The sequence below is a fragment of the Macrobrachium nipponense genome, chromosome 13, assembly GCF_015104395.2.
Source record: "Macrobrachium nipponense isolate FS-2020 chromosome 13, ASM1510439v2, whole genome shotgun sequence".
NCBI classification, from domain to species: Eukaryota; Metazoa; Arthropoda; class Malacostraca; order Decapoda; family Palaemonidae; genus Macrobrachium; species Macrobrachium nipponense.
Genome location: NC_087206.1, coordinates 55,706,488 through 55,778,576, shown reverse-complemented (window position 1 = coordinate 55,778,576; position 72,089 = coordinate 55,706,488). Strand labels below are relative to the sequence as shown.

The following is a 72,089-nucleotide window of genomic DNA, read 5'->3' as shown; positions in this document are numbered from 1 at the left end:
TTTTTTAAAGCTTTTTATAAAGAAGCACTGGCTTCTCGTTCGCTGCAGAAATTCAATGTAATTAAGCAATTAAGTGAAATGAAGCCTGAGTACGGTACTGATCCTTTTTCCTATATTGGAAAAATTACTAATGTAACTGAAACTTTTTCTACATTGGAAATCAAAGTAGATGATATTTTGCAGTATTTCATCTGGCAAGGCATGAATGAGTCCTTTAAAGCTCAGCTTGTAAATGTGACTAATCATGTACGTCCATCACTTGAGGAGATAAAGGAAAAATTCTTTGAAGCATCTGAACGTTATATGGACGTCACAAGAAAGTTTAATGAAAGGGGGAGACAAGGAGGAAAATCTTCTACATCACTTGCAGTTAATGTTAAATATGAGGATAATGAAACTAACAGAATTAGTACTGCTGACGCCGCTTCTCCGAGGAAAAGGTGCACTCTTTGCCAGGAAAACCATGCAACTCACAAGTGTATAAAATATAAAGAACCAGAGCATAAGCTGAGACGCTTGGAAGAACTTAATGGTTGCAAGAAATGTGCTAACAATGGACATACCACTGACAAATGCAAGTTTAAATTCTTTAAGAAATGCTATTTTTGTAAGGGTTGGCACTTTTCATTTTTGTGTGATCATCAAGGTGAAAAATCTCATGATGAAAAACTACAAGTGACTGGGAGAGGTGACAAGGAAGTAAAAGCAGGTATATCAAAACACAGGGAAACCTCAAGTGATATGATGATTATAACTAAGGCTTTGCATACCTCTGATGGCGCCTCTGTTTTGCCAACTTTTACCTGTGAAATGTTGAATGGAGCCCTTGTTAGAGGTTTGAAGGACAGTGGCTGTCAGACCAGTTTTGTAACTGAAAAACTTGCATGTGATAATAGGTTGAAAGTGTTAGAAGATAATGTCTCTTTAACAGTCAATGGTTTTAATTCAAGTAAGAAGTATAAATCCAAGATAGTTGAATTAAAGTGCAACTTTGATGATAAGGCTTGTGTAATACATGCATTGTGTGTACCAAGCATAGATATAAATTTGTCATTGCCAGGAATTTCAGAAGTGGCCAGGGCCTTTGCCAAAAAAGGCTTCAAATTAGCTGATAAATATTTGACTGATGGTAGTGATAAAATAAAGGACATTGACTTGATACTTGGTACAAATGACGCCCATTGTTTATTGGATTTTTCTGTAAAATTTGGCAATGATCACCCATCTGTTTATTTGGGATCGGCGGCAGGAGTGATGTTAATGGGTAATGTCAAGATTATGCAACAGAATCTACCTTATCTTTCAAAGGATTTTTCTTGTTCTCGGTGTTCAGAGCATTCCTGCTCTGTTGCCGATTATGAGGAAACATGTGAGTTAAATGGAAACAAATCCTAGGTATTTGATGGCATAGATGAATGCTGCCAGTATATTGGATTTGGTAGTTCTATGGGTGAGCCAAGTGGCTTAAGTTTGGAATGCGAGGTGGAGGCTCAAGCTAACTTCGCTATTCTAAATGAAAAAGGTATGATTGAAGAATCAGAGCTGAGACATGCAACTGATGAGATGCTGCGGTCTGTGTATGAGAAATCTATTTGTGAACCAGACCATGAAGATGGAAACTTTATGTCAGATTGTAATGGAAATGTGATTAAGTTTACCCTTGATAACGCAAGGAGAAACGAGGAAGGAAGGCTAAAGATGCCTCTTCTATGGAATGAAAAGAGCTGTCATTTGCTTGGACGGAATTTCGACCTTGCAAAGGCAGTATTAAGATCCAACACGAGAAAAGTACAAAGGAACAAGGCAAATTTGGAACTTATGAATGAAAATTTTAAAGAACAAGAAAAACTTGGAATAATTGAAACAATACCAAATCTAGAAAGGTACATGGATGAGCATCCTGAGTGCAGTTTTTTAGCACACATGGGAGTTTTTAGACTGGATCGGGAAACAACAAAATGCAGAGTTGTTTTCCTGTCCAATGTTTGTGAACCTAGCAGGTCCAGTGTGATGACGGTCAATCATAATCAGGCTATGTATATGCTGGCCCACTCAATCAGAAGATAACGTCTGCAATGCTTCATTTGAGATTCCGATCTAAATTACTGATCTTCGATATTAAGAAAGCATTCAATCAAATAGCACTCAGTGAGCTTGATCAGCAGAAGTTACTATTTTTGTGGTATAAGAATGTTAAGAGAGGGGATTTCTCTATAATTGCTTACAAAAATGTTCGTCTTCCTTTTGGACTTCGATGCAGTTCTACAATTTTGATGTTGGCTCTTTTCAAAATTTTAGTACTGGATAGCAAGAATGATAATCCTAGACTAAGAAATGCAAAATGGATAATGTATCAGCTCTTCTATATGGACAATGGTGGATTTACTTGTGAATCATCCGAAGCCTTGAATTGGATGTATGAGATTTTACAGGGTATTTTGGTCCTTACAAAATTGAACTACAGCAGATGTTTTCTAATGATTATGTGCTACAAGATAAAATTGATGAAGAAAATATGCAATCGCATGTAGGATGCAAGAAATCTGAGATGGAGGTGAAATTACTTGGGATGATCTGGAATCGTAGGAGTGATACAATTTCAACCAGGAACTTGTGCCTTGATGAAAAGGCTACTACAAAGAGGGAAATTTTGCGATCCATTGCATCTAATTATGTTTTCAACATAAATGGTCCTCTTCTTAACAGAGCTAGACTTTTTATGCAGGACTTACAATGTGCGAGAACGCTCGGATGGGATCCACAACTTAGAGGCTTTCAACAAAAGGAATGGAGAAATATTGCAAACCAAGTAAATTCTGCTCCTGTTTTTGAGCTTCAGAGATGTGTTGGTGAAAGGACAGATGAATATAAACTTGAGGCTTATGTTGATGCAAGCAAAAGAGTTTATGGAGGAGTTGTATATTTATGCAATATGAGAGGTGGTGAAAGAAGCTTTGTATTAGCGAAAAACACTCATTGGATTCCAAATTGCATTGAAAAACTTCCATTCCTTCATCCGAATTACAGGCTATATGTTTGGGTACAGAGGTTTTGTTGGATACCTATAATGAACTGAGTGGCACACAGTGCCTGGTGCCCATCAAAATAGTTGACTAGGGGCTATTCTCAGATAGTTTTGTTGCTCTGTCGTGGCTTAAGTCCTTTTCTCATAAGTTTGATAAAATGCAGAAAAGGTCAGTGTTCGTAATGAACAAACTGAATCATATAACAAAGCTATGTGAGGGGAGAAGTGTTGGATTCTCATTCGTGAGTGGAATAGACAACCCAGCTGACAAAATTACACGATGTCTGTCATTCAAAAGTTTAATGAAGTCTAATTACCATAAGGGTCCGAATATACGTGATCTCGATCAAGCTAGTAAAAGTGACATTTTATGTTTTAAGGTATCAATGGTCGAGAATTTAGAAACCATTGAGGCATATAGTGCATCAACCAGTATAAAAGAAAGCCAAACTGTAAAACTAGAGCACTTAATACCTCTAGATACTCAAATATGGATAAGTTGATATCTATACTTGCGAAAGTTCTGGAAAGCTGGGATCGATTGGGCAAAGGGCGTTTATAAACCAGTCCACATGGCTTTGATAAGAAGGACCTCCGCTCTAAGGCTTTGACCCAAATCATCTCTAGGGATCAACAAATAAATTTTCCAGATGTTATTGATTATTTAAGTAGTAACTCTAAAACCAAGATGGCTATGCCTAATTTGATATCACAGTTGAATTTGTATCTAGACACTCATAATTTAATAAGAGTGAATTGTAAATTTAATGAGAAGTGCAGTGTAACCAACCAAACTTATCCTATTCTTTTATCAAGAGAGAGTACTCTAACAAAACTTATTATATTGGATGAACATTTGCTTTTGAAACATGCTGGTTGCTATGCCCTTTTGACAGAATTACTTAGGAAATTCTGGATACCAAAATTCTTCTCTACAGTTAAGAGGATTCTGAAGGAATGTGTTGTATGCCGGAGATAAAACCAAAGACCTGTCAAACTTAATCAATCAGCCTATAGGGAATTTAGATTGAGTCCATCTGATAAACTTTTTGGTAATGTATACCTTGATTATTGTGGTCCATTTTATGTGAGACAAGGGAAAGATAAAGTCAAGGTTTGGATCCTTGTTATTCCATGCATGTTCGCACGAGCAGTTAATCTTAAGATCTGTATAGATATGGCAGTTGAAGAATTTTTGCGTGCTTTGTCACTGCATTCTTTTGAATATGGAGTCCCTCAGTTTATAGTAGGTGATTTGGGTACGCAAATAGTAGCAGGAGCCAATATTTTTCAGGATTTCCTGAAGGATGCTGAGACTGTTCAGTATTTAACTGATAATAATGTTGAGAAAGTCCATTTTCAGCAGTACTATAAGGGCTGCAGTCAGCTTGGAGGATTGGTTGAGAGCGTAGTCAAAATGACCAAGCATATGATACGGAAGTCAATCAGAAATAATGTCATTGAATTTAGGGATTTTGAATATCTTGATTGTCATGCTGTACATTTGATCAATAGAAGGCCTATTGCATTCAAAGAAGCATTAAGAGATTGTTCTAATAATGTACCAACCCCTATAACGCCTGAGGAACTTATTCATGGATATTCATTGGTCTCTTTGAATATTATTCCTGCATTACAAGCTGACCCTGATTCTGATGAGGATTTTCAGGTTGATTTTGAAGTTGTACATTAAATTAAAACATCTTATGAGAAGCTGAAACATGTTAGAACTAACTTGCTGGAAATCTATCATGGGGAATTCATGAACACTTTAATTAAACAAGCTACTGATAAGAAGGATAGATATGCTCCTGTAAACCATAAACAAATCAGTATCGGCGATATTGTGTTGATTAAGGATGATGGATATAAACCTGTTAATTATCCTATGGGAATTGTCAAAGAAGTTTTCAAGAATATCAACGGAGAGCTAACTGCTGCAAAAGTTCTGAAGGGTAAAACCCATGAAATAACTAAAAGGCATGTTACTTCTTTAATACCACTCTTGAGGAAGGAGTCTGATGAGGATGCTGTAGCATCAGATGATGATGATGAGGATGCTGTAGCATCGAAAGAAGAGATTCCAGGCATGGACGTTTCTAGAAAACGTCCACTGAGAAAAGCTGCTGAGATATCACGGCAAAAATTCAAAAGCATTCTAAACGATGATATTTCAGACTAATTATATTTTTTTTATTTGATCAAATTTACATAATTCTTATGTAAAATTTGATTTCTTCCCCGGGAGTGTTGAAAAAATAACATTTAAGTTATTTTTTGTTTTCTGTTTCTTTATTTTTAACTTGCATTCTTAGTATTTAAATATTTTTTGTTTACATAAAATGATGACAATTCCTTAATAACCTGTTAAAAATTAAGATGGTTTGGGTCGTTGAAGAGATTTGCTGCTCGTTATACATTTCTTACAGAAAGGAGAAGTGGACGGCTTTTAATGAAAATGAATGTAGTTCTTAGCCATTTTCACCAGTGACAACATTGGATTTACTTACCTCTTTATCATCATGGTGAAAAAATAAGTGATCGGTACCATGGATCCGCATTTTACGTTACCTTCTACTTGGAAGCCTTATCAAGAGCCAGCACAGCAATTGTGATTTGTTGCATTTACAAACAGCATACACGGACAGTATGGGTTGTGAGGTACGTCATCATTTTTAAAGGTCATTTAAATTTTATGATTTATAATCCATAGTTCATTTAATAATGAAAGTCCCTTGCTTTGCTTTTTAGCCCCCACAAATAAATATACCCTTGGATAATATTTACATCATTTACAATTTTTATGGGATTGCCATATTATAATTTCCCAGTCATAGTTAAGAGATTCATTTTATCTTCAGTTACTTTGTGCTGGTTAGATAATTTAAGTGTTGTATCATATTTTGGTATCTTCTCATTTGCCACTTTTATGTTAATTAGTCGTTTATTTACATTCGTTGTTTTTACTACTTAGCTGGTTATTCGTTCGGCCTTACTGTAAATTTGGCTTGTTGTATACAAGTAATATACTTAATACGCAAAGTGGACCATTGCCTTTAGGTAATTATTATTTGATAGTGTTAAGTGAAATCCATTATTGATGCAATACATATATTTGAATGGCATTCTTGTGTTTAAATAATTTATTAGTGATTTCGATAGTTTAAATTACCACTTGAAGTGTAACTGAGATTTGGTATTTTATATTTGTCTAGGGGTTCTTGAGAATGGTAATTGGAAGTTGGAGATGCTTGACCATCGCTTTGACCTCCTTTTAAGGCGATCATCTTCGACAGCAGCAACAACAGCATTGGTTTTAATTTGAGCAGCAATACACGAAACCATTTTATTATATCTTATTCAGTTTCTTAGTTGAAGGTTTCATTAAAATAAGAAAATTACTCTTTGTATTAATTTTCCAATTACGTAGTAAATTTTTCGATTTCAGGATGGAGAGAGAGAGAGTGGCTATTGGGTGTTTGGGCGATAACATTAAAATCTTCATAAGAGAATGATGTCTTGCATTTCTTACAGTGATCTCCTATATTAGAAAATTCTTTATTTTTTAATTGACATCCAGTTCGGTGACTAACTCCAAGATGAGAATCAGCTCTGACTTTGAGCAATCTCTTAGTGGCTCCGATATATTTCCCAACTTTACATTTTAGGCAAGTGAAACAATAAACCACTAGAGACCGCATCAAGGCAGTAAGCCTATCCTTAAGGTGAAATAATGACCCAATTGTCTTAGGATTTTTCGAACATAATCTGATGTCTACAGCTGGAAATGTACTGCGAATTGAGTTTGCAGTGTTTGTTTGAATTTCTTCGAATATACAAAAGGAATGGAGGCATACATGAGCAATTTAGAGACATTAGGTATGGACAGACTGGGTTGAAATATATTAATCAAGAGGCTATTCGCATACTTGTTGAATAAGAAGGAAGGATACGAATTATGTTTTTTCTTCAATTTCAAAAATAATTCGTATCCTTCCTTCTTATTCAATAAGTCACGGAATATCCTCTCACCTCTGTGCCAATTGCTCTATCGCAAATAGGTGGAATTATGGATAAAACAGACAAAAGTAAGCTAATGCACGTTAGAGAAACACCAGCTGAAAAACGTGGAGACAAATGTGAATGGAGATCAAGCACACCTAGACGTTACCATTGTTGATGGCATATGTGCTCATGTTGCACACTATGAAAATGCCAGAAGCATACGGAGCTCTTGGACAAAAATTGCTAGAGATCGCCGTTTGCTGTACAGCTGCTAAGGGAATACATATAATGTTTGATACATAAGGTTACCATACTATAAAAGACTGTGAACATGAACGGCGATCAATTGTGTCAACCGGTGAGATTATTAAGGTAACATGAAAGGGTCAGAAAACCCCAAACAAGTCATCAGACGCATTTAGAAATGAACAGTTTAAAACATCACTGATATCTTTTTTGTGCAGAGTGGAAAAATCAGATATGCTGCTGCTCTTGGAAAAAAAACATTCCATGTTGGAGTAGAAACTAAATGCTATGGATACATTTGCAAAGATGATAATGTAGAAGTAACAGAAGCACTTGAATTTGCTTGCCACCATCAAGAGGCGGACACAAGGATTTTGTGGCATATTCACCAATTACCAGGTGGTAATGACCATAACAAAAATATCCTGGTAAGAGCAATCGACACTGGTGAGTTGTACTATTAGTCCACTATAAAATAAAACTTCCCCAAACCTCAGATCTGGCTTGATTGCAGCGTATCTTCAAATAACTGTAAACGAATGACCAATTTTGCATGCATTGCTAAGGATCTTTGCCTAGCTATGCCTTTACAGGGTCTGACTTTACAGCAGCATTTGCTAGAAAGGGTAAGGTTAAACTTTGTTAAATCCTGCGAAAGAATCAATCCTGAATTTAAAGAATACGGAGTCAGCTGGGAGAGTCGCTATCGATAAACGCTAAACTAGTCGCTGGACTGGAGAAATATGTACATGCAATGGCCAAGCGAGGTATTCCTCCGTATTTGATGGGAGATACAGTTTGTTCGTGAAAAAACTACACAAGTGCCAGTCTAACAACTCTTCAAAAGTTAAAGGCATTGATCCGACAATGCTGCCTCCCTCTAACCATCTTTGTTGCAAAAAATTAAAAGCAGCAGTGCTGTTTCATGGCTGTGGAAGAGGGCATGCACGCAGTGCGTCAGAAACCACATGACGGTTTTGATCCCAATGGACATGGACGGTATCTAGAAGATAACAGATATCACATACAATGGTGTGATGGTCCAGCTTTACCGGATGATCTAGAACTTGTCACTGAAGAGGACTCTGACTGCAATGACGAAGAAAGTGACCTTTATTCTGGTGACAGTATGTTATGAAGAAAATTAAGAGGAAGATCGGTGGTGTTAGTTTACTCTCATAGCGATTCTTTTTCATCATTTCCAGTTTGACTGGGAGTTATGATGGAGGTCTTAAGATCGAAAGGGGTCATCTTTCTTATGTTTCTATTCACTGCAATCTGTGTTCCATCTTGAAATAGGATGTTTCGTGTTTTATGTGTGTATATTTCTTTCTAAAGTACAGGCATATGATGAACCAAATTTTGCATTTTATTTTCAACAATTGACATCGACATCACCCATTTTTATCATAGGTACTAATGACAATCCAGTATAGCATGAAGAAACGAAAAGAATTTAGCTATATTAAAAGAAAGTTGAGGGGGTCAAGAAATTAAAATTTCCTCATAGACCGCATTTACAAAACTAACTACAGACCCGGGCTCCCTTAAGGGGTTGGGGGAATTATATTGTGGTTTGAACTTTGTTTCCAAAGGCCTATGTGGATGCTCAATACACAAGAACATGAAAAGCAAATTGTAAACCGTATTTGCTCAAGCTAAGTACCCCTATTGGGGATTGGAGAATTATATTTCTGATTGGGTTCGATTTTTAAGACCCTAGATGAATCTTCATATTATTGACTGGCTTATCAATTACAGAAGACTTAGCATCTTTGTATTCCAGCGTGAAACGCCATACAGTATACCAATTATGGCATGAGGCGCGATTTCACTGCCTCATTTCCTTGCTTGTATCGAGAATGTACTTTTTTTTTTTTTCCAATACCGCTCATCTAAACTTTCTTATGTTACATATGTCCTGAACCTCGTGAAAAGAGGAAACTTTTTTGTACATGTCTATTTTCTCATGAATCTTTTGGTTTTCGAGTAAATTCACATTAAACTTTATACTTGTCACCAGCGTGCGCCATTTTTTTTTATGTTTAAGTACAATTTCCAGAAAACTTGTTACAAATACGTAAATATGTATTGAAACAAAAAAGATTCAACATTTTATTGGGAACAAAACAAAAAAAAGATCCTATCAACCTTGGTTAATTAGGAGGGGCTATGGTAAATGGAATGGGGTCGGGTCATGTGCGCTTGGCGGCCATGTTGATGACGCTGTAACAGACACGCCCACCACTGAGGTTTTGCAAGACTCGCTTTTCTGAGAGTCTTTGGCCATGTACTAGAAACAAAATATATCCTCAAACCTTTTGCACTCGTTTGGGTAGATAAATCCTGCCCTGGCTCTTGGACTAATAGCTGCTACTACAAGAAAACAGAAACCTACCAGCACGAAACACTATTTAAAAGATAAATAAATATGAAGCCTTACGAACAATACCTAACTTTTGAGCAGCATTGGCTGAAAATTTCATTAGATGTTTCTGAAAAGTTGGGTGCGAGTCAAAAGTTAACCTACATAGAGTGTATAGTTAAAGTTTCAGACTCAATCACTAAAGCTCCATCCCCCTGAAGTGGAGGATGGGGTGGAAAAGCTGTACGAGATCTGCTAATCTATAGTTTTTGTTTTACTAGCGTTCGATTTCTCATAAGTGGAGACTTTACTACTCCCACAAATGTTGCATCATCGGTACACTGAAAAACCTTGTTTTCCAGGCCGACAATCAAGTCACTTGTATATATATATATATATATATATAATATATATATATATATATATATATATATATATATACATATATTATATATATAATATATATATGCACTAATAATAACAGTAGTAAACCAAGAACACTGCCCTGTGGAACTCCAGACACAATAGGTCTTGGTTCATTACAGATCCCGACCACAGCAACTTGCTGCTGCCTACCTGTCAGGAAATCTTAAAGTAATCCTAAAACAAATCCACTCACTCCAAGATTCTGGATTTATTTTTAAAAATGCTTTTTGATTTACTAAATCGAAAGCAACACTAAACGCTATTTTAATTACTATGCAATCAAAACCCCTATCAATGTTCCCTTGCAAGTGACAAGTCGTCTAAAAGAGTATCGCAGGTACTAACTGCCTCCTGCATGCATATTGACTAGCAGCTAACAATCCTTTCGATTCCAAATAGTACTTATAAAGTGTCTTAAAGATACGTTTTTCAGCAACTTTGGAGAGCTCTAGAGGAATAGAAATTGGCCTGTAGGGACTGCACTCTAAACCGCACATATAATGCTCTTACTACATAAGAAGCGAAAAATATATCTGGCTTCTATCAGCACCATGATACTCTTGCTCCTAGAAAGGAGAGAGAGAGAGAGAGAGAGAGAGAGAGAGAGAGAGAGAGAGAGTACTTTTAAACAAAACGTACGTACCTATCCCAGTGCTTTGAAATCACTGTATGCGATTATTAAAGTCCTTCTGCAGTTGTGCCCGAGTTCACTATTTTTCCGTTGCAGTTTTTCCTGTCTGCTGCAGCAGACGCTCAGTGCATGAAACGAGGCAACGTTGCCGAAACGTGTCGTAGTTGCCATTGCTTGTGCGCGGCAACTGAAGAAATAAGAATTTAAATCAGAATGGATCTGCTTCCATTTTATTCTAACTTCTTAACGTCTCTTATTCCAAATTCCTTTTTGCTTTCATACTTGATAATTCAGCATTGACAGTGTGTATTATTTTATCGTTTCTTTAACAATAAAAGGATTAAGGCACGTGAAGTTGCCTCATATATAGTAGCAATTCATTTTTGTGCTCTTGCATGCCAAAATCATACACACATACATACATAAGCAAACAGACGCGCAAAAAAATATTATATATATATATAATATATATATATATTATATATATATATATTATATTATATATATATATATATATATATATATGTGTGTGTGTGTGTGTGTGTGTGTGTGTGTGTATAAAGGAGCGTACTTATGTTGTCCATATATTACAATCCCGTAGGTGCATTAAATATATATATATATATATATATATATATATATATATATATATATATATATATATATATATATATATATATATATATATATAGTCGTCAGGATGTGATATTTTACAGCATTTGGTGACTGAACTTCATTTCTTCTTTAAACGTCTTTTATGTTTAGAGCAAATGCCATGGAAGAATAACTATCTTGGAAATAATTTGAGCAACCATAGAAAGAGTATTTAGCGTGCGTTGAACGTGTTTTGAAAACACTTATGAAGAAGAGCGACCTGAGAGCTGAAGATATGGATGGTTATAGGTGGGGTTCTGGTGGGTGGGCGGGGGTAACGTAGCAGCAGCATATTCAAGCGTCCCATGTGGTGTAACCCCACAACCTGCCATCACACGGTCTTCGCCGCATATTTTAGAATATACTACCACAAAATATCAAGTTGACCCATATCACGTATTCCAGTGCCACCAATAGATAGCAAATAATGTTAATGGTTATACTAATAAGGAATGAACTGAAAGTATATAGTAATTTTATTTGTAGACATGCGGCGTGGGTCTATAAAATTAGAACATCTGCCGCCTGTTTGTGTTCTTCCCGCGCATTACTACATTCCACGCGCCTGAAAGTAGTCCTTCGTGTTTTCCAGAAACTCATGTAAATCGACACAATATTATAATATAATGATAGAGATATCTTTTTACACACAATACGTATCCTCGAAGAACATAATAAACATACAAACTGAAGTATGGGAAAAAATTTTTGTTTAAATTGTCCCGCCGCGGTGCCCCCAGAGCCTTGGCGGAGGAATACTAGGGTCTTCTGTTTCCCGCCAAAGAAGAGTGGTAGGCGATCGTACGCAGATGTGTTGACTCTACTCTTAGATATTTTGGTGTTTGTGACAGTGACTTAAGGTGTTCGAGTGAATAACGCATTCAAAGTGGTTACTTAAACTTTATTTGTGAGGATGACAATGTTTCCTAGGGTTGGCGAAAAGCGTCGGATTGACGATATCAAGATAGAAGACGAGGAAGCCATCGGGTCCCTGTGCAGGTAGGTATGGCCGCCCCCCTACTCTCGCACTTTGAATCGTTCGGTAGTATGTGGGCGTTGCTTGGGCAGTTGTCGGACGAAGCTGTTGTTCTTTTAACCTCTGGAGCAGTTGTCACACCAGAACATCTTTATTCAAATGGTAGAGAGATTGTTGAAGCTTGTGTTTTGTCATCAGCTGATTTGTGCCGCCATGCCGGGCGCGGACGATCAGCTGACAGCACCGCACCAGCAGCAGCAGCAGGCTGCCATATGGCCGCTCTGCCACATATCTCCCTTTTTCGACCTATGTGGCGGCCACCTCTCCCTCGCATCCCTTCCATCATTGCGTCGGAGGACTCTTATAGATTGTGATGCTGTATATCCGTGTTTTAAATGTGAATTGATGGCGGTAGAAAGTTTGTTTTCTTCCAACAGCTGATATTGACGTGATCAGCTGATGATGATGATGTTGGGGTCTGAAGTCACATGGAGGAGCCCCGCGCACACTCAGGGTGGGGCCCTCTGCGCTCTCTTATTCTCTTCTCCCTCGAGATAACGCCAATGTCTTCACTTTACCCATCATGGTTTTCCATTGTGTCTATTTCGTCCACTATGCAAATTCAGTTGTCCAAGTCATGGAGCTGTGTTTTCCCGTGGATCGTATCCATGTGAGGCCTTTGTAAAGGGGATCCAGAGATGATGGCTAACCCATTATCCTACGGTTGTTAAAGGTTCCCGGTCCTCGTCAACTCGGTGTCTTACTCAAATATTCCACCGAGGAGCAACAGTTTCTTTGTCTTATTGCCTTATGTCGTGTTAAATACTGAACCAAGAGACGAACCAGGGATTGAAAAGAATATGATTGACCAGCCCTGACATTCTTTTCGTTTGTAGGCAAGTACTAGGTGGTGTCCCTGGATGGTTTATGCACATTTCTCCATCGCACACCTCTGGAGTTTATGATAATGGCCTAGATATTGTACACTTTTTAAGCTAACAGATTTATGAAATTGACTCCGAATAGCCTAGCCTAGCCAATTTTGGTTATTTCTTTTTGTTAGGATGCTAGCCTACGTGACGCCTGTCATGCCTTACTTGTAAGCACGTAGACCTGGACTAAAGTACTGTACTATGGTAATGTAATGCTGCCAAGAAAACCATTAACGGTCGTAAGTGTAATTTAATGTCAAGTAGTATGTACACCGAGTAAACCGTGTAAATTTTCGTTGCAACATTATTAGATTTCTTATCAATGGATATGCAATTAAGGATTATCTAGTACGATTTAGGCCTTAGTTTGTGATCATAAATACGGTGTTCCTTTGTTTATAGCGATTAGAATGTAGTATTATCCGTAGTTCTCATAATCGGTAGTCCTTTTTATCGTGGTGCTGATGATGTGAGTTTTAAAAAGAGTATATCATTCAGCGAAGATAGAGGTTTATATTTATATATATATATATATATATATATATATATATATATATATATAATTGTATAGTGTGTGTGAAAAGTTCTCTTCGCTTTCTTTACATAGGCAGCGCATGATATCAAGAGTATCAAAGGTACGATTTCCTAAAGATTTTGTAAGACAATATGCAGGAAGTTACATGTATACCGACATGTCCGTAACGTACGTGGTGTGGTTTTATTATGCTCTGATAATGCTTCGGTGTGCCTGTCAAACACATCTCCAGCAGGTGCGTCACCGGGATCATCACTGAAGGTGACTGAGAGCGTTGGTTGGACTTGGCGTTAATAGGGGTTTCCATGATGTTGGTTGTCGTCGGATAATGGGCTAATGTTTAGCAACTGTCTTACGGTCTCTGATTTTGCAAATGACTGCAATTTATACGTGTTGACTATTGTGGTAGTTTCACTGCTATTTCCAGTTCATTTATTGTATTAGGTCGAGAATTCCCAATTTGATCAGTGTCTGCGTAAACATAAAATCATTAATTTTCTTGTGTGTTCATATATCTCTTCCTTCGTAATGCGTATGATTACTGGCTTTGAAGTAGAGAACAAAATAGTCATTGATGATATTTTCTGTGCGAAGGCGCGTTTCCACCTGTTCTTGTTTTGAGGCCATTTGCCGGAAAAGATTTAAAGGGTAGTTTTATGTTGGGGGAGAAGGTTGGTGTCTGGTGCGGAATAAAGTTGTAAACACGTTAGCGTAACTACGCTTACTCGTGGCCATCTTAGGCCCATGATTGGTTACCTACCCAAAACATTGCCAGCGCTCTCTCTCTCTCTCTCTCTCTCTCTCTCTCTCTCTCTCTCTCTCTCTCTCTCTCTCTCTCTCTTCATACGGACTACTATGACGTCAGGCCTGTCCGTTTATTGTAAGGTTCCTCGGCTCATTGCTTGTTGTGATAGACCATTTTTATCCGTTACTTTAAACTTTTAAGGCTCAATGTTTTTTTTTTTAATTTTAAAAGAGCGATCTTGTATAATTTACCGTGATTTTCTTAAATTAATTACTGCTAAAGTAATTAATTTGTTTGTAAATCTTATGTAAATGAAGAATTCATCTTTTCAAGAGTTAATGGTTGACATTTTCATGATGACATGGTGTAGTTTATCCTTATAAATTAGGCTACTAATATTACGTTGCCCAGTAGCTTCATCGAAAATTTGTGTTAGCTAAGAATAGGAAAGCCAATTGGGATTAAAATTATATATATATATACATACATACACACACACACACATATATATATATATATATATATATATATATATATATATACATGGACTTGAATGTTTGTATCTTGAACCATGAACTTTCTTACCATATGTCCCCAAGTTTTATCTTGTGATTATGGAGTTTGCTGGTCGTGATTTCCAAGAATGATTTGGCAGTTATGTAGAGGGAGGAAAAAAGCGTTTGCTCAAGTGTGAATTCGTGAAGTTTTAAAGAATGTTACAAGATTAGAAAAAAAAATAATAACATAGCCTGGCCATAACAGGAAACTTGAAAAAATGTGTTGTTTAGCCTCGCTACCGAAAATGCTACATTCATATAATTGCGTGTGTAATTACTTAGTACAATTTGGTGTTGTAGTAGTCTTGGAAGATCTGAAACGAAATATATTATACAGCATGCATACTAGGGGTGGATTCTTTATAATGATTTTGTGTTCACCTGAAGAGTCGTGTTGCCCAGTGGTGAGGTTGCAACCCAGAATGACCTCTAGAATTCTAGTTATGCGTATATGCAGTCAAAGAAACTTTCGGTGAAACGATCTGGCTCAAGGGACAGGTGTCCAGTGCCCCAGAGTGATTCCAATAAGCATCCTGATTCTTAAGAAAGTTGGTTTTTACCGGGGTTCTATGAATGGCTTTGGGTAACGGAATTCACAGTTTTGACTTCAGTACAGTACAGTAGTGAGGATTTTGAGATTTCCCTTCATGCTAGTTATGTATGTATGTAATGTATATATATATGTGTGTGTGTGTGTATCTGGTCATTTACCAGATACATATGAAATTTTAATAGTTACGAGGGCATTGTGGCTATTATAGCAACTTATATATATCTATATATTAATATTCATATATTATATATATAGATATATATATATATATATATGCACATACAAAATTGGGGTCGGTTTGACAGCGGAAATAGGTGGGGATGTCGGGGTAGGAAGAGGACAGCTGAGTCATTCCCTCCCACGTATCTTATGGTTGCAACACGCCACCAGCGCCTCCAAATGAATTTGCACCGCGTTTCTTCCTATCCGCTAGAAGCTTTTGGTTATCGGGCTGTTAGTTCACATCACTTTGGTATGATAATTAACAGCGGCTTGGTGAAATAGGTAAGCCATTAGAAATTTTTAGTCAAAATAGTGTTAAGTTGCACTCCCTTTACTTAAGTGTAGTGACACTTGACAGGTAGTTTGACCATAACAGGATGAAAAGGCCTTAGGCTTAGGGTGTAAACAGATGACAAGATATGAAACATTCTGGCTTTACGTAATCTTATTTTATATATTTCTGTTAAGAAATGCTTTCCTTTAAATACTGTGGACAATCGAACATATGTATCAGTATAGTTGTAGACAGCTGAAGGTATATCGACATTGCAGCTACTTTGCTATCGTAGAGTGATGTGTTCGTGTTAAATTCTTTCTCTGTCTTTCTTATCTTTCCTATGTAGTTATTGTGCTGGTAAAGCGTGTGTCATGCATAGTTTCCATTTTTTATTCAGCCAATTTACTGAATTCCAGATATGAGGGTAAGGTAATTAGGCCTGACCCTGTGGAAAATATCCTTTGGGCCTAGGAATGTATTCCCTAGACAATAGTAACACAAAAAATGAAGGTGATTTTGAAGATAGAATCAGATGAGGCGTCAGACTTTGCTAGGCCTTAAAAGATTAACTTCAAGGATATTTTGTGTCAGATGTACTCCCTAAGTTCGCAGCTGAATCAGATGATGTTATCCCACTGATGTTTCTATAGCATTTCGAGACTCTTCTCTTCGTGTTTGTTGGAAAATTGGATATTTTCCCGTACTTTGTATCTTATAAAGGAAGATTTAAAAGGCATTTCAGCGTTTTTATTTTCAATTCAAATTATACTGCCCTCATTACACACACACACACACACACACACACACACACATATATATATATATATATATATATATATATATATATATAATATATATATATATATAATTTCTTTTTCGCGTAGTCTAGTAACTTCTCAGTTAATCATTTTCTGGCGTGATCGGTAGCTTGTAGAATTCGTACCCAGGTGATACACATCACAAATTCTCACCCTCTTACTCTTCCATTTATCGTCCTTGGAAGATAAGGTAGCTACAGTTTTGGGAGGATTGTCCATCATTTTGTTTGGGTGAATGTAGAATCTCATTTATCCTTCAGTTTAACCTTTGGGGTTTGGCTAATCATTTACCAGAAAACAGTTGTATTTGCTCCTCGAACGAGCACTGGCATCCTTGTGCTGCCCGTCGTTCACCGGACGATTTGTGTATGTGATGTATCGCATCTTGTTGATGTTTTCAGGTTACTTCCTATCCAATTTTGTTGCTGTTGTTGAGGTCACTTATCAAATTTAGTCCACCCGGAAAATTTGGCTTCAGTGTGCTGTGTTGTGCTGTTGACGTTGGTGTGGTCGCGGGAATGGCAGTCACACGCTCTCCTCTTCGTCCTTACTGAAATACTTGAGTGGCCAAGGCCATTCGATTGAGGTTGCCACGCGATCAGCTGTCTGGTCGATGAGCAAGTGTATTATTTTTTGACAATGAAGTTGCTGTTTGTATTCAGTTGTGGTTTTTGTTTACATTCTATAATGGTACCTATTTAAAAGTAATAGTCAATTTTAAAATAGTTTAGTAACGTGCACAGTTTCAGTTTAATGCCCATAGTATTTCTCCATCAAAGCCAGCCTTTGTTTCCGTGTTGTTAACGGAGTGGAGGCGGGCGAGGGAAGTTGGGTATTATGCCCGGCTTGCAGGCGTGAGAGAATGCCAAATATGCGTGGCATGCCATGTCCGGAAGGGTTGCCTCTCGTTCTTCCTCGCTTTGGATTTTCCTCATCTTCGTGGTTAAGCCGGTTTAATTATGATTTTCTCTATTACGTACATATCTGAAACACTGAACTATCCTTCTCTAATTATGTGAAACTGGTTGCTTAAGGGGGGAGGGGGCATGTTGTTGTGGGGCGTTCGATGTTTTGCTGATTTTACAGTGCCAGTCTTTGGCTATGTGATTGAGATTTTAAGTAAGTAAGTACAGCCTGTAGTCTTTAATTTAATAAAAATGTAAACCCACGGGATGCACATTACAGATCTAATTTTCATTTACGTCTAACTATCGTTTGCATTACTCCACGTATTTTTCCGAAAAGCAATAAGTTTTCATATAGGCTATGTAAGAGAAAATAGTAAATTTTGACTTGTAGGGTGGGTGGGTGGTTGGTCCGGGAAGTGTGAGGGTGCAGCGGAGGGGAACGGGGTGGTGTGGGGTGGGGTTGTGGGGGTAGGATGGGGTCTGTGTTCCCTGTGTTCCGGCAGACGTCTAGACAACGGTGCCAATCGATTGCCAGGCTTGCGGGCGAATGAGGCCAACGCAGATGGGCTTTACCTATATGTATGTATGTCGACCATATGACACTTTCAGTTTCACGGCAGAGGTTTAATGATGTCGAAGTTGTACGATTATATATTTAAGGAAATTATATTTAATGGAGTGTTGGATCTCGATGAAAAGAAAAGTTCTTTCTTATTCCTTCTTACTTTTCGGTCACTTTATAGTTTTGCTGATAGATTTAAAATCATTACCAACGTCAGAGATTTTGCTTGAACTTGATGTAGGTGGCGTTTTAAGTACATTGATTTTAAGACCTTTTGGACGGAAATTAGAAAGCACTGTCGTCGTCTCTTCCAGCATGTGGAATGATCATTATATATATAATAATGAAATGTTCTTTGAGAAAAGGTATTTTGGGACTTGTTTCATAGTTAACCCCTGTATTTTCCCTAAAAAGAACACACGGCATTTTTCTCCCTTTTGTTTGAGAGGTCGATTCGTGTGGTCACTTGTACCTTGATTTGGCAACGTCGTAAGTAGTGGTGTAGGTCGTAGTACATTGCAGCTAACTGTGACAGTGCTGTTCTTGTCTTTAGAAAATCACACAATTGTTGCATTAATGATTTAGTTGGAATTGCTGTATATGCTTGTGTGCTTCCATTAATAATATATGAACTGGTTGTTGATAAGTTTGAGAAGGTAATAATGCTTTGCTTAGTGCCTTACACCGAAGCAGTAAATGTTGACTTTTGTCAACAGGTGTTTGGTGAATCTCTCTCTCTCTCTCTCTCTCTCTCTCTCTCTCTCTCTCTCTCTCTCTCTCTCTCTCTAACATAAATCTCTACATATTTTTCTCATAATTTTAAAGTCAGATGTCATCACCAAGATGTGCTTTCTTAATTCTCTCAGTGTCTGGGTTCAGGGAACGACTTAAAGGTGATCTTGCCACATAAGAGATCATTGGGGGAAGATATGGTGATTTAATTGGCTTAATGCTGTTGTCTTTAGTAGTAGGCCAACGTAAGTGTTGATTAGGTCGCTGTTTTTCCGCGACGGTGTGTTGTAGTTTTAGCCATATTGCGAGTGATGTTTTATGTTAACCTCTTATGCAACTGTTGAAGTATAAGATGTTATTTGGATTTTCACATTTATAGCACCACTATACATAATCAGTGGTTATAAATATAAAGCAATGGTGTTGGAAAACTGGTAGTGAAGGGCAAATGAGTCAAACAACGTGGCGAGAGTGAGTTAGGCCTAAGCGCGGTCTCTTCCTTCCCTAAGGGTTACTACGAACATGGAGTACGCAGGATTGGAGAACGGAGGGGAAGAATTGTTCCAAGGGTCGTGGAGTCCGTTTCTCTCTCGTTGACGGTGCTTCGAAAGGGTGAGGGAGGAATGCATCATAACAGCGTCTCCTGCTCCCATCTCGGGTTCAATGTGACTTTCGATTCTTTTGGAGCGTTTCGATGACGATGGATGTCACGCTTTTTAGAGAATCATTTTGTAACAGTTCAGATCACGTCTTCCACGAAAAAAGTTTATTGCTTGGAATATATATTATATATTTTATATATATATATAGATATATAATATATATAATATATATATATATATACACAATGTGTGTGCCCGCGCGCGCGACCAACAATTAAACATATTTCGTTAACGAGAAATAGTCCACATGGAATGGTAGTATGCATCCATCATGCCATATTGCAGTTATTATAGCGACGTAAATCGTTGACAAAATTAGATGTGGTTTAGGTGCATTTATGTTTACTATCAGATGGCAAGATAGCGTATTATGCTGTTGCTTGGCTGTCATGGTGGGTTCTTTATTTAGGAATCGGCTGACTGTGAAGGACGGTCTATATGGGACTGGGCTTTTCGGAGAGGCCGCGCCCCAGACTGCGTTATTGCAGTCGTATGTGGTTGTTGGATTCATTCGTAGGTCTCTTGAACAGTTTTATGTTCATTATGCTGCATGAAGTTTATTTTGATTTTGGCAATATTTCAAGTATTTTCAAGTATTGCCTTTGAAATTTGTGTAAACATTTTCGTGTTCCATGTATTGATCCGCTTTGCACACGATTTCCTATTTTATGAAAGTGCATTTTAAAACACATTTTGCTTTAGAAGTTGCAGCGAAATCATACATGATGAATACGGCCAGTTTGTTTTTGGAGTGCATTTTAGTGTGTAACAATATAGGACAATGTTGTCGACGACGAAATCAAAGCTACTCTGTGTTTGCTACTTATCTTTTTTTTCTTTCTTTTTTTGTAAATTTATACATCCATATATATACATATTTTTACATAGTAATCTCATGTACGATATAGTCTTTGCACAGCGAATTTGAGACTTACAAGGTGGTGGTTGGTATTGCTGGCACAGCATGAATTTTACTGTTCGCAACTATTGCCAGTGAATAGGCTTGGAAAAAGTATCTAGTCAAGAATTGCAAGCTGTGGAGGTCTTTGCTTTGGGTCGGCGATGTTGGTGTACTTGAGGGTGTTGCAGGTATTGACGGGAAAGAACTTGATCCTTTGTATCCACAGTTTTTTGTCGAGTGTGACTCCTTCCCTTCTAAAATCTGTCATTTTAAGACGAGTGATATCTTAGTGAATATAGAAAGTGATCATTTTCTAGTTTTATACGTTCTCCGTACAGTGTTATAATGTCAAATATATTGGTTACTTGCAGATTGGGCGGCCGACCCGTTTCTCCCAAGACAGCCATGGAGCAAGAAAAGCGCATTAGGCGTGAAATCGCTAACAGCAACGAACGCCGTAGAATGCAAAGTATCAACGCTGGATTTGCTTCCTTGAAGACCCTTCTGCCCCATCACGAAGGCGAAAAACTAAGCAAGGTAAGGTCAACATTCACATTACCAAAGTTACTTGTGAGGAGAAGTTGGTGTCCAAAGAACGAATGTCCTTTTGATTTGGATGTGAAGTTGAGAACCGAGCTGGAGGTAAATTTTCCCATCCGCTTCACTGTTTAGGTTTTATATTTTATATATTATATATATATATATAATATATATATATATATATATATATATAGATATCTATATCTATATATATATATATATAAAAAAATGAGTATGACGCCAAAGAAAATGTTAATTGAAGTTCACTAAGATTAATTAGGCCCCCCTAAGCTCTGGTGGCCAGTTAAAAAGTAAACAATTTCTCTAGGAAAAAAGTCACGTTAATTAGGGAAAAAAATCACAATAATTTACAATCTTTTGTTTATGTTTTTACAGTAACCCATAGCGGGCTTGTTCTAACACGCCGCAAAGATGATATCTGGGTTAAAACCGTTGGGGGCTACTATCTAGGAAATATTAAAGTGACCTTTTTCTACTTGATTCGTATGTTGACACCACTCCAAGGAAGAGCTAAGTTACAGTCGAAATTATGTCCTTGTTCAGGATGACCACCAGAAATCATTGGCAGCTGAATGATGAAAGGGGGAAAGCAGAGCGCGCTCGGTTTCTGGACGCCTGGTGAATGACCTTGGTTATACACCAAAACGAAATGGCAGGGATCATTATCCTTAGCTAGGAACTGCGTGATATAAGGAAAGAGCTATAGTTTACTGAATTATCCGTGGATTGTACCATAGAAATGGAGTGATGTAATTTAGAAGGGTTACCTGTCCTTGCCATAGTGGTGCACGGTAATCATTACTTAAGAATCTGAACAGGGTTCCTAACTGTAACTCCTATCATTCCTTTGACTGTGGTACCTACGTCTTTCATTCCTTTGAGTGTACCTCCGTTTATGTTCTCATACTGACATTTTACGTTCCACTCTCATTAAAACCAAGTTCAAAAAGCTCGAAAAAACTTGTCATCAGAAGAGCGACGTTTGTTTCGTCTTCACCAGATTTAATGGGGACAACATTCCTTCAACATAGGCTGAAGAATTTGGCAATACAAGGCCACACATGAAGTGAGACAATAAACTACACTTAGGCTGACCATTTCCTTCTAATAGATCCCTTAAATTATGCCAAAAATTCAGGTACTTCCTGAGAAAGCATGGGATGGATGCACCGTCTCCTATGGCCAAATAAGACACCGCCATTCTTCCTGTAAGTCATCAAGCTGATGCTCAGACACTAAAGAAGGGAAGTTCAGGGCAAGTTTGGTGATGGACATCATCTGTCTTTCAGTACTTGTTGCTTCCTTTGTCTCCATGTTGCGCAACATAGCAATGACACTCTTCTCTTAAAGGAAAACTCTGGCATATCAGACAAGAACACTAAGCAGCTGTCTGAACGAAACCTGCTTTCATTTTTCCCTATGCCGTCTGTTTCAGGACTTTCTGTACATCATTTTCAAGATTCCGGAGGTTTTCACATTTTTATTTCAAGCTTTCAATTTGTTCAAGATCTTGAAAGGTTTTTCAAGCGCTGGTAGGCTCTGGACTAGTGAGCAGTGGGCAACAGACGGTGAAGTCTGGCGAGCGCGCTCGTGGTGCAAATTTCAACAGCTCTTTGATGTAAGGAAAAAAAGAAGAAAGTGCTTTCGTGAAGAACGCGGCGCTCTTATAACATAACATGGGGATCCGCGCTTGCGCACAACGCCGAACGTGTCAGTTCAGGAAGAGCAGATACAATTCGTAAATAAGGAGTTGACTAAATCTGTATGCCAAATAGTGCTGAAAGGGCGCTAACTCAGCTGTATTACTGCTGGAAGATTTTGAATCCAAACATTGCGATTTAAATACTATTTTGTGCTATGAATGAACTCTCCGAAGAGGTTGAAGATGAAATACCAGAAAGAGGTAATGTAATTATGAATAATGGAAAAAATCAAAAGTCACGTGCGAAATAGAAATTAATTCTATTAAGCAAAAGGAAGGATGGAGCAATAAGTGAACGACTTGAATATATGAGGGCGATAATTTAATTGGTAGCATCGGAAACTTGCCGGAATGTGATTATGGATGAATTCACACGTCATGAAGTGGCATCAGTAATTAATCAACTTGATGTTAAAACACCAGGTTAAGGTGGAATAACGCAGAGGTCATTTTTTGGTGAACCGGAAATAACTGCTGCTAACTAGTCTGTTGATTTTAGAATATCAAGAGGAAATAAGTTTGATTGGGAACTGGGAAGACAGATAGTTAAAGTACCAAAGGTCACCTAACTGAATGTGGTAATTCTAGTTGCAGTGCACATAATTAGGTTGTACTTTAAAGTATAAAATATGAGTATTCTCAAATCTGGAGATAAATAATGATTAAAAGTGTAGAGATGAAAAGGTTGCCAAATTGAAGGTTTTAGAAAGAATATTGTTCACCTAAAATCGAGGACTTCAAAACATTTTGAAATGAAGATTACGTTTACATCAAGGATTAGCCCTTACACCAATCTATGCGAATTGTTATATGCATGTTACATACTACAAGCTGAAAAAGAAAAAGAAAAATTTCTACGTTGAGTAAGAGATTGTCTAGAATCTTCTGAATTGGGTAGTGTCAAGGTAAATGTGAGTTGTACAAGATATGAGACCGAGACTCAAAACTGGAAGAGAATTTCATGGGCTTGAAATCTATTTAAAGCCGGGGGGAAAATTTTGAAACCAAGGTTGGAAGAGGATAAAAGCAGTTGGGGGAAATGCAGAGTTAGTGTGGCAAAATAATTCCTAAGGAACTGCCAATAAAGCTTCATTGCACTGTATCATAAAAAGAACGAGGGACAGAAGCAGGAGCAAACGAGGAAGGAAGAAGAAGACTGGGGATGCTTGCTGAGGTCCTGGATGTTGGTGGTCGCGCACTGAGAGGCTGGAAAATGAGAAGTGCCAGGGTGGTCAAGATAAAGTGATCATGAGAAGAGTTTACCCATGCTATGATAGGGTGGTAGGAAAGTTGAGGGGTAGGCAAAGGGATATAGTAGATGACAAGATACAGTGAAAGGATGATTGGGAGAAGGGTTAAACGGAGCCAGACGTTTTCGATAGATAGCTGGAGTATGCATCAAGGCCCAACAAGCCAAGGACCCTAGCCAATCAAATACCATACCGGGATACCCAGTACACCATAGTACACTTAATATTTGAACATTAATGCACGAAGTAAGTATAAGTAAAAATAAAAAAATATTTTTAATATTTTTTATTTCTTTAAATTCAATACAAAGTAAAAGTAAAATTGGAGAAAGGGCTGCATTTTTTCTAGAGTTAAACAGTAATTTTGAAGCACATTAAAAAAGGGGAGGAACACTGCTGTCATTTTGATTTGTGACTATGTTGTTGGTATCTGGTTAGCCCACAAAGCAGGAATATAAGATGAAAAAAGATGGTATAAGGTTGTTTATAAAATAAGGGATAGTAAAAAATAGTTATATACTGATAAAATCTTACATGGGTAACTACAGAAAACTATTTACAATAAAATACATAGATTTTTTGTAAAGTCAACTTTGATACAATTCTCAGTGCAGTTCTGTTAGAATTGTAAAATATTGTATATTTTCTGTAATAAAAAGTAAGTAATTAAGTATATTTTATAAAACTTCATTTTATAAAAAATATTTTTTATCATCATTGTGACTTTCATTCACAAAAATTAATCCACTTGGCGATAACTGGCACTTTTGGGGAATTTATTTATACAATAGTCAATAGTTTCTTCTGCTTCGGCGATGGTTCCAACCATGGTCTGCTTGAGTAAAAGATTGGTACAGATTTTGGCCATGCATCTCTCTCTCTCTCTCTCTCTCTTCTCTCTCTCTCTCTCTTCTATATATATATATATATATAGATATATATATATATCATAATATATATATATATATATATATATATTTATATATATATACATAACATACATACATACATACACACACATACAACAAACATACACTAGTGTGGGTGTAAACCCAGTTTATTTACAAGGAATCCTAATGAAATATAATCTTATCAAAAGCTTTTATAACCTTATTTTCTGCAGGCGCCCATTAAGAAAAGTTCATCTAGCTTGGTGTATTGTGCCAGTATATGTTTGCGTTGGCGTTGTTCTGTATGTACTTATATTAGAAAAGATCATGTGCAAGGAATTTAATTGGCGCCGACATTATTTTACCTTCGTAAAACATAAAGAAACTTCATACTCCCCTTAGTAAGCGGCTTGAAACGCGCCTTGGCCCGCGTTCCAGATCTTGGATGGTTTTGAAGAGATCATTGTCGAGTGGAGGTAACTTTTCTGGTGGGCTTGTTGGTAATAAATGAGTCCAAGTAGGTGTGGTGAGTGCGAGGCGTCGCGGAGCTTCTCGTTACACCGGTCATTGTAGTAGTATAGTAACTTTGTCCTTGGATGTTGGTCGTGCGGTGAATGGGATGGTTTCTTCACCTGAGCCGGTTAAGTTTTCGCCGGGATAAAAATGTGTGATAAAAACACAAAACATGGTGCTGTAGAGTAGCTTGGTACCCAACCCTTCAGTCTCGACTCCGTCATTTTCTTGTGGTTTGTCATGGACAGTTAGTTCCCTTTACCAAAACAGCCATTGTATAGAAAAAAAAAATCAAGGAATATCAGCAAATAAGTATCTTTTTCATCTTTTATTAGAGATAATATACAATATTTTACAATTTTAACAATTACATTAAGAAAATATTAGTAACTACAATGCTTTGCACGTCCAATTTTTATGCCTTCAGTTTTAAACGGGTTAATAGCTTTTTTATTATATTCGGTAAAATTTGCTAGGCGACGTATATATATATATATATATATATATATATATATATATATATATTATATATATATAGATATATATATCAATTATAATAATAGTGTGCGCGCGAATGAAAGTCAAGGATATCGTGCAAAGTTGTGGAAAACGGCATCTTTTGTTGTATGTATGATCGAACTGTCAGAGCTACCTCTGGCTATCAGCTGACGAAAATGACATTGGTACTTATATATTTTATTTTTATTTTTCCAAAGCCTTTCTTGTTCGATAATATATCGAATACTTAGTTATGAGTGTTTACACACGTAGGCTCATGTGCGTTTGTGTATGTGGAAGAGAATGTGTCATGAATGGTAGTGTGTGGCGGGAACTATCAGCTGGCTGGTCAGAGGAGGAGGGTCCCTGTCGTGTTGGTGGGGGAGGATCCGTGGTAGGGCTGAGAAGACAGTTCCCGCCGTTGAACGGCCCCCGCTTTTATCGTCTTGTGAAAATGATGCTGTACTTTGACTCAGTTCTGCATATTTTGGGCACATATGGCTTTTTTCTTCACTCCCAATTGTCCTTTTATTTGAAACACTTGAGTTATTTATCTGGTGAAGGTAAAGGGTGTGTCCCTTTTATCTGCGTTGTTTAATATTGAGCCAGCTGATTCCGTTTCCATGGAGACGATCGACCGTGCGTAGCCTCGCCCCGCCCCATCTGTTATGTCTGTTGGCCGCGTGCGTGGTGAGGGTGAAAATATCAAACGTGGCAGATTGTATCAAAATCCCTGCAAGAAGTGATTCAACAAAACCTACGTGAAGGTAATATTTCATGTGGAAGATCTTACCTATGATCTGTGCTAAGGAAGGGAGACAGATTAGCAGCAGCGTTCCCGGCTATGACAGTTGGGCCACGTGGTTGGCGTGGGGTTGGTGTGAGGCTAGCGGCGACCATGTGGCGCGCATTTCAGGACCCCGCACCGTTCCTGCATTGTACACTCACTGCTAAAAACTGCATTGCTGCTTGTGTTTGAACCGAGTACTATTTAAAAACATACTGAATCTACCGTTAAGCTTCCTTTTAGTGCAATGAGTATGTCGGTGCCATCAGAAAGTGTCCTTTTACCGGGTAGGGATTGACTCTCTCTCTCTCTCTCTCTCTCTCTCTCTCTCTCTCTCTCTCTCTCTCAAGTTGACGCCACGTGATACTACCCAGCTGACTGCAATCACAACCCGCCAACATGAAAAATGGCGGGAAAGAAACTATTTTAGGGATCTGAATGTGGTGTAATGTGGATTTCAGTTCACGTAAGATGATTGGTTTCACTTGTTGGGATGAAATATTTATTGCTTTAGTAGATAATCAGGTCTATGGTGACAGGTTAATTTGCCAACTTTTCGTCCGTTGTTGCTGGGTTCTGAATGATGCAGAGATCACTACTGCGGTTAAAAGGAGCAGCTTTTCGCTTTTAAGTGACCTTCAATTTGTCGGAAAAAACGAACCTAATAAGTAAACTGTAAGGAGGTAAAACATTCAAATGCTGTTATCGTTTTCAATAAAGGTTTTAATGGTGGCTGGTAATGAAAGGAAGAAAGTCACATTGATTTATGCTGGAAATGATTAAAGTAATAAAAAAAATATTTTGGATTTTTCATAATGATCACAAGGGTTGTCGTGATATTTGCAGGCTTGTATATTTACGGTTATCCCCAAACGGGCTTGTACAAAATACGCCGCGAAGGTAGACATAATGGATTAAACAGGGGGGGTCACTGTTTAGGGAAAATAAATGTGACTTCGCTTATTGTACCTTTTTTCGTTTTATTTGTTTACACAAGAATGTTGATGTGACGTCATAGTGTACTACTTGGGTCTCAACATTTTTTTCCTACTTGTATTCCGAGTTAAAACGAAAAAAAATAGTTTCATAGGAAGGGTTTTTATTTTCACACTGAGCTGAAGCTGAATGGAAAAAATTTTCTGAAAACTAATAGTACCGCGAGTAATTTTGTGTTCTGATGGATGGTTATCATGAGTAACCAAATGATGAAGTAGGAATAAAAAGGATTATATATATATATATATATATATATATATATATATATATATACATATATATATATATATATATATATATATATTATATATATATATATATATATAATCATAAAATCTTGTATGGATAACTGAAGAAGAATGTTGACATTGAAATACATAGATAATTTGTACACGCTAAAATCCTTTACGTTCTGGTAAATTTAAGTTAATTTTGATAAAATTTCCGTTTATTACTCATTATTAAAATAAAATATTGTACCTATATTTTCTCGAGAAAAAATGGCCATTGATGAATTTATTTAAATTTATATTTTTGCATTGTTAAATATTGCGGACGTTAATTGAAATAGTTCAATTTAAATTTTTCATGTTGAACTTTGCTGACGTACCCAGATCTGTGGCTCTTAATTAGATAACTTCACTTCCGGAGAAACGACTTTCGCTACTAGTGTGTAGAATACAGTAGCAAAAATCTACCAAGTACTGTAAGGTTCCTTTGAAATTCATGAAATACGTGCTGACACTCATCACCCTTGTCAGTGGTGGTTATTGCCAAGACAGGCAGGCAGGAGAGTGGAACAAAATATAGTTTGCGAGTAACGAATGTAGGGACATGGCAGGACGACAGTAAAGATGATACTCTCTCTACCAGCCTGTGACAACGTATAACGTTTATCGTCATCTCCCCTCCCCTGTCAGCTTGAAGTGACTTCAGTTAAGATTCGTAGCATCAGGAGGCCTTTGAAAACAGTGTGACGTATTGTAGTGAGGGCCAAGAAGGAATGAGGTAAGAAGCAAGAACCGCCGCGGTAGGCGGCTCAGCTGTCTTTTCCCTCAACCCCCTTTCTGTTCCCCCCACCCCTCCCCCTATTAGCCTTCAACCGTGTTACCGAAGCGCTATCTCTCTCTCTCTCTCTCTCCTCCCTCTCTCTCTCTCTCTCTCTCTCGTCTCTCTCTTCTCTCTCTCTCTCTCTCCTTCCTGTTCAACTTCACATTCCCCGTCTCCCGTCACCCCTCTAAACCACCAACACAGCTCACAGCGTTTTCAAGGTCAAAAGTACGCTCGAGCCTGTTGGGGTTCCGTCTCTTGTCTGGGTCGCACTCGTGTCGGTTTCGTTGGATTGTTTTGCTGGTATGGGGAGCAGTTTTTTAATATACCATTTATGATTTTATTATATATATATATATATATAATATATATTACCCAATACCACAGGAAAAATACAGCATTTGTTAATTGTCAATCGCTTGCATTTGTTAGTAATGAACTTCTGCTCGTCCTTTCCCTGTAGTAGTAAGAGCAGGGGCTTAAGAGAATGAAGAGGTGTTGTAGGGGAGGGGGTTTCCATCGTGGTTGTGGTAGGGAGGAAGCATGGAGGGGAGAGAAAGCCTCGGACTGAGCGTGATTGCGAAGATGGATTAGGGAAGGTTGGGGTACGACGACTTTCTTGATTGAGGTGGGTGGGTGGTGGCCTCTAAGCGGCAAGTGAAAAGGACCGTTTAGTGTATTGCTGCCATACATTTTGGATGTTTAACGATCTTGTTTTGGTTAAAAAAGAATTGACACAGGGCTACTGAACAACACTTGTTTTCCTTCAACCACCCCCTTACGGTAAACGCAGATTTGGCAACACGCTGGGAAAAGATGTCACACAATTAATATGTTCAGATAGTACTATATCAAAAAATATTTTATTACCAATTTGCCCTCGGTTTTGATTAGATATGTTTGTTATATACACAAGTCTTCTTTTGAAGTACACAAGGAGTCTCGTAAATGCCTACACCCTCTTTTGACTAAGCATTGTACTACAGTACTGTAGCCTAATCTTTCTGCTTCATAACGTACCTCATTCACACTTTCCCACTGAAATTTGAGTTGTCGTGAACGAGTGGAAGATACACATCGAGCCCCTCCACTTTGTAAAATTATTATACAGTAATAACAGTGCACAGCAAGGGATAACAATGATATACAACTTTCTGGAAAAGCGCTGAGTCCGGTGGTGAAAGCAATACTGCTAGACTGAGCAAAACCTACAAGAAGTACTCGCGCTTAGTTACTAAAGCCGTAGTGCCATAGTACGATTGGTACCAAACTTCCCATTCTGAAAAGGGAAGGGCGCATTTTGATGACTAGAAGTAATGAAGTTGTTATCAGAGTAAATCAGTTTGTGATGAGCGTACTTAGTCTTAGTGTGTAACGGTCATTTTCTGGAATCATTCTTCAGTCTCAGGTCAAGGTGTGTAATGGGAGCAGGTCCGCAGGAAACCCTATCATCCCGGATGGTCAAGCTATTCCAACTATTGTATCCTCAACGCTCAGAGATGTTTTGAAAATCAAACTTCATTTTAAATGTGTTTTATTACTTTCCTACACTGTAAATATTTAAATGAAGCCTTTTTTTTCTCTTCTCTCCAGAATACTCATTTTAAAAATCTAGGTTTTTGTCGAAAAGATAGCAAAAGAATTTGCATGTTTACACATCATAGTTGGAGGAACAAATATCAGTTCAGGATACAAGCATAAGCATCCTTTGCCAACATTTATGGTAACATAGTGACTTTTAACAGTTGTTTGGAGTTTATTGTACATTTCCTAAGAAGGCGTAGTTTATACTAGATAAATTGGCCCGATGACGACATTATTTCTCCAAGGCAGTCAGTTTTTACTCAAAACGGATTCAACCTTGAACCAACATCTCCCTCTGTAAACGGGAAGAACATTTAGAAAACTTCAACAATGTCCCTACTGTATGATGCTGAATATTATAAACACCACTTTGATGGGTATAAGAAATTAGTTGCTCTCAACGTGTTGGATGTAGTACGGTTTTCGCCATTGTGGAAAGTTACGTTCTCTTATACGACAAACCAGTTTTATTAGTATATAAAATGTATTGTAAATCAAATCATATCAGACTCGATATGTAGTGTGTTCTCATTAATGATAGAAAATCAAAGGCTTTCTTTTTAATAAAATCCTTTTTGCATCATCTATTTTCCAAGCAAGGGACAAAAGTAAATTTTTTATTCATGTTTATTGTTACAGCAAGTATAGTAGTATAGAAAACTTAACCTACAACGTTTCAAAAATCTCATGGCATATATAATTGACAGTTAGCTTTATTCAGAGAAATATTTTTAACCAGTTTGTTTAACTCTGTGTTTGGAAGCATTTCACTTAAAAATACTTTGTGAAAACTACTCGTAAGGAAGTTTGCAAACATAGTCTTTGTTGTAGATGTTTATCAGTAATCACCTTGACAGTGAAAAGAACAAATTCTAATAGAAAACTTTGATTATAGATAAATCCAGAAAGTCATTATTTCAGATTGATGAGAGGGTTGATGGATATGATCTGTGCCATTGAAATAGTGAAGTTTGGCTGCTCGTGTCTTTTTTTTTTTTTTTTTTTTTCCCTAAGTTTTCCCATGCTCAAGACAGCTGCTATACTATGCAGTCAGTGATGTGACTTTCCTCCCATTCATTCTCCCCTTTTTGGGAACAAGGAAATGATGGAGAAATTTTTCCATGGAATCATGTACCACCTTTTGGGAAGTCAGATCACTTTTCTCGGGAAACTAGGTTGCTTGTATTGGGGTTCAGTAGGGAACATTATCTTTAAGTGAGTAAACCTCGTCTGGGTCAAAGGTTAGAGGTCGAATGCAATCTCTCTCTCTCTCTCTCTCTCTCTCTCTCTCTCTCTCTCTCTCTCTCTCTCAATCTAATCTCTCATCTCTCTCTCTCTCTCTCTCTCACACACAGAGCCAAAAAAAAAAAAAAATGGTGGTAATCCTGAAACAATTGTAAAGAAAATACAGTAAGGGGACTGTATATTTTATCATTCATTACTCATATTATTTGTTAGTTTAACCAAAGTTTCATACATGGCCAAAGACCTTCAGTATTTCCAGAATATTTTGAAATAGACATATCAAGAGAGGGAGGAAAGAATGAGAGATTTCCAAAAGATTGCTATGCCAACTCTTGGAAATCATTCAGCATTTATTACCTGGTTTCTGTTACTTGACAAATTTCATTATTTAGAGGGTAGCTTAAGCTAGATGCCCAAACTTTGCATGAAAAGTTGAGGCACCAGTAATAAATCAAAGGTGTTCCCCAGCTCCTGTAGAACTTTAGGATTTAATGTAGCATTAAGAACCAAGAATATAATGAAACAAGTATCAAGATGCTACATGAAGTGTTGGCCAAACCCTTTGTATATCTTGTAAGTCTTTATGATAAACTTTTTGTAAAAATTCTGACAATATCAGCTAACGAATGTATAAACTTGATCTTATGTTTCAAAGTATTAGTGTATAAATTTTAAGGAAGACAGTTTACTGGCTTAATAATAAAGGTGTGAGCCCACCTGCATGTAAACAAATTGTATAGAGCAGTGACCCCCAATGTCATGCTCTCTCTCTCTCTCTCTCTCTCTCTCTCTCTCTCTCTCTTCTCTCTCGTCTCTCTCTCTCTGTCTCTCTCCCTGTCTCTCTCTCCTCTTCTACTGCCACTATATTTTAAATTTCTACCTTTTCATGTCAATCTTTGAAGGTCTTAGGAGACCGATATAAAACTGGTTAGGATTTATAATGTTTATTTTCACCTTTTGTTACATGGGCAAATATGTCACGTTCAGTTTTCACCTTTTGTTATGTGGGCAAATATACGTCACATGTACATATAATTTAAGGCAAATATACATTATATGTTCATATAATTTGGTCAAGTAATTGACAAATTTTTTACATTTTTGTTGCTACTTATTTTTATTGTTTCTCCATTCTATTTTTCTTTATTCATTGCTTTAGTTTTAACATTTCAGGAATTGCAAGTAAATAGACTAACATTCTTTGCCTTCCTGCATTGTCTCTTAATCATAAACCAATTCTGGTTTTCATGCTGGTAAATTTTTATAAATTTAATGTAAATTACACAATAATTTGGTTTTTGTCATTGCAGGCAGCAATATTGCAACAAACGGCCGAGTACATTTATCAATTAGAGCAGGAGAAAACTCGTTTACTTTCCCAGAATTGTCAGTTGAAAAGACTTCTTAATCAACAACAACACCATGCTGATGCTGAAGGTAAGCATAGACTTGATAGGTATTGAAATATCGATAACTGTTTTGTCACTTATTAAAAATTTATATTATGGTTGTGTATGTTGGGATAATTTTGCTAAATAATGTTACAGGTAGCCCAGCAGCTGGGGATAATGCTTGTGATGATGGAGTCACCACTGTTGGTGATACTGTTGTTAGCACTCAAGTGGATAATGGGCCTGCTACAGAAGAGCTACGCCGTGAGATGATCGATCTGAGAGTGCAGTTGGATCGTGAACGACGTCATCGCATGTCTCTTGAAGAGCACATCCGATCTCAAGATGCACAAACTTTTCCAGATCGCATAAAGGATTTGTCACAACCGGTAAGCATTACATACTGTATCTTTAAACAATCCTCCACTCGTCTTCGGCCTTCTGTATCATAGTTCTCATGGAAGTAGATTTGAGTGTTCCAACTTTTCTGGTGCATAGAGGAGCTGAGGTGGCACTGTATTGTCCAACAGAGGTTGGTACAGTGGATATGTTAAGTGTCCATTTGTAATTTTTTTATGGTATCATTTCTGATTGTCATGCCATCTGATCTTTTTAAAAAGATCAGACAAAATCCTCTAGATGAAAAATTTTATGCAGTTTTAGTAAATTTGATTGCCAGTTTTATTCAGCTTTGCCCGTTGTTTGATTCGCCTCTACTATTCCATTAAATCCCTACATTAGAGAACCTGCTATACATATTATTCCTAAATCCTAAAAATTTTGGAAGATCAAACTGTATTCATCCATTCTCCGTTTAGTTTTAGTTCATCCTTTTATTCATACTCTTATTAGCATTATATTAAAGAAGTATGGTAAGTCTTGGTCTTTTGCAGATTACAACAGCATCTCCAAATTACGAGTATCTTTTCTATCTTTACCCCAATGTAAACCTTACTTCATATCCAGTTACTTTTTCATATAAAATGCAGAAGATTGGCTAGATGCAAAAGTATAACATTCCATTATAGCACCCCACTAATTACTGCAAATTCTCCAGAAAAGACCACACTGCATTAGATAATTTTAATTCGTTTTTTTATAGACAATGATTAAAAAGCAACCAAAAGAGGGTTTTTAAATTCATACTTTTCATCTCTTTAGCTTCAAGTCAATTGTTTTCTCTAGCCTATTGAGAATAAACATGCAAGATATTTTCATTACAACCAACATGTGCAATGCTTTTTCCTCAATGACTTCAGTTCCTGGCCATCAGACTGTTTACCTATTCCAGTTTTCTGCAAAACAGTCTAGTTAGTATACAGTAATTTTCATTTTCAGCCAAAATAATCTACATTTATTCCATCATAGCAAGTTATTTTTCATTTCCAAAGTTTCCCTATTGATTCCAGTTTAATTTTTTTTTAGTACCTTCAGGTCTTTAGCATCTGGTATATCAGATTGTCTGTCACAGGTCTTCTGATGTGACCAAAAATGTTCCACTGGAGTTTTCTCGTTCTTCTCATGATACTGACCCATACTTCCTGTTGATGGGTATTTTTCTCCTGTTCATTTTGTCCTTGGGTGTTTCATTAACACCTCACCATTAGCCTGTTTGTCTAAATTTTCTCTTGTATTGCTGTTTAATCTGTGTTTAGTGTTTCTATCCAGATGTCAGTGAATACTTATTATGTTTTGATCTTTCTTCATCACCTGAAATTTGGCTGCATCTTTTACTTTATTCTTTAGTGTCCCCTACCCCATGCTTCCATTAACTTACTCTTAAGTCTCCATGTTTCTTTTCTAGCTGACATATGCATTCCTGATGTTAACTGGTCTTTATTGAGCTCTTCCTCTTCCAAGTTTCTTGTATTGATTAAACTTAAACAGACTGTCAGCTGTTCTTATAGGATGTATTAAATTTCAGCTTCGATTTGGCAACAATCAGTGATCCCTGCTAGCATTTGTTCTCTGTAACTTGCTGTTCCCCCTGCCTTGTGCTGAATCATTCCCACATGCTTATATGGTCATATCTGATGCCTGCAGTATTGTGTTTAGGTCTAACATTGTTCCATTGCCTGTTCCTCTTTTGGCATCTCTTGGCCTTATTAATCTAGGGGTGGCTTTCAGCGAGCTTTTATGAAGCCCTGACATTTTGTGTATGTAATAGAGGCACTATTCCTGTGTTGATGGTTTATTACAGAAGCGCCTTCATCGCAAGGCGAGTCCAGGGCAACTGGTATTGGCAACAATATCTTGCCACGAACAGATAGGTAATGCGTGGCTAATCATAGTAGTAGATACAACAGCATTCGATTGGGTGGTACTATTATCGGTGATATGATACGTATTTATCTTACAATTCCCATTACATCCTCCATACCTTCCTTGTTGCTACAGACATATTGTCACACATCCGTCTGCTATTTCTGCTATAACATTGCAATTCCATATTACAGCCATCTCCTATATTTTGGAAATCAAAAAGTTAAGCAGGAAAAATCTTTTTACTAAAGAAATTGGCTTTGCATTAGTGTATGGTTTTTATGAAATAAAAATGATTCTGGTAATTGTATTAGTCTTACTCATGCTGCATCCTGTATTTGGTGTTAATTCAGTAATATATACTTTTTATTTGTACAGAAATCAGATATACGTGAAGTGAAAGTGGAAACTCCACCTGGACCTGTGGTAACAGAGACAAACGTTACAATCCCACCTCCACCAACAGCAGTAGAAGTAAGCACTTTACGACAGGCACCTGTGCAAGTGGTGAAAACAGAAGCTGAAATTAAAATGGAAAGCCCTCGCCAGTCACCTCCCCGTCATCATGCACCATTATCGATAGTAAGTACTTTTAATGATTTAGAACTAGTTTTATCAAAGCACAGAGATGATTTCGGTTGAAGCTGTGCAGCATTTCTTTTTAACAGTACACTTGGAATTTACTTTCTACTCTCTTGGTATAATTTTGATTAGTAAACCCTAGTGCACTCGCCTTATATTTCTTTCTGTGTAGTAATAGTTCTCTCTAAATTCTGTTATTTTGCAATTTTGATGGCCATTAGAAGGCTTATTGCTTTCACGTCTATAGTTTATCTGAAGTATGTGTCACAGATTACATACCTTAAATAATAATAGAATTAATGTTTATGTATTTTGAATCATGTGAATTTATAATGCAAGCTATGGGTAGCCCAAATGGGATGAGGATTAAGAATTATGCATCTTTGAATATGACAGTGTTGTTTTTATCAAAAATTGTATATAAATCAGTTTTCAGCCTGTGTTTTGGTCACCAAGTATTTTTTAAAATCCACAGCAAAGCCCTGTGACTACGACTACCATTACAACTCCTGCAGCTGCAATTGCAACTGCTACAACTATCACTCAACCAGCTCCACGTCAGCCAGCCACAGCAGTATTAAGTCGACAAACAGTCACCCACACACAACACAATCCAATTCAGGGAACTATTGTGTCTGCACCTCCTGCAACCACCATTGTAACGGTTGTTCCATCAGCTAAGGTATGTCTTGAAACAAAGGTTCCATAATTGTGCTGTGCAATATTATAATTATATTTCTAGTATATACACTTGGAGCAAAGCAAAAAAGTACTTCAACCTTCATAGCAAGTTTTCTTACAATACTGTCAATATATACAGTGTAGACAAAAATAGCAACTGAAATACAAAATGAATCCAGGCACTTTAGCAAGGTGGTTTTAGGTTTTCTTATAATTATCATAAAATTGCCAGTGTCAAAATCAGAAACATTGCCAGGAAGACTTCCACAATGAAGGGAATAAAAAGTTGCTTGTACTTTGTAGTGACTCTGTTGCACTTGAAAGTCATGGTGCTGATCTCTGCAAAATGAGTAGCACACACTACTACTCTCAAGTTCTGCTTCAGTAGGGTTCTGGCTCTCATTCTCTGGGAAAATTTTACACATGTAACCTAAACTGAAGTGTTGAGCTCCCAGTTCGAGTAGGCTGTGTAGATCCTCAACAGGCAATATGTAGTTTTTCAGAAGTTTCTGGCAGTGTCAAGTAGAACATTAGTGTTGGTTTTCAAGGAAAGATACTTTGTACTTTTTGTTGTTATATTTTACCCTTATCAACTTCTTAATATCCTCTCCACACTCTTCACACAGAAAAGCTCAGAGTTTGGAAGGGTAGTTTGGACTGATGTTATGCAACAAGACCATCAAGCCATGGTCATGTCTTGTCTTAAGTTTGTTCATATTATTCTCCCTTTTTGGGGAGTCATTCAATTTGATCCTTGTGGCTTTTTGTAAGGACAAAGGGATAAGTTCTGTAGACATATATGACATGCTTCCATTTCTCAATACTCCTTCAGTTGAAGTAAATTATTCTGTGAGTTGAAGTCTTAGCAGTATGGATTCATCTGCTTGGTATCAAAGAACTGTAATGCTCCCATATTAGGGTAACAGTTTGTTTCTCACCAATTTATTTTTTATGATGAGAATTATGTTTTGTGCCTAACCTTAGGAATGGACATTTTGTTCAGTATTTACTGTATGCTTTTCTAACCCAGTCAATTGTTTATTTGGGGAAGAGGATCAACCATCTCTTTTTAGAAGTTTTTTTTTCATACTAATACTAGAAGGTTAATAATTGTCTACGTCTGTTGAGAACTATACGGGTTGGTTTCTAGTCCCAAGAACCTTTACAACTCTCCTCAGATCTGAGTCTTGGAGACAGATTGAGGGTTCATTCTGAGTAACATTTGATGTCAGGAAGTTGAAGTGTATACATCCTAAAGCTCTTGGCAGTTTTGAAATCTTATGCAAGTTTCATTTCTTGCATAAGACGACAAGGAACCAAACAAGAAATTTATACAAGGTAGCAAAGAATTTTCCTTAGCCTTTGGACGGAGTTCAGCCACGTCATTATTTTCCTCATTGTGTCCTAGGGCAAAGTCTTCAGTCAGAAAGTTTCCTCTTCCTCAAGTTTGCCAGAAATTTTGGAACCTTTAGGGAGACCTAATACCCATCTTTTCACAACTGCCCGAAACATTACACTACCCTCCATGCCAGGATCCTGAGAGATGGGCAGTTGATTCCTTCCTTCTAGAATGGTCAAGTCTAGACTTTTAGGGTTATCATCTGTGTAAACTTTGCAGACCACAAGGATGATTTTGTTAGTGCATCCTTATCCTCAAGGATGCTCTTAAATTTCCTTCCTGGTGGTAGATGTTCGTCATCTTCTGTTCAGGAAAGATCTTTCCAGACAGTCTTACTTGCATATACGAGTTTCATGCGGTCCACTTTGTCGCGGATTTTAGTGGGACACATAATTTGATCTTCCACGGGGAACTTTCACTAATTTGCGGGTTTTATTATGGACCATATCACTAATTATTCTTCTTCTTCATGCATCTTCCAGGTTGGAGCCCATACCGATGATTTACACTCTCTCTCTCTCTCTCTCTCTCTCTCTCTCTCTCTCTCTCTCTCTCTCTCTCTCTCTCTCTCTCTGTCAAAGGATAATGTAAGATGTATTTGAAATGGTATTGCTGTAAAGATTTTTTTTATGATAAAGCAATATTGTACAATATTTGAAATATTCACTGATTATCTTCATTTTATTTTCCAGTGCAAGCAAACTGGAAAATAATTAGCAAATATTTTAAATATTGTACAACATGCATTATCATAAAGAAAAAACTTACCCATAGAGAGAGAGAGAGAGGAGAGAGAAATTGTACCCAACGTGGAATGAGCTTAATAGAGCATTACTACATTATAAATACACTATAAACTATTTTTATCATACATATCTATATTTAGTCACAAACACAATTCAAAAAAATAGTGATAAAATTTTAACTTGCACTACTTCAACTATGAGAGAAAGCGGCTAATATATATAACAGTACAAGGGTAACTTGATTAGTTGTCAAACATTCTATAAGACAGATTCATTGAGTTTATATTAAAGATTTAGGAAGGGTTGGGATGATGGTTTGGGGTGTATTTTTGGTTGGAGATTGTCAATTTCCTGTTACTAGTTAAGGGCATTTCAAGAGTAACAGTTTTTCTTTAAAAATTGCTCCAGTTAAGGGCATTTCAAGAGTAACGGTTTTTCTTGAAAAATTGCTCGAGTTTGGTCTGTGATGCTGATGCGTGGTTAATTTGAAAACAATGCTTGGGCGCCAGTTTACATCAAATCAAAGTTTTCAAGTTTTTTAAACATTTTCTAGCTTGCGTTAATTAAACACGTTAATTGAGAGGTGACTCTAATCGATGTAAATATTGAGTGAACTATGTATTGGATTAGGTAGGAGGTTAGTAAAAGTTAGTGATAGTAGCCTGCGTCAAGTAGAATCCACAAAAATGCCAGGGTTCTTACTAGAATACAATCTCAAACACATTTACTCTCTAGGAAACTTGACACAACCACCACTGAATATCATACACCAAAAAACCAAACTCACCAAAACCACACAACAACTCAAAACAACACAACAAATCACTACATAAACAAACGCCTTCGACACCAAAATTCACATAGCTCAACAAACACCACAATTCTAACACAAACAGATACCAACCAACATTGAGACTAACAACAATTCACAAATGAAACACAAAGAAACTCACAAGCTCAACAACCTTCAGACGGACACAAGCGCAACAAACTCAATTACTTAGTATTAAAACAATATAGAAAACACACAACAGCAACTCACTACCTCTGTCCAAAAAACTGCCTCACTTGACTGTTAGCCAAACACAGACTGACCACTTCTCACTCCCTCAAGGTTCCGTGACCAAATCCGCAGACGAACCCAACTGCCTGCCAACAAGCAATTCACTCACTAACTACCCACTACCCATACGAACACAAACAAACTAATGAGACAACAACCAAAACAACCAGCCTCTCTCTCTCTCTCTCTCTCTCTCTCTCTCTCTCTCTCTCTCTCTCTCTCTCTCTCTCTCTCTCTCTCTCTCACACAAGCAACCCTTGAGAATGTTGTCAAATGCAATTACTACATCACTCCTCCATACCGTATCAGATCGGCTTGGTATTAGTGATTAGTGATGCTTCAATTCTTTGTGGTAATATTTAAGCGATTTTAGAAAGTGTCAATTAAAGCTGCCTCGTTAGGAATGTTGCCTTTTGCTTTTAGGAGTTTTACTTGTATCTGATGTAGCCAAGGATCTTTCACAGTTCAAGGCTAGTATTAAGTATGTTAAGTATCAGTTTATAATGAGAAGCCTAGACTGTCTTTGGCTTTTTTATGTATTGTGGGTTCTGGTTTTTTGTCTGTCTGTCAAACTACTGTTGGCACAACAGTAAAAGCTAAATGATGGAGAGGTAAGTATTTAAAAAATAAATCTTAAGTATTTATATTTTTCAAGGTCTTTGAAATTACAAGATCACAGAGCTGAGATCCTATGTTGAAACTAAATTTTGCAAAAACTAAGAAGACTACTAATTTGTTAACTTAATTTTCAGGGTGGTGTAGATGCTTTGCCATCTGTGTTTGAGGCTTTAACAGCATCTGGCAGATTTGGAGCAAAGGTTGAGGTTGAACCAGCACCAAGAGTTCCATCTCCTGAAGCTACAATTGAATATGTCGATGACAACAGAAATAGAACGTAAGTTGTGACATTTAATTTCTTCCAATTTTGTGGATATGTGAATGAAGGAAAACTTAAAAGTGCACATGAACTGGCCATAGCATAATATTTCAGTTCCTAGCATTTAATCCTGAGGAACCTACTTCAAGCCAGAATCATCATAAAATCATCATTTGTACATGGCATTAGCACTGTAAATTTTTCATATTTGATGACCGAATCCAATTGTTGTTGTGAAGCATTAATATCTGTTATACAATATTTTTAAGTATAGAATCTTGCTGTTAGATAGTATGAACGCCATTTTGCTCAATATTTCTAAGTATAGAATCTTGCTGTTAGATAGTATGAACGCCATTTTGCTCACAATATTTCTAAGTATAAATCTTGCTGTTAGATAGTATGAATGCCATTTTGCTCACAATATTTGTAAGTATAGAATCTTGCTGTTAGATAGTATGAACGCCATTTTGCTCACAATATTTCTAAGTATAGAATCTTGCTGTTAGATAGTATGAACGCCATTTTGCTCACAATATTTCTAAGTATAGAATCTTGCTGTTAGATAGTATGAATGCCATTTTGCTCACAATATTTCTAAGTATAGAATCTTGCTGTTAGATAGTATGAACGCCATTTTGCTCGCATGCTGAGGGAAGACTCATTTTTCTGTTTCTAACTTTTATGTATTTTGAAAATCATTGTATGTTTATTTTCAACTTTCTTAAGGGGGCTGGCTAGCTAATGCCATTTTTTAAGGACAGGACTTTGACATTCATGCCACTTAATAAGGTGACTTGGGACATCTCCAAGCTGCATATGACTTTCACCTCTGACCTTCGGTTTGTGACGCCAGGGCAATTTATTCCAAAAATAACTATTTTTCAAATTCTATCTCCTCCCTTGATATTTAACATTAAGACCTGGGATTACTACCATATATAGACCTGATGTAGACTTCCAATCAAATGAAGAGTTTTTTTTTTTTTTTTTTTTTTTTTTTTTTTTTTTTTTTTTTTTTTTTTTTTTTTTTTTTTTGCCAGATATGAAAACCAGGAAAAAAATATGAAAAAAAAAAAAATTGGAAAAAAGGGCTCTATTTGATTGTTCTATAATGGTTTTCTAAGTTATATACCAAATTTCAATGCTATAGCTTTAAAACTAAGTGAGAAGATAGAATTTGAAGGTCAACAAATATAGTTTTGAGATAAAGGTGTTCAAAGTTTTCCTTTGTATTTTTATAAAGACAATGTTAATAAATAATGATTATTATGAATGAATATTTCTTTTTTGGGTATTAATAAACCAAAACTATGTTATTTATCATAATTTAATCATAAATGATGATCCCTTTGCTCATATATTGTTGCCTGGGGCACTACGCAACTCTCTCTTTCTCCTCCACTAACCCGGCTTATTACAGCGAATTTTCTTCTGTATATTAGCGAGATGTTTTCCTTGTATTTTCCTCTTTTTCATTATGAAATTCTTGCTGAAACAGATAAACAACGTAAAAGCAAGAGAGTGTTAGAGGTGGAACTTGAAAATGTACTCTTTTTACAAAGACAATGTTAATAAATCATGATTATTATGAATTTCATATTCCTTTTTGGGTATTAATAAACCAAAACTATGTTATTTATCAAAGATTGTAGTCTGGGGCACAGTGTGACGTGTGCGTCAGGCAAGACAGGGCCGTTACTTACTACGCACCCCTCATGACTGCGTTTTTCACCCTATACCCCCATATATGTATAAGGGTTCCGGCCGGCCCCCTTACCTATGCTTGAGTAGTCCTTGCTCATAAATTTTCAAAGAAACTAAGTATTATTGTTAAAAATTTTAATGAGCTAATTACTTAACATGTTCATGTGATTTATTACTTAGTGAGAAAGTATTTCAACATTCTTACTTTATGTTTTCAGTGTGTATATTGTGAACTCTACTAATGCAGCCTGCCAGAAGTCTCTGGATACTATTTGTGAGGCTATTCGTCACTTGGAAGGTGACCATATGTTCCAAACTGAAGAGCAGCATCCACGCATTGAAGAGGAAATTATTACAGAGGAAACTCTCACCATTGAAGATCATGCAGGACAACAAGTGACACTGACTGGTTCTCAAGTTCCTGTGACAATAGGAAGTCATGTTACCCTAACGGGTGGAGATGAGCCCATCACCCTGCATATGGTAGGCGAGCCTCAGGAAGTTCCACTTGAATTAACAACTCATCGTCCTAGCCAACAGAGTTCAAGCCACTCAAACTTGCACTCTTCTCCACAGTCTACTATAAGCCTTACTACCAGACCCTCTCATCAATCTCCAAGTCACTCATCCACAACCACCACATCCTCAAAGGATGACTGCACTCCAGTATGTAGTATTTCAACAACCACATCCTCCCACTCCTCACCTTCACAAAGTTTGTTGCAGGCGACTAGACCAGGTGTTATTGTAGTTAAACATCCATAATACAATTCTGTTTTATCCTTCATTGTTTGTCTGTGTTAATACATTAGGAACTTTAAACTCATTGGCCACAGCTCTTCAAGTACTTTCTTTTCTTGCATAAGGTTGTGGATTCCGTGCTTTGTGCTTGACTAGTTGGGAATTTTAGAAATGCTAAACATATAATAGCTCAGCATACAAACAGTGGAAGTGACAATTTGCTGTCCTGACAAGGAAGAGGTGGATGGCCAGTGTGGATTAAGAAACTTGTATATAATATAACATGAGTGTATAAAGTGTAGATTTAGGTGTGAAAAAAAAGTGATGAGTTACCAGAGACACATCAATAGTGACTGGCAGAATCTCATGCTGCATTATATGCTTATTCTCTCTATTGAGTCTGAATGTTGTGCTTGAATGTCATATTTGGGTGGCACATGAGTTTTTTTTTTCTATTTTAGACATTGCCAATAATTTTGGAAATTTTTTTAGTACTCTGTTCATTCCGTGTGTAATGTGACAAATGTGTTCAGGTGTAAAAATGTCTCCAAGTTTATCTGGTGCCACTCAAATAATGCCGGCAAAAATGAACTGTGTGTGGAGTTACAAGAGGCTAATTTTGACTTAGCAGCAATTAGTAAATTTATTGGACACAAAAGTGTTGATTTGTAAAAGAAAAAATGAAAGAGAGAAGTTTGTATAGTTTTCCAATTGCAGGCATGATGCAAACGTGTGGTAACACAATTCATTGCCTACAGTGACCGAAATGTGATTGCAACTAAGTACCTGGAATTGGGTGCATGGTAGTTAATTGGCTCAAAAGTAGTTTCAAGTCTTGCCTCAGTTTTTACTCCCCAAGTTCTTGTGATGTGTAGTAGTTCAATGTAACCTCCAGCCAGCAGTGTTATTGCCGTTATCATCAATATTCTCAATTTAAGTCTATTGCCCCCTCAATGTTATTTGCTTTTCAATAAAAAAAAAAGTTCATTATTAGAGTGAATAAAATTTAGTTAAGTGAAATAAAATTAATTATGAAGACTAAATGTAAGGGTTGTTTTTAGGGTGGGTATAGCAGAAAGCAGTTTTGAAGAAAATAAAAGTTTGCCAAGTTAGTCGGCTGACTGGTAAAAGCTCTAAATATTCAAACTGCTCTTGCTTTTAAAAGGTTAGGGGGCAAGAGATTGAAAAGCAGTATTGGTTTTCATTTGGGAATGTCAGACAAGTTAGAGTTACAGTTTTAATCTCTTGAAGTGTTCTGGAGAGGCCATATCCGCCCAATATAATGTTTTATATTTAATGAAAGTTTATGGTTTTTCAGAGTTATGTCCAAAGGGTAAGTAAAAATGAATATTATTATCTAGAAGCTTTTAGCATTAATTGCGGTTTCTTCTTTTAGGTAAACTTGTCCACTAAGTATTAGAAAGTATACTTTGGAAAAGTGCAGGCATTTATCATGTATGGAGTAAATGTTGAAACTGGTGTTGGCAAAGTATTTGCATTTTGCAGATAATTGAACTGCCCATTGGGTAATATATATATATATTCATAAAATATCCATTTTTAGATTTTCCAGGTTGACAAGAACTGGAAGGTCTAGGGAATTGCTCAAGTAGGGTACCCTATCCAGTTCCCTTCTGGCACTTGCATTTCTTTTATTTTAATTTTATGTACTCTAATGATTATTTTTCTTTATGGAAGTAAAAATAAGTAAATCGGTAGCATTCCTTGATGATTATGTGCCAGAATGGGACTCTTGTATTACCTCTATAGTTTTGGATGCAGTCTGGGGCATTTATGAAGCAACCAGTAGCAGTACAGGAACAAGTAATGCCTTTTAATTTTGGGATGGTAGGTTTTAGTTTGGGATTTAGTAGAATTTAAAGAGGAAATTTAAAGATAGCAAGTGGCTTTTTACAGAATTTCTTTGAAATCAGTTTTACTGATGTGCAGCTAAATGCAAGAATGTAAAGGGCCAGTACTTATCTAAAAGTAATGTTTCATTTCTATCTTTTATACTTCAATATTATATGAGTGAACCTGCTATTGGCTGCTTGGTGTGTTTTTCCATATTTTCATATCTAGAAGATATTTGTAATTTACTGTACCATTCATTGTTACAAATTGAAGTTTGTGTGTGTATTATACGTAAACTGGAGATAAACTGACTTGGCAGTTAGGTTAATGGATGTAATTTAAAAATATATATAGTATATATATGTATATACATATATATATGATGAGAAGTTGTTGTCTGAGTTATTATGTGCAAATGTGTTGGTGTTGTTGAATTTGATATGCAAGGTTTGCATGTTATAGAATGTTTGTATTGTACCACATTGCAAAGGTATTGCCAATGTGTTAGCCAAAGACCAAATAGCAAAAAAAAATTTTGCTATTGTGTCCGAAGTGAATCATTGTTCTCAAGAAAGGTAACCATATTTCGTTTTTAATAAAATTATGCTGTTATTTGGTGGTTTTTTCTCTTATCAGAACCAGATTGTAGCACAATACAAACATTAGACTAATTGTTTTCTAAAACTTACAAAAGTGTAAGGTATCAGTACAAATATTTATTATGGGCTATTAGCATAGATATTTCCATCCCTTCCCTCACAATTAACATCCATTAATGTAACAGAACAAGGAAATTTTAGTTGCTTTTCCTCCACATGAGAATGTGCTGTGTACCCAATACTCTCATAAGCTTACAAGATAACCATGCACACCTTTCATCTACAATAGCAATTACTGACAAGTATGCAATTCCAGTGCAAAATTTTTTTATATACTCATTGTAGTCCTTCATTTAAAGTGTTGAAATTGCTACTAGTATGGTATTTATCTGTGAAAAGTAACTAAATCCGCTATAACTTTGGAAAGTAACAGTAAACAGTTAAGGACGGCAGGTACTGTACTCTTTGTTTTATACCACCATTGTCTGCAGGCTAACTCCTAAAAGCCAAAGATTTTTAATTACATACCTTCATACATATTTAGTGCTGTTCTTAAGAATTATTGTACAGTTGTCTAAAACCTCGCAAACTCCATTGTTTCCCTGGCAGACATCTGCTTTTTTTCTCCTTTTTTACAGTTTCATTATAAGACTGGAGATGAAAATAAACTTGATTGTATAATAAAGTATATATTATTATCCTTGAAAATGCTTTTATCGCTACTGGAAAGGCAAAAATTGTGAAGAATTTCCTTGTTTATTTTTAAATCTTGCTCTGCAATCTCTCTTTAAGACATTAGTTTTCTACATACTATCGACAAATTTCCTTGTTAAAATATATTCTGAAAATATATAGAATTTGGTTTACTCATGAGTGCACCAGATGATATTGTTAGGGAGAGTGAAATTGATTATGTAGTCTTGAGTAAAGGTTCACTGGAAGTAAGCTGTAAGAGAAAAATAACCTCTATATAAAAAGTTACTGGAATATTTGATCAATTATTCCACCCCTTAGGGTCTAGTGTCGTCATTGGACCTCGTGGCGCACTGTAAGCATTACTGAAGGTTCTTTGCAGCAGGGCCGAATTGTTCCTTTTATTGTACCTCCTTTCATATTCTCTTCATCTTATTTTCCAACCACTCCTAACACTTGATTCATAGTGCAACTGCAAGGTTTTCCTCCTGTTACACTTTTCAAACCTACTGTCTATTTCCATTTCAGTGCTGAATGACCTGTATATTCAACTCAATTATTCCATTTACCAGGTACATACAGAATTGGATGGAAATATTAAAAATTAATTGTTTAAATACTGCACTGATGTAAAATCCTCTTCTAGAGATATTGAATTAAACTTTAAATTGTATTTACAGCTTCAGCACAAGAAATGTACTAAAAATTCTTGCGACAAAGTAATAGTCAGGATTTTCTATGGCAGTCTGGTTAAGAATATCTACTTGTATGAGGTCTAAAAAAAAAAAAAACTTTTTGGCCTTCTACTTGCCACCCCCCTTGATATAGTTTCCAACTTTTCTCTTCAACTTAGTATGTGCAGCTGAAAGGTTTTTCCCATGGGGTCACCTTTGGATCCTTGCACTTAAAATTATTTTTTGTAATCTTGTTCACCCAATCCAGTTTCCTCCGAAATTGCCTAGAGCTTGGCTTTATGATTTCGATTTCATGAATTACGTCATTCATAAGAAACTGTAATTTTTTTTTTTTTTTATGTAAGCACTCCCACTTACAATGATTTTAAATCTCGTGTCCCAGTACCAACAAAGTAAAGTGCCCATTGGGGTAATAGCGCGCACTCACAAGGAGCAAGCTAGGAAGGCTTTTTTTCTCAACCTGCTGGGCAAAGGGACAAAGTCAAAGTCCCATATGAGAAACTCAATTAGCAACTGGTGAAAAAATAAAGTAGTCCAATAAAAATGGCATGGGATAAGTTTGCACAACAGCAAACTTCCTGTAAATGGGAGTCTTGGTGAGAGGAAAATCCATACGTACACACACTAGGTTTTTCTGCCCACAAGTAAGATCATTGATCATCGAATGAAGTGCCACACCCAGACTGAGTAGTGCAACAAAAAGGATTTTCACTGGTTAATTATTTCGTATATTTTCACTGGTTAATTATTACGTACGAGCGCCTCAGTGGCGTGGTTGTTATGGTGTTTGCGTCCCACCTCGGTGGTCGTGGGTTCGTTTCTCGGCCATTCCATTGAAGAGTGAGAGATTTGTATTTCTGGTGATAGAAGTTCAATCTCTACATGGTTTGGAAGTCACGTAAAGCCGTTGGTCCCATTGCTGAATAACCACTGGTTCCATGCAACGTAAAAACACCATACAAACAAAAACAAAAATTATTTCGTATAAACACCATACAAACAAAAACAAAAATTATTTCGTATAAACACCATACAAACAAAAACAAAAATTATTTCGTATAAACACCATACAAACAAAAACAAAAATTATTTCGTATGGGGCTCTGTGCTGCACGATGTTGGAAGCAATGATGATGGAGCTCAGGCACCGATGAAGGGCTATAGCCTACATGGAGTGCCTCAGTGGCGTGGCTGGTATGGTGTTGGCGTCCCACCTCGGTGGTCGCGAGTTCGATTCTCGGCCATTCCATTGAGAAGTGAAAGATGTGTATTTCTGGTGATGGAAGTTCACTCTCAACGTGATTCGGAAGTCGCATAAAGCCGTTGGTCCCGTTGCTGAATAACCACTGGTTCCATGCAACTAAAAACACCATACAAATAAACTGTAGCCCACATGAGACTGGTTCCATGCAACATAAAAACACCATACAAACAAAAAACAAAACCTACATGAAATTTCAATTCGTCATGCTATTAGTAAAGCACGCTTGATGTTACAATTGCAGGGGGATGTATAAGAGAGACTGGCAACAAACAATAATAGACAAAAAGGTGGAATGCATTAAGCAACCAGTGTCAGTGCCTATGTTATTTGATGACCTCGAAAACTGAGTGTCAGGTGCTGTACATTCAGATCAATTTTAGCTTTCCCATGATCGTTGTTTAAATTTGATGATCCTCATGAATGAAATCAGTTCTTGGATAATACCAAAATAAATGGGAGAGAATGAGTTAAAACAAGTGGGAACAAGAATTCCAGATAATTTTGAAGTGTGTTGAGTTTGTCACTCCATCATGACTGGTAGTCATTTCATTACACCATTGTTTCCAATCAATAGTAGGAAGGACATTAATTTTTACTTGTCAGAGTTTTGATCGCATTCAACTAGAATTAAAATCAAAGATTAGGGCAGTGGTTCAGTGGTCCCAACCGGCACCTTGAGGAACCCCTGAGATCATTTTTCTCACCTCAAGGAAACCCCAGCGTATATATATTATATGTATATTAATAATATATATATATATAATATAATCGAGCTACAATAGTCCTTAATTCTTATATTCGCTCTACCTCGGAATTAATATATTTTCAATTATGCTTAACCGAGGGATTTTTCTCGATAATTTAGATTTACCTGTACTTGGGGCGCGAAACCAGGATACATTATTAAATCCCAGGAGCGTCAGTGGAAGCTATAACCACCTACCACCGCGAAAGGCTTAAAGGTATATGTCGTCTCTCACCTCAAATACTTTCTCGCGCTGAAGTATTCGTTGGTTTTGGCGGAGACAACATCAACCCGCCCCCTCGACTCCTGGTAGTTAAGTAGCGCTTTTGACAACACGTAGCATTTTACATAAGTCATATCACATTAAACCGTGATTCATACATATATCGAGGCTACAATGTCCTTTAATATCTAATTCGCTCTACCTCGGAATTAAATATATTTTCATATAGGGCTTAACGAAAGGGGAATTTTTTCTCGATAATCGATTTACCTGTACTTGGGCGCGAACGCAGGTACATTATAAATCCAGGAGCGTCAGTGGGAAGCTTATTAACCAATCAACCACCGCAAGAGGCTTACAAAGGTATATGTCGTCTCTCAACAAATACTTTCTCGGCGCTGAAGTATTCGTTGGTTTGGAGACAAACATCAACGCCTCGACTCCTTGGTAGTTAAGTAGCGCTTTTTTGATCACCGTAGCATTTTACATAAGTCATATCACATTACCTTCCGTGATTCATATACATATAATCGAGCTACATGTCCTTTAATATCTAATTCGCTCTACCTCGGAATTAATATATTTTCATATATGCTTAACCGGGGAATTGGGGGGATTTTTTCTCAATAATAGATTTACCTGTACTTGGGCGCGAAAACAGGTACTTATTTATAAATCCAGGAGCGTCAGTGGAAGCTATAACCACTCAACCACCCGCGAGAGGCTTAAAGGTATATGTCGTCTCTCACACCTCAAATACTTTTCTCTCTCCGCGCTGAAGTATTGCGTTGGTTTGGAGACAATCATCAACCCTGCTCTCGAGTCCGGTAGTTAGTAGCGCTTTTGACAAAACCACGTGAGTCATTTTAGCATAAGTCATATCACATTACCGTTGATTCATATACATAAATTGAGCTACAATGTCCTTTAATATCTAATTCGCTCTACCTCGGAATTAATATATTTTCATATATGCTTAACCGAAGGGGAATTTTTTCTCGATAATAGATTTACCTGTACTTTGGGCGCGAACGCAGGTACATTATAAATCCAGGAGCGTCAGAAATGGAAGCTATAACCACTCAACCACCGCGCGAGAGGCTTAAAGGTATATGTCGTCTCTCACCTCAAATACTTTCTCGCGCTGAAGTATTCGTTGGTTTTGGAGACAACATCAACCCAACCGCCTCGACTCCGGTAGTTAAGTAGCGCTTTTGACAACACGTAGCATTTTACATAATATATCACATTACCGTGATTCATATACATATATCGAGCTACAATGTCCTTTAATATCTAATTCTCTCTACCTCGGAATTAATATATTTTCATATATGCTTAACCAGAAGGGGAATTTTTCTCGATAATAAGATTTACCTGTTACTGGGCGCGAACGCAGGTACATTATAAATTCCAGGAGCGTCAGTGGAAGCTATAACCACTCAACCACCGCGAAAGGCTTAAAGGTATATGTCGGTTCTCTCACCTCAAATACTTTCTCTGCGCTGAAGTTATCGTTGGTTTGGAGACAACATCAACCCGCCTCGACTCCGAGTAGTGTAGCCGGTTTTTAGCGCTTTTGACAACACTTAGCATTTTTTACATAAGTCATATTCACATTACCGTGATTCTATATATATATCGAGCTACAATGTCCTTTAATAATCTAATTCGCTCTACCTCGGGAATTTAATATATTTTTTCATATATGCTTAAAACCGAAGGGGAATTTTTTCTCGATAATAGATTTACCTGTACTTGGGCGCGAACGCAGGTACATTTATAAAAATCCAGGAGCGTCCAGTGGAAGCTATAACCACTCAACCGCGAGAGGCTTAAAGGTAATATGTCGTCTCTCACCTCAAATACTTTCTCGCGCTGAAGTATTCGTTGGTTTGGATACAACATCAACCCGCCTCGACTCCGTTAGTAAGTAGCGCTTTTGACAACACGGTAGCATTTTTACATAAGTCATATCACATTACCCGGTGATTCATATACATATATCGAGCTACAATGTCCTTTAATATCTAATTCGCTCTACCTCGGAATTAATATATTTTCATATATGCTTAACCGAAGGGGAATTTTTTTTTTTTCTCGATAATAGATTTTGTACCTGTACTTTTGGGCGCGAATAAACCGCAGGTACATTGATAAATCCACCGGGAGGCTCAGTGGAAGCTATACCACTCAAAACCACCCCGCGATGAGGCTTTAAAAGTATATGTCGTCTCTCACCTCAAATACTTTCTCCCGCGCTTGAGTATTCGTTGGTTTGGAGACAACATCAACCCGCCCCGCCTCGCCTCACTTCCCGGTAGTTAAGTAGCGCTTTTTGACACACGTAGCATTTTTACATAAGTCATATCACATTACCCGTGATTCATATACATATATCGAGCTACAATGTCCTTTAATATCTAATTCGCTCTAACCTCGGAATTAATATATTTTCATATCATTTGAGGTGAGAGACGACATTTACCTTTAAGCTCATCGACGGTGGTGAGTGGTTTATAGCTTCCATCGACGCCGGATTTAAATGTAACTAGGTTTCGCGCCCAAGTACAGGTAAATATTATCGAGAAAAAAAATTCCCTTCGGTTAAGCATATATGAAAATATATAATTCGAGTTAGACGAATTAGATATTAAAGGACATGTAGCTCGACATATGTATATGAATCACGGTAATGTGATAGACTATGGTAAAATGCTACGTGTGTCAAAGCGCTACTTAACTACGGCGTCGAGGCGGGTTGAGGTCTCCAAACCAAACGAAAATACTTCAGCGGAGAAAGTATTGAGGTGAGAGAGACATATACCTTTAAGCCTCTCGCGGTGGTGAGGGTATAGCTTCCACTGATGATCCGGATTTATAATTACCTAGGGTTCGCGCCCAGTACGTACAGGTAAATCTAATCCGAGAAAAATCCCCTTCGGTTAAGCATATATGAAATATATTAATTCGAGTAGTAGAGAAATTAGATATTAAAGGACATTGTAGCGATATATGTATATGAATCACGGTAATGGATTATGACCCTTTGTAAAATGCTGAAGAACGTGTTTGTCAAAAGGCCACTTAAACTACGGAGTCGAGGCGGGTTTGATGTATGTCTCCAAACCAACGAATACTTCAGCGCGAGAAAGTATTTGAGGTGAGAGACGACATCATACCTTTAAGCCTCTTGCGGTGGCCCAGCATTGAGTGGTTATCAGGGCTTCCCACTGATGCTTCCTGGATTTATAATGTACCTGGAGTTTCGCGCACCCAAGTAAGTAAGGGTAAAATCTATTATCGAGGAAAAAATTCCCCTTCGGTTTAAGCATATATGAAAAATATTAATTCCGAGGTTAGGAGCGATTATTAGGATATTAAAGGGACCATTGTAGCTCGATATATGGTTCTATGAATCACAAGGTATGTGATATGGACTTATGTAAAATGCTACGTGTTGTTTCAAAAGGTGTCTACTTAACTACCGGAGTCGAGGCGGAGGTTGATGTTGTCTCCAAATAACGAATACTCAGCGCGAGAAGTATTTGAGGTGAGGAGGACGGACATTAACCTTAGCCTCTGCGAGGGGTTGAGTGGTTATAGCTTCCACTGACAGCTCCTGATTTATAAGTACCTGCGTTCGCGCCCAAGTACAGGTAAATCTATTAGCGAGAAAAAAATTCCCTTCGGTAAGCATATATGAAAAAATATTATTCCGAAGGTTAGAGCGAATTAGATATTAAAGGATATTGTAGTAGCTCGATATATGTATATGAATCACGGTAATGTGATATGACTTATGTAAAATGCTACGTGTTGTCAAAAGCGCTACTTAACTACCGGAGTCGATGGCGGGTTGATGTTGTCTCCAAACCAACGAATACTTCAGCGCGGAGAAAGTATTTGAGGTGAGAGACAACATATACCTTTAAGCCTCTCACGGTGGTTTGAGTGGTTATAGCTTCCACTGACCGCTCCTGGATTTATAATGTACCTGCGTTCGTCGCCCAAGTACAGGTAAATCTATTATCGAGAAAAATTCCCCTTCGGTAAGCATATATGAAAATATATTAATTCCGAGGTAGAGCGAATTAGATTATTAAAGGACATTGTAGCTCGATATATGTATATGAATCACGGTAATGTGATATGACTTATGTAAAATGCTACGTGTTGTCAAAAGCGCTACTTAACTACCGGAGTCGAGGCTGGTTGATGTTGTCTCCAAACCAACGAATACTTCAGCGCGAGAAAGTATTTGAGGTGAGAGACGACATATACCTTTAAGCCTCTCGCGGTGGTTGAGTGGTTAATAGCTTCCACTGACGCTCCTGGATTTATAATGTACCTGCGTTCGCGCCCAAGTACAGGTAAATCTATTATCGAAAAAAAGAAAAAATTCCCCTTCGGTTAAGCATATATGAAAATATATTAATTCCGAGGTAGAGCGAATTAGATATTAAAGGACATTGTAGCTCGATATATGTATATGAATCACGGTAGTGTGATATGACTTATGTAAAATGCTACGTGTGTCAAAAGCGCTACTTAACTACCGGAGTCGAGGCGGGTTGATGTTGTCTCCAAACCAACGAATACTTCAGCGCGAGAAAGTATTTGAGGTGAGAGATGACATATACCTTTAAGCCTCTCGCGTGGTTGAGTGGTTATAGCTTCCACTGACGCTCCTGGATTTATAATGTACCATGCGTTCGCGCCCAAGGATGTACAGGTAAATATTATCGAGAAAAAATTTCCCCTTCGGGTTAAGCATATATGAAATATATTAATTCCGAGGTAGAGCGAATTAGATATTAAAGGACATTGTAGCTCGATATATGTATATGAATCACGGTAATGTGATATGACTTATGTAAAATGCTACGTGTTGTCAAAAGCGCTACTTAACTACCGAGTCGAGGCGGTTGATGTTGTCTCCAAACCAACGAATACTTTCGCGCGAGAAAGTATTTGAGGTGATAGACGACATATACCTTTAAGCCTCTCGCGTGGTTGAGTGGTTATAGCTTCCACTGACGCTCCTGGATTTATAATGTACCTGCGTTCGCGCCCAAGTACAGGTTAAATTCTATTATCGAGAAAAAATTCCCCTTCGGTTAAGCATATATAAAAATATATTAATTCCGAGGTAGAGCGAACGAAATTAATATTTAAGGCATTGTAGCTCGATTATAGTATATGAATCACGGTAATGTGATATGACTTATATATATATATATATTATATATATATATATATATATAGATATATATATATACATATATACACGGGGTTCCTTGAGGTGAGAAAAATGATCTCAGGGGTTCCTCAAGGTGCCAAAGGTTGGGAACCACTGCCCTAATCTTTTGATTTTTAATTCTAGCTGAATGCAGATCAAAACTCTGACAAGTAAAAATTAATGTCCTTCCTACTATTGATTGGAAACAATGGTGTAATGAAATGACTACCAGTCATGATGGAGTGACAAACTCAACACACTTCAAAATTATATATATATATATATATATATATATATATAGATATATATAGTATATATATATATATATATATATATACATACACACACATCTAATAAAAGGAACCCATAGAAACGCCAAATTATAGAGGGAAAACACTATATTTCAGAGACTGCTATCTCCCTTTTCAGGTAGCTGAATGAGAAAAGTTGCAGAAAAGGTGGCATTTATACCAAGAGGTGTATCCACAGGTAAGTCAATTTAGGTAACTCCCACTGATAATCTTCCTTTAATCCTCTTAAGCGTTGGTTGAATGAAAACTTTATCAATGACATCTGCATCCCATGCGCCCTTTGAGATGATCATTACCTGTCTCTGTTTAAGCAAGGCCGATTTCATCATCTTGACTTTTGTATTGGCAGCTGCTGCTACAAATAGCAGCAACTGCTGGTGAATGCATCTCTTCATATAAATACCCCCTTTTCTGTAACTTTTCTCAGTCAACTACCTGAAGAGGGAGACAGCAGTCTCTGAAATATAGTATTTTCTCTCTATATTTTGGCGTTTTTTTTTTTTTTTTGGGGGGGGGTCTCCTTTTATTAGAAGGAATTCTGTTGTAACAGAACATTTTTATCATTCATATATATACACATATATATTTATTAACCACAGACCATAGGAGCTTTTGGTGAAGAGCTATACTTTTTCTCAAAAGCCAGATACTATGTTTCTGTCTTTTGAGAAAAAGCATAGCTCTTCACCAAAAGATCCTATGGTCTGTGGTTAAATATATATATATGAATGATAAAAATGTTCTGTTACAACAGAATTCCTACTAATAAAAGGAGACCCCCCCAAAAAAAAACGTATATACACCGAAATCTGGGTATACTAGCGTATGGGCATTGAATACCCAATTGCACCCGACTGTGGACTGGGATTACTCTAACAAATTTTGTTCTATTTTAGTCTTGGGGGTGCAAAGAGCAGTGTGAGTTCTGGTGGTGATAACACAGTCAGTCCTTTTCAGAAATAATAAATTTTCAGTAGCTGGTGGATTACACACACACACACACACACACACACACACACACACACCACACACATATATATATAGATATATATATATATATATATATATATATAAGGGTATCGCCTTGCAATTGTTTGACTAACAAGGTTACTTTTGACCTGCGATGATATCCGCAAGTGTCGGGTGGTATACATCACACCTTCGTCACGTCAAGTATCATTGACTGTGATGATATTTCTAAGTCCCCATCAATCGTTACTTCTAGTATGAAGGTTTGAAGACATTAAAACGCATAGTTAAATAACAAGTTATATTCAACAAGCTTACATCACAATGATATCTGCAAGAAGATTTAGATAGCTCTTCAAGCGGAGAGGTGTGGTAGAAGTCTGATAAACAATTCTGTTTATAAGATCATAGGTGAGCGAAACATTGCTCAATTTCATACACACAAATGAACATACGAATCTAAGTCTGTCACGTAGGCACAGACTGTGATGGGAACGACAACATGTTTTTGCCAGAGGAGCATCGGTTGGCGTTACCTTTTTCAACATTAAACTGATGATCCAGGTGTCTACAAACTAAGACGTTATACAAAGAGATGTCAGAGCAACGTCAAGGCAACGTCAACACTGCTTCAATAATACATTACAATCCTGCAAGTTCTCATATGACCCCTTGGGTCATGGGTTTTGATTAACAATAATATTCATCTTTTATAGAATGTCAATTTCATTCTTTATTATATGTAATCTCTTACATAATGCTCGGTCCGCTATATAAAATCAAACATTAGATTATAGTTATGCAGAAAGTTTGACTTGTAACAGTGTGATTTTTAGATATAAATGCAAAGATGTGATAAACATATAACTACCATCAAAGTGTTTAAGAAAATGATATACAACTGGTTATATGTAAAAATATGATATAGAAAATACTTATAAGTAAAAAAAAAAATACATGGAGTACACAAATACAGACCCACATATAAGGTATAAGACATATGCATATGATATAATAGTAAATAATAATGATCACATGTGATATATAATAATACAGTTATATACTGCTAGTCATGAGGATACGTATACTACAGAAAATACTAACGTACCTCTGATAATTGCATGACATAAAGATTACATGATAAAAATCATATATTGACTGAAATTAATGGTACCAAAATGTGATAAGATACAAGGTAACAGATTGATTATAGGAGCTACCTGATTTGTTTATTCAAATAAATGGTTAATATAAGTGATTAATATAAGAGCACTTTATATAGATTCTCAGTGTGTAGACCCACAAAAATAATGAGTCATTGTTTAACTTCAATATGCTTCAATTATATAGATAAAATAGTCCCGCTGAACTGTGCACCGGTAGGGGCTCCCCCACTCAGTCCTCTTGAGAGGTTTCGGTCTCGACGAGGATTTGGACATGTCAGAGGATGGTACTGGCTCTATCCAGTCAGGTGCATGCTCAGCCAAGCCCAAACAACTGTCACATTCGCGTGACTGACCGGTCTCGGTGGCAGTGAACGTTTTGCCTGTCGTGGGAGTTTTGTACCCCTCCTTGGGAAAGCGTTTTCTCCAGACAATAACACTTTCCTAGACTCACATCGCGGCCATCACCGCAGGTTGATGGCTGCCCGTGACTCGCTTCTCCTGCTAGTTCTGCTAGCAAGTTGAGAGAGCATCCAGTCTTCCTCACCTATTCCCTCTACTTCCCATGGCTACGCCGGGAGGGGCGAGATGAAAAGGAGGGATCCTGTAGAGCACTCTTCGTAGGATTCAGCATTGGGGGGCTACGTTCCTGAAGGGGTCTCAGGGTCCTACCAGATGTACGTCCACATCATTGAGGAACGATCTTATTTCACAGCTTTTTCTGTCCTTTGAACAGATTTCAATTCACAGTCCCTATGGGTTCTTCTGTTGAATTGTGCTCTAATTCCAGTCTTAAATGCTGGTTTTTATGCCTGTTCATCCTCGATTTCTACTGGAGTTGAGGAGGGGTCCACCCCCCGATGATTGTTTGACAAAATTCGGGGGTCTCGCCGAGCGCTTAAATTCTTTGGAATTCTCAGCACTCTCCAAGTGTTTTGGTCTTCTACGATCTGCAAACATTCAGGCGAGACGAAAATTCTTTATAATCGTTACTACAATACCCAGGAATCTTGCTGAATGCTCGAATTCCTTGGAATTTCCGGCATTCTCAGTGGTATGGTATTCTGTAATTTCCAAAAACCTGGGCGAGACAGACATACAAGGTAACTCTTATTACGAAAATCAGGAGTCTCGCTAAGCCATTAAATTCCTAGGAATTTCTAGCATTCGCAGTGATTTTGTTTTCTGAGATTTCCAAACACTCGGGCAAAGGGCATTCCCAATAAGCATTACAATAATCAGGAGTCTTACCGAGTGCCTGGATCCCTTAGTTTTGTTGTTGCTCACCGAGTGCTCGGCTTCATCATATTGCTGAGTACTAAAGCGAGACAAGGCTTGCCCGATTATTATCTTACAAGAGTCAGGTTTTTCTCGCCAAGCGTGGGAATTCTTACGAATTCTAATGCTTACCAAGCTCTCACTATTATGAGTGCTTGGATGGCGAGACGAGCCTTTACCAGTACAGATGAGTCCACTCCTCAGACTGGTTTGGAGTTATGTAGAGCTTCAAACTGCATGCAACACCTTCTGGGTGAATGTTCAAGTACCATCCTTGTGTATTGGACCTTAGGGTCCGAACACTGCAGGACAGCAGACACAGAAGAACCCCTCTTATTCTTCTTCTCGGAGCTTCGGCCTCGAAGGAGAACAGTTAATTGGGAAGAAGTGATAGTTTTTCATTGACAATTACCACTCATAATTATGTAGTGGTAATCTCATGAGCTCACTTGGCTCGGCTCGGGTCAACCAGACAGCTCCGCCGATCTGAGTGGTCAGCTTTAACGAATGAACTCCCGATTGGTGCGGTTCCTTGCCATGACAGAGAACCCTCCTTTCCAGTGTTGCAGCGAGTTTTCACGGGGTCATCGTTTTTTTTGTCTTCATCATCTGATGCCTCCTAACCTGTCTCTGGTTTCAAGGGCGCTGCTCATGGAACTGGGGCTGCATTGGGTATGCTCGTGCACGGGTCTCTCAGAGTGTACAACCCTTAAGGAGGGTCGTACATCCACAGTCGGTGATAGGTAGTTTTCTCTCCATCATGATAGTGGTGTAGGAACGAAATGGTTGTAGGAAATGAATGCGTCATTTAACAGAGTGAGAACATCACAAGTTCAGGGAAGAGTGGGCAAGAACAGCCAGTCCTCCTCTCTTTTTTCCCTCTACTTCCTGGTTATACCGAAATGAACAAGGAAATAAGTTTGAACCCGACAGATTATGTTTTTGGTTCAATCTTAGGGTCTTACCGAACATACGTCAATCTATTCAGGATGGATAGCACTAAGAGGTTTGAATGTCTCTCCAGTGTTACTGTTTTGGGAACAACCAGTTTGGCTTGAACTAGTCATCTTCGGTATCCTGTTATCACTGTAGAAGTCTCCCTTTGGGAAAAGTTCACCTTTGCTCTCTTCATTAGAGAATGAAGGAGGTCTGCTTCCAGTCCTTATTCTTGTTCCTCGAATGAAGAATTAGGCTGGAGAGCAATTTACAGGACCCTACAAATATACTAGTATATTTCTCTCGCAACACGCTTCTGTTGTCAGTTGCTGTGTCCGAGTAGTAGGCACATATCTTTAAGTTAATTCTTCTGGTATGTGACTGAGATGAATAGTACCATCTCGTAATTAACCTGAAACTCATGCAAGAGGGTTTTCTTCCCTCCCATTTCGGTTGAAGTGCAGATGCTCGAGTGTATCTTTTTTGCACTCGATGGTTCTTGCCGAACGCATTCCTTCATGGAATGCACTACCAGGCAACTTAGTATGACAAGTCGAGCAAGTGGTATAAGTCTTATCTCAGTACTGCTTGCTCTCTGAGATTCTTTTCGGTTTAGTATTGTTTCTCCTCTGTCGAGGATTAACTACCAATTCGAAGCTCTCTGCCCAGCAATCACAGACTTAGGTCTCTGGTTGGATCGGAATTCTCGCATCATGCCCACCTCTACTGCACCACATTCACCGTTGCAAGAATTTTCAGACAGAGATATATCTCATTAGACTCATTATCATCTTTCGGTTTACCCCACAGTATAACAGAAGTCTGTAGCCTTGTCTTCTGTTCCATCACACCTGCTCCATCGGCCCATGCGATGACGCAGAATGATTTTCCTCAGACAATTTGAGTTTTGTCTTCTAATATACATTTCCTAATTCGTAAGGTGTTCAATTATTCTTTGTTCACCCCGATTTGCAAATGAATATGGAAGACTTTGCCTGTTCCCCACCCGACTAGCTCTACTTCCAAAGAAAATAGAACTTCCCCCCTGATCCAGTCCACATGAAGCAGTTCTTCAGGCAGTACAATCCCTGTTTTCATAACTGAGAAACTGTCCCCTTTCATTGCAAACTCCGACTTTCTCGCAAAGCAGCAATGAAATGGCAGATTAACTTTTTCAGTTTTCTGTAAAACAACAGGGATTAAACCCGTCTTCACTGGTTGGTGTCATCGATGGGACTTTTTCTATGATCAGAATCTTGAGAGTTTACTTCTCTCGATTCAACTGTGAAGACATAGGTCCACATTCACTTTAGTCATTCACTAGTAATATAGTATTGTTTCTCCTTGATTGAGATTCACAGGGACCTTGATTTCTAGAAGGCAATTGACTATTGCCTATAATGCGCACATGCCTTGCAAGAACCATCATCTCATTTCTCTCAACATCATTGGCGAACAAGATAAACAATTTGTATAGTTAACCATTCTCAGCATACCCTTTCAAAAGGCAGGTGTCATGTTGTGACTGTCTTGGATGTGCGACCGCACAATCAGTCTGCATTTGTTGATGAGTCCGAGTCCTTCATGATCTGCTCTGCCTTTATCCACTGCAGACTGCCAATGCAGAAGTGTCCAATGACACGTCTTTCTCCGGGTCTTACGAGATCGTAAAAGATTTCTCTGCAGTTGGACAGTCCAGTGGGTGGGTACATTTCATCACTCCAAAGAATATGTCTGACCGGAAGATAGATGAGGTCTCATTGTGACCATATTTATATCTTTCTTCCATCAGGTCTACCCACAGGTCCATGGAACCCCTTTTCCTTGGACCGGTGGTGGATGCTTGCATGTTGTATTTGCTTATCCGGCTCCTTCAAGAGGACAAGTTGCACCTTGCCTATGATGTGTGGTTCTAGAGGTAAGAAGGATGCGAGAGTGCCTGACCTCTCCACCTTGCCCTCCTCGTCCTTCTACTCCTCTTCCTTCAGGTTGAGGATAGGACTCGAACTTGCACTGGCTAGTCATGTGATCAATGCGTTAAGCTTGAAAATTGAGCTTCCTTGCTATTTTTCTTATCAGAATCATAGAAGCAATCCCACTCCTTCCTCTAGCAAGGGGAGGAAAGAGACTGGCAATAATAAAAACCCTTCCCAGAATTTTGTATTAATGCCCCCGACTCTTAATATTCTTCCCAGCCCTTTTTTGGATGAGTTGCAATTCCTCACTCATTCTGGAACTGCTCTGAAGTCTGACTCTTGATCATGCAGCTCTTATACCCCGATCAAGTTGTCAGAGGCAGGGCACTCCTCTTTGCTCTTACAACCAGGAGTAATAGCCCAGGTGTGCAGAACTCCAGTCAGTTCTAGAGGGTCGCTCACATTCCTCCCACCAATCAGTGAGTCTTCCTTATGTAAAGGACCGAGGGTTTGTACATTGTGTATGAACAAATCATAATTTTTGAAAGTAAATTGTATTTTTCCTAACTATACAAACCTGAAGTCCTTTACATTATTACCCACCTCATACCACCCCTCACTCTGAACCTGGGCCGAAAGGCAAAGTGGAGTGTTTACATCCGGGTAGGCCTACCCGCCTACCAGACGGTATTTACTGCCTAACTACCTTGTTCAAGAATTTAACGGCTGTAATTCCAGCCTACGCTGAAAGTAATTCCTTATGTAAAGGACCTCAGGTTTTAATAGTTAGGAAAAATACAATTTACTTTCAAAAATTGTGATATTTACGAAAGTGCAATTATAGTTTAAATGAGTTATTGGAGGCAATGGATTCCCTTATAAGATACTTAGAGGATGACGCGTTGCAAAAGGTAGAAGAACAATCACGACCCTCTCAACCAAAAGTTCTAGAATCTAGCCCCTCTCAATCAATGTCGTGCCCATTTTGCAACAGTGATCACTCCACCATCAGTCGCCAACAATATCTAGATGCCACGGATAAAAAGTGCCAACTTGTTTTAGCTCGTAAGTGTTTTAACTGTCTTGCTTTGGGGCACAGCAGCAAACAATGCAGCCTTAAGAGAAACTGCAAGATAAGCAATGGACGGCATGGCGGATTTAAGGGGGGCCACCTGGTCACGTGCCCCCCCACCATGGATAGATTAATGTGTAAATCTCAAAGCTACAGTTAAATTTTGATAATGTGTACCCACTGCACACAAGTAAAATATTGATAGATGCACCGAAAAAAATTATATAATTTGTTCTTTTATGCATGCATTTAATGCTTTTATTTGCCAAAGAAACTTCACCTGCTACTTCTTTGTAAGTTACAGGTGTTGGAAACTGTAACAATCTTCAGAATTATAGCATGGGTCTGCATTTCAAAACTTTTTTTCAAAGGTCAAGGGTTTTCCAACTGATTTAGGACCCTTTTTGCTGCTGAATTAAAAAATGTGGTTCATTTTCCTGAGTCAGGTCTGGTTTCTAAGATATAGTCTATTTCTATTCCAGCATATTTTTCCAAAATATTGCAATTATCCAAGCGTTTATGGGCTTTGTTTTTGCAAAACCGGGTTATGGGTAACCTTTAATAATGATTTTTATTTCTCTTTTCAGGTCTAGATATGTATAAAATTGAATCGGAAGTGTAAAAACCATCCTAATAGGTTCTGTTGCATCTGCAGACATGTGGTTCTTTCAGACTGTCAAGCAAAAATCATGGATTTTGTGAAGAAGACATATCAAGCTTGCTCTGAAGTTAAACTAGGGGACCAAGATAAGCCATTTGCTCCCCATATCTGCTGCAAAACATGTGTAGAGATCTTATGGGATTTGACGAACAAGAAAGGAAGAGTATGCCATTTGGTGTCCCAATGGTGTGGAGGGAAGGGAAAGATCACGTTACCAACAGCTACTTTTGCATGCCAAATCTAAAAGACACCAATCGCAAGAACAAGTACCATGTTCAATACCCTGATGTTCCTTCTGCCATAAAGCCAGTCCCCCATGGACCTGATCTTCCTGTTCCTGGGCCAAATGTCACCACGGAATCTAGTTCTGATTTCGAGTCTAGTGACATGACTGATACAGCTGAGTGTGGTGCATACAGGCCAGAAGAGGACGACCAACCGGTACCTTTGACCCAAGCAGAACTTAATGACCTGACACGGGACCTGAACCTTTCCAAGGAGTCTGCTCAGCTACTACATTCTCGTCTCCGGAAGAAACTTCTACTGGCACCAGGTGTTAACAGCATTCTATTGGTATCAGAACCGTGAGAGAGAATTTTGAAAATTCTTCGTTTGATGAAGCATCCTTCATTGGTCTACTGTAACAATATTGCTGACTTGATCGAATTACTTGGTCTGAAGTATGATGCTATGGAATGGAGACTTTTCATTGACTCGTCTAACTGATGTCTCAAGGCAGTTCTTCTGAATAACGGAAATAAGTTTTCATCGATCCCTGTTGGACACTCAGTTGAAATGAAAGAATCCTCCAAAAGCATGGAACGTCTGTTGTCTGTTCTGAAATACCAGGAACATAGATGGTTGATCTTTGGGGATCTTAAAGTTGTTGGACTCATCTTAGGACTTAAGGTGGTTACACAAAGTATTCATGCTGTCTGTGATTATGGGATAGCTGTGCTGATGACCAGCATTATGTCAGACAAGAGTGGCCATCAAGACAAGGATTACAACCTGGGTCACACAATGTTCTGTCCCACCCTCTGGTTGAACCGAGCAAGATATTGCTTCCACCCCTCCACATCAAACTCGGTCTCATGAAGAACTTTGTAAAGGCATTGGACAGGGAAGGTAGAGGTTTTGCTTTTCTCCATCAGAAGTTAAAAAAGAAAAGCATGGAGAAACTTAAGGCAGGTATATTTGATGGTCCTCAAATAAGGGAACTCATCAAGGATGCTAGTTTTGATGATGTACTGAATTCTGCCGTTAAGCCAGTTATTGCAAACTTTCTTGGCAACCGCAGAAGTTCTCAGTACCAGAAGGTGGTTGATGAATTAATGGTGAATTTCTGCCAACTAGGTGTGCGCATGTCAGAGAAAATGCACTACCTCCGGTCTCATCTGGACTACTTTCCAGAGAATTGTGGAGACTTCAGTGAAGAACAGGGTGAGCGCTTTCACCAAGATATCAGTGTTGTGGAGGAACGCTATTAAGGCCGATGGAATGTCAACTTTCTGGCCGACTACTGAAGTCCCTGAAGAGACCATTCATCCATGCTTCGTTAATTCATTATACTTCGCTAATTCATTATACTGTTCTTGGTATCTATTCAAAGTATTTTGTAAGCCTTCTGTGCATAAATCAGTCTAATATTTTCAATATTGTGTTTCATTCACCTACAAATAGATATTTCTAATGTGCTAACATTTCATTAACTTGATCTGATTGAGTAAAATGAGCATGACTTTTGGATTCAGTGCAAAAAAAAGTGGCCTAAAATCAGGAATTATATGTTAGGCCTTGAAAACAGCGCAGGCCAGTGTAATATCTCTCTCCCTCTCTCTTTCACTGATAGAAACAACTTATTAAACAGCCAACACAGTTTCAGACAAAACATGCTTGGTATTTACGACAGTAGTAGAGCAATAGATATACTTAGATTTCCAAAAGCCCTTTGACAATGTTCCACACAAGTACCTAAATGGTGAGAATGAGAATGGTCAGATTGCAGGCTTTGCTTTACTAGCAAGATAGACAGATTTGCAGATGACACCAAACTGGGTGGAAATGCAGCAGATCCAGATACAGAGGAAAGTTTAAGATCAAAATCTAAGGAAAATGGTAGTGGTAAAAAATACTGCAATTTTTTAAATGCCTTGTAACCTGGAAAAATGTAAAGTGCTACAAATAGGAACAAACAACCCTCATACCAACTACATTCTACTTGGGAATGACATAAATGGTGAAGAACAGCGATTCCCAATATTTTTGGTCATTATCCCACTTTTTCCAAAATCCCGGCTAGCAGCAAGCACGTTACCCCTACACCATATCTATTATTTTGTACTTGATTAATGAAAAACAAACTCTTTTAGTTGGTTGAAACTTCCTTTATATTCAATTATTGAAACAAATATATCAAGAAATAGCTACTATTACTTCTGCTGAAAAAAATGCATACATATAATAAGGTTGAAAATAAATGGAGCAAATATATAATTGACATAATGTTCATCAGGGTGGAAATTTTTTTACGATTTATCATTTGGAGCATTATGTATAATTTTAAAATCTTTTATATTTATTTTATGATCGTTTTTTACAGTGTTCCATAGGTGCTGAATAATGGAACACTGTGTAAATTATCTAAAACAAAACCCATATTTACCTTTTGGTTAAAAATAGCAATGAATTCTTTGTATAATAATGCGTCCCCCCCCTATTCCACCAATGTCCACCCTCCTCTGAGGGGACAACTAATTGCCGGCGAGAGATACTGGACGTTCGCTAAGATTCAAATTTTTAATCTATTTTTTAATAATAATACATATGTGTATATATACACTATGTATATTGTATGTATATATATATATATATATATATATATATATATATAGATATATATATATATATATATATTTCACAAACTGTCAAAATGAAAACTATCATTACCCCCATCAAATGCGAAATTACCCCCAGTGGGATAATTTACCCCTATTTGGGAACTGCTGGTGTAGAACAAGAAGAGTTTCCTCGGATGGACTAATAAGCCTTCAAGACATCTTGACCCTTGTAACTCCTTGTCATTCAGCACATACAATATGTATGGGCATATGATGTAAATTATTTTTGTATATATATATGTGTGTGTGCATGTGCATACATATATGTGTACTGTATGTGTGAAAATACACATACGTACATGCATTATATTTATATATATATATTATTATATATTGCTACTTTCAAAATGCATGTTTCCCCTCTTTGAAATGTCATGTAGAATTTGACAACATTTTTTCAGATTCCTAGATAGCTTAGAATAGGATGTTTTAAATGTGTGTTCAGATTTTGCATTACATATTATAAAAGAATATATATATTAACGTAGAATGTAAAAAGAGAGAGATCTTTGTCTGTTTGAAACTACGAATGTTTAACTTTTATGTCGACACTATAAGATTGGAGTGTCTACGAGATCCGTTTGCTTTCCTAAATCTGTCAACGCATGTGATAGCGAGAGAATTGAGTCTTGCGTTGTTATCAAAACATGTCAATCTTAATTGTCGCTCAGCCTCCGTTTCGATCGAGTAGAGTACGTCTTTTTTTTAACAGACTGAACTCGTACGTGTATATGTTGCACATTTCTTTATGAAGATTGCGTCAGATTTCAAAGCTACTGGAAGCATTCGTGCCAGGAACGTTTTGTATCATCTCTCCAGTCCAGTTTCCGCAAGGGAAGATTATTACATCATAGAACCTCGAGGCAGTTAGATCTCCCTCTCTCTCTCTCTCTCTCTCTCTCTCGACATCATTGAGATTATATTAACGTAACGTAAATTGGTCACTCGTAACTGGTAAATTGGTCACTCGTAACTTGTGAGAATTTCATATTTGATATTTCTTAGAGTTTATTTAGTGTTATTTAGTTTCTTTTGTGGAATCTGAACAAACCTCATTTCGTAACGGCGCCTGGTTTTTGTGAGTGTGAATCAAGACTGCAGCAAATTAAGAAGTTGGTATACCAAAGAGGTAAAGTGTTATATTTTTATTAGTTGCAACTAATAACTAAAAGTTAATGGGAAAAGTGTTTGGTTAACTAATAACGGTTAGGAACTGTGTTTAACTAATAACGGTTAGGAACTGTTTAACTAATAATGGATAGGGAGTGTGGTTAACTAATAATTGATAGGAACAGTGGTTAACTAATAACAGATGGTTGTGAAGGTTTGGTAAAAACTGTTGGTTACAGTGTTTTGAGTGAAAAAGATTTACACTTTTACACATTGCGTATTTTTGTGTTTGTGATTGTTCCATTGTTTGTGCACTTGTTCATTTTCTTATTGAAGTGTGTCTTTTTATTTTATGTTTTCATTTGCATTCACAATTTAATTGACTTAGTTATTTTCATTGCTTAATCATTGCACATTTAATTAAATTTAAATTTGTGAATTAGTTTGCATTTACTTAGTTAATTCTTTCAACTTTTTGTTGTTGTTTGTTTAGCACTTGTGAATTAATTTCAAATTTTCAATTATTGCCTAACACTTTTGAATTTTGATTGAATTAATTTTCTTGTTTTAATTTTGTGATAATTAATTTTGATTTAATTTTACTTAATTTGATTCAAGAATTAATTAAACTTTACTTTGTTTTCAAGTAACAGTAATTTTCCCTGATATTTGTTGAATTTCACTATTTCAATTTTTTAATAAATTTTGAATTTAATAATAAATTTTTTGTATTTAAAATTTTTATGAGTATTTCATTTCAAACCAGTATATATGATCATGATTATATTGATGATAGGTAGAAACAGAGTGGTAATTGATTTGCTTTCCTTCAATTTACTTGAAGTGACTTAGAACCAGGGAAGTACTTAGACTTCTGAAATCAGGGAAATACTTAGAGTTTTAAAGTTGTTGATGGAGTGATGCCCTTTGATTAATTTAATTACTTACAAGATTACCTCACACCTGTTTTGATGAACGTAGTCTGATTTTCTGCAATACTGGTAAGTGTTAAGGGATCACTGTTGCCTTTAGAGTATTCAGTCGTTTAAACGTGTTATGAGGGTTCAGGTGTCTGGCTTTTGGTGAGGTAATATTTGATGCATGGTAACCAGATACTTGGCACTTCGTAACAATATAGGCTAAAAGAGAAAAACAAACAAATTAAAAATACATGGAATAAAAATAATGACTATAGGAATCTTAACAAACTAAAAATATACAATAAAAGAAGACAATTCCAACTAAGCACCTGCTATACTAAAGGTTGGAAACAGAATGATGTGAGAGGGAAGGAAAGCGACGAAGAAAACATTTCAAGACGGGTACAGTGATGCTCAAATCCCATGCAACATGATTCTTTTTGTATCGTCCAGATTCTCAGACTCAACGTGACGTTGCCAACTAGTGTTAAACTTTTTTTTCTAATGTCATACATGTCGACAAGTTTGCAAATTCACACCTAGCCCTATTTTCCTTATGGTTATATAAATATGATCTCTTTTATGTATTGGTATTATTCGTAATCTGTGTGATTTGAACTGATTTTTTTTAACGTTGCTTAGTTCAAAGTGCAGTGTGATAAGGTTAGCAGTGCCATCAATGAAAGCACACTTAACATGCTCCTCGGACTGGTCAACATAACTACGTCTGCAGCATTATGACAGACTTAATAAGCTCAACAGTCCCAAAGTAGGAATATGAATTACAACCAGTTTTCTTCGAATGTTGAAGTTTATGCTATGTTTAAGCAGCCTGTATGTTACAAAATGTTTCATAGGCCTAAAGAAATAATCTAAGCCTTCTAAGATGTAATCTGTTACTAATGAATTTATTTGTAGAGATTACTCATCCTTTGAAGAATACGATAGGAATATGAATTACAACCAGTTTTCTTTGAATGTTGAAGTTTTAGGCTGTGTTTAAGCTGCCTGTATGTTGCAAAATGATATATAGGCCTAAAAAAATATTCTTAGCCTTCTGAAATGTAATTTGTTACTAATGTTTTTCTTCGTATAGATTACCTGTTCTTTGAGGAATAAAAGATGATGATGATTTTGATTGTATGGAGAAGATGGCTATTAATCTAAATATCATAAGTATTAATATCAAGGCGTGTGAAACACTTACTTTTCAACTGGCTTAAAATATTATTTTCTTAAAAGTCCTGTTCACTTTTGGTGTGTAATTTATTCTTTCATAAGGTAACTTGAAGTGCAAGAATGTGTAAATGACCTTATTTGTTTTCTGGCCAAAAACTGTTAATAGAGAGATGTGACTGTTGAGTGTAAAGTAAAGAAATCTAACATAAGTGCATAGGCGAATATTTGCTAGTATGCCATCCGTTTTGAAATATTTAAGAATTATAACAAATAACCATTTATGAAAATCCAAATATTCCTCTAACACATATAAAGTAAATGTTTTCAAGATAATTTCATTGTCGCTACTCAGTATAGACCTACTTATGTTACACCTGGTGGTTGTTGTTGCACCGACACTACTGATACGTTAACACATGCTCCCCTCACAAGTTGATATAGGTGGGCGCATTCTACTTTTGTAAATACACATTTACATTTTTTTTCAGCATTGAGGTGTAAAAGCAATCAAATAGGACTATTTCAAATTTTATGCTTGCTTTGGAAGCATTATTGTTATGACAATTTTTTTTTTAACATTTAAACTGATGCTTGATGACGACTTCATTTTGGTCAAATGCTTCAGCGATGTGCGAACAAAAGTTTTGAAAATGTTTCGAAAGAGTTTTTTCTGAAATTTGCTACACGTGACATTTTGTTAGTTTTGAAATATATGACAAATTTCACTCTTATGAAACATATTATGGCCTTATTGTATGCAATAATCACGTTTCTGCATTGAAATAATAGATAAATATGGAGCATGCTAGGTTGCCAGTTAGTGAATTTTGAAAAAATCCTATGGAGTCATGTTGCATGAGATTTGAGCATCACTGTACATTTAGATGGAGGCGCGTGAGTTCAATTTGGGAACTAGCTGCTACATAAATAATGATTCTAAAATAGGTAGTTCATGTAAACAGCTAGTTTGGCCCAAAACAGAGGTCAGTATAATTGATATCCGTATTACAAATTTTAGAGTGATTTCTAATATTAGAAAATTCTGGGCTGGACAATCTGCAACCTATACGATGACTAACACCTGTATGAGAATCGGCTCTGACCTTTAGCAATGGTATTGCTGATCCGACGTAAGTCCATAAATCACATTTAGGCAAGTATATTTAAGGCCAGTTACACTATGACATTTACGGCGCCTCCACCAGCTTATGCCCGCCCACCTTGGCGACGCTTCATGCTGCATAGCGCGTCTTGCATCTACACTACGTGATTGCTGCAGCTGGCAGCAGTATCTTCCTGAGAGCCGCGATGAGCTGTGCTGCTGTTATAATGGATGATGCTGATAAGCATCTATGAGAAAACGAACTTCCTCTCGTTTCCATTCCATATTACTAGTGAGTAGCCGTCGCCACTCGCCGGAGTGAGTCTGAGTGTCTCCTGCAGGCTTCAGCCATCAAGCTCAGTTTGATGCGTTGGATGGTGCCTCATAATATTATGTCTTAGGGAGCAACTCAAGAGGGCGGGGCTAACAATAATTTGGGAGGAGTTGGTGATAAGTGTGAGGCGGCGTGCAGCGCGCGCTGAAGCGTAGTGTAAACTGGCCTTAAAATAAACAACTGAGGAATGAGGATTGCACAAGTGGGCAGATTCTGTCTTTGAATTTAAATAATGAACCTTCTGTGAAGAGGTTTTTGATGATTAAAATCACTTGTAGCATGTTAAAATGTTTTTCTATTGCAGACTTAAAATTATGTCTAAATTTGTCATCATGGATATAAGGAAAACTGGCACAAATTTTCTTGCGAGGTACTCTACTAATAGCCGGAGGGTTGGATAGTTTCTTAAGGAAACTCTTACAACGTTTAAAGAAAACATGGGATGGAAACCAGTTATCAGAAAAATATTTATGCAAGAACATTACCTCTTTATGATAATGGTCCCAGGAGGAGGTTAAAGCATAAGCTCTGTGAAGAAGAGTAAAAATCGAGTTGTTTAAAATTTTAAAAATTTTAAAAACTGAAGTGCTTTAACTATCATTGTGTCGAGACACCAAAACATCCAAGAATGGTGATTGGCCATTTTCTTTTCTAATGTGAACTTAATGTTAGCATGTATTTCATTAATGTATGAGAGGAATTGATCGGCATGGAAAGCCGATTTAAAAAAAAGTGTCGTCAACAAAACGTTTGTATACAAGAGGATAAAATTTAGAGGGCAATTCTCTAACATGTTCTCTTCCAGGGAGCACATAAAAATGTTGGAGAACGTGAGACCAAGAGGTGATCCCATTGCCATCCTATCAACCTGTTTATATAAACAATCATAAAAAAATAAAAGCAGTGTCCAGCACTGCTAAAATGGTAACGATTGTAATAAAAATAGGTATCACTGGGCTCAATAAAAATCTTATCTAAAATAACCTGAATAGTGTCAGCAACTGGGACGTTAGTAAATAACGACTCAACATCAAAACTGTTCATATGCAGATCAGAATCCTGACACAAAATATAAGATTTAAACTCTTCAGAATTTTTTACAGTGTGTTGATTAGAGGTAAACTGTTCTAGTAATGGTACCAGATACTTGGCTAGTTTGTAATTAGGAGCGTGGATAGATGAACAAAATTGGTCTTAATGGAATTACCTCTATGAATTTTAGGTAGACCAAAAAGAACTCCAAAAGACGTACCAGAACAATATAAATCTTCATATCGCTATTAATAATAATATTTTTAGTATTAAGTTCTTTCAAAAACCTGTTGATTTTATCAACTTTGAAAATATGTTTGCAGTCAGGTTTAACAACTTTTTGAAATTTAGTTCCATTGCTAAGAATAGATTCCATTTTATTTATGCAGTCTTCTTTGTTTAAGATAACAGTACTTTTGCCCATATCGGGTTTAGTAATTACCGGACTTTCATCTTTTGCCAGATTCTTCAAATATTCAAATAATTTCGTTAAAAAAAAGGTGTCTAATTTGTACTTAGTTTTCTAAAAGCCTGTTGAGATATATCAGATAGTTGAGATTGTAATTTACTGATATCAATATTGAAAGATTGATTTTAACACGCTACAAGTGATTTTAATCCCCCCCAAAAAAAC

At 37.2% G+C, this 72,089-nt stretch overlaps 1 protein-coding gene across 5 annotated transcripts; it reads left to right on the top strand.

Annotated features, from left to right (window-relative positions):
- The first annotated feature begins 12,114 nt into the window (after nt 1-12,114).
- LOC135225794 (helix-loop-helix protein 11-like) lies at nt 12,115-46,395 on the top strand. Of its 5 annotated transcripts, none has more exons than XM_064265274.1 (8): nt 12,115-12,351; nt 21,104-21,269; nt 33,119-33,245; nt 33,356-33,588; nt 35,840-36,043; nt 36,519-36,725; nt 40,685-40,827; nt 42,735-46,395. In XM_064265274.1, the coding sequence occupies exons 1-8, from the start codon at nt 12,266-12,268 to the stop codon at nt 43,279-43,281; spliced, it is 1,713 nt and encodes a 570-aa protein (XP_064121344.1). In that variant the 5' UTR covers nt 12,115-12,265; the 3' UTR covers nt 43,282-46,395. The 5 variants fall into 5 exon arrangements, with proteins under 5 accessions (XP_064121344.1, XP_064121349.1, XP_064121345.1 ...); XM_064265279.1 differs by lacking the exon at nt 12,115-12,351 and adding an exon at nt 12,468-12,490; XM_064265275.1 differs by lacking the exon at nt 12,115-12,351 and adding an exon at nt 12,582-12,842.
- Nucleotides 46,396-72,089: the final 25,694 nt, after the last annotated feature.

Bases quoted from the DNA above. Each gene is read 5' to 3' on its own strand.
- LOC135225794 (XM_064265274.1), top strand. From the start codon at position 12,266: ATGACAATGTTTCCTAGGGTTGGCGAAAAGCGTCGGATTGACGATATC. The intron at 33,246-33,355 runs GTAAGCATAGAC...ATAATGTTACAG, and splicing joins ACACCATGCTGATGCTGAAG to GTAGCCCAGCAGCTGGGGAT. The intron at 33,589-35,839 runs GTAAGCATTACA...TTATTTGTACAG, and splicing joins TAAAGGATTTGTCACAACCG to AAATCAGATATACGTGAAGT.